Source organism: Pelophylax lessonae (assembly GCF_965119305.1).
Source record: "Pelophylax lessonae genome assembly, chromosome: 1".
NCBI classification, from domain to species: domain Eukaryota; kingdom Metazoa; phylum Chordata; class Amphibia; order Anura; family Ranidae; genus Pelophylax; species Pelophylax lessonae.
The window spans coordinates 269,941,692-270,013,780 of NC_138768.1; the positions used below are offsets into that span (position 1 = coordinate 269,941,692).

The window sequence follows — 72,089 nt, forward strand, 5'->3', positions numbered from 1 at the left end:
AGGACATACATTTTATTTTTGTACAGCATCGCAAGATCGTGCAATTGTCAGTTAACATAACTAAGTGCTGTATCGCAAAAAAATGGCCTGGTCATTAAGGGGGTAAATCTGGAGCTGAAGTGGTTAACAAGAAAAGACAAAAGAACATGGCCATTGCTGTCCTGTCTATTGAAGTGTAATCACTGTCTGCTGTACTTAACCTTGACCAGCAGAGGGGGCGGTAGGCGCGAACGGTCTGGTTAGTAGGAAGGGGCTGGCTATCCCACGTGTTCTATGCTCTCTGCACCTTGTCTGATCGCCTGCACGGAGACATCATGCCCACCTTCGAGCTCTTCACTAACGTGCCCAAGGATGCCATTCCCGAGGACCTGCTGTGTAGTCTGACCGAGCAGCTGGCCAAGGCCACGGGCAAGCCGTCAGAGGTGAGGTGTGACGAATGAAGCTGGCTGGTACCCTGGTATAGAGGGATGGATGAGGGCCATGTCATGGGCCCATCAGTGTATGGAGGAGCAGATGGCAGCTGTAGTGTGTACATGGGCACAGATTACTGTATACCTTCAACCCATCTGATGGGGCTCTATGGTGCCCATGCCTGCTTCAGTAAATCATGCATTTATTTCCTGATTAATCTTTTCTTATAGGAACAATCCTTATTCAACAAATTATTATTTAAAAAAAGTGTGTGTGTATGTGTGTGTGTGTGTATGTATATATATATATATATATATATATATATATATTACACTAAAGTATTGGGACGCCAGCCTTTACACACACATGAACTTTAATGGCATCCCAGTCTTAGTCCGTAGGGTTCAATATGGAGTTGGCCCACCCTTTGCAGCTATAACAGCTTCAACTCTTCTGGGAAGGCTGCCCACAAGGTTTAGGAGTGTGTCTATGGGAATGTTTGACCATTCTTCCAGAAACACATTTGTGAGATCAGGCACTGATGTTGGATGAGAAGGCCTGGCTCACAGTCTCTGCTTTAATTCATCCCAACTGTGTTCTATCAGGTTGAGGTCAGGACTTTGTGCTGGCCCATCAAGTCCCCCCCCCCCCCCCCCAAACTTGCTCATTCATGTCTTTAGGGACCTTGCTTTGTGCACTGGTGCGCAGTCATGTTGGAACAGAAAGGGCCATCTCCAAACTGTTCCCACAAAGTTGGAGGCATGAAATTGTCCAAATTGTCTTGGTATGCTGATGCCTTTTTAATGTAGTTAAGTCAACACTAAATCATCCTATCACCTATATGGGGAAATATGCCAATCTGCACCAATATCAGAGCGGCTCCCGACGCTCCATTGACTCCTCAGCTCTCTCCTTTGTCCATCTGCCAGCTATAGCGGGAGGGGCCGAGCACTCCTACAGACCTCAGGAGGAGAGAGAGTGGAGGAGTCACGTGAGTGCAGGGAGACACTCTGATATTGGTACAGATCGGCATATTTTTTTATATAACAGACACAGGAGCACATAATGTTAGGTTACAGAGGGGATGGTATGATTTTATTGTAGCTATAACAATAGCAGTAGGAGGGGGGGGGGCGTGCACTGACAGAGCAAGGAGGGGAGAGGACAGAGCAAGTCTGCAGATGAGGGAGGCACGTAAACTGACCAATGTGTGGGCTCAGTAGCCATGCTAAAACCGTGGTCAGTTTATGGGGGGGGGGGAGTATAGCCGGCAGGATCAGCCAGGTTTTTTAGGTGATAGAAAGGGCCAAATAAAACAGCACAAGCACTGTGCTGTTATTCATTCTTTAAGGGAACAAACACCTTAAAGTTCCCTTTACTGAAACTAAGAGGCCAAGCCCAACCCCCGAAAAAACCCCACACCATAATCCCCCCTCCACCACCAAATGATTTGGACCAGTGCACAAAGCAAGGTCCATTAAGACATGGATGAGGGAGTTTGGAGTGAAGGAACTTGACTGGCCTGCACAGAGTCCTGACCTCAGCCCGATAGAACACCTTTTGGGATGAATTAAAGAGGAGACTATGAGCCAGGTCTTCTCATCCAACATCAGTGCCTGACCCCACAAATGCAATTGAAAAAGACAATTAGTGAAAATCTCCCACTAGGGACACCTGAGCAATGACAGATGTCAGAGGTGAGATTTTCCTTCCTCCATTGTGTGACTATGGGATGGGGGACTAAACATTGGGACACAGACTGCCATCAATCATTGTGGGCAATCTAACCAGAATAGGTTTCTGTTACAATGACTGACACCTTACATCTTTGCTTTAGTTAATGCTTACCAGTCAGCAGGGAGTGTAAGCTTTTTTTGATTGCAGCGCTGACTTGCTGCATCAACATGCAAATAAAATGTATTCAATCCCGATTTTAGGAAAACCATTTTTTTTAAAACATCAGCACATGGAAGTACATATATGTATATTTAGGCCTGGTTCACATCTTTGCAGGTTGCAGTTGTAGAGCTTTCCCAGTGCGATCTGTGGTGGGTTTTTTTTTTTGCCACATTTTGAGAGGTGTCTGTTGCCATGGAGAAGAAACCAGCAAAAACAGAACAAACATGCATCAAAAATGCAAACAGTTTTTAATGCGTTTCCATTGAAATCTGTTCTTAATTTTGATGATTATGGCTTGCATCTAGTGAAAACCCAAAATTCAGTATCTCAGAAAATTAGAGTATTACATAAGACCAATTAAAAAAAAAAAATACAGAAATGTTGGCTTACTGAAAAGTACGTCCAGACGAAGCTACGCCACTTAGAAGCGAAACGCGTTGACGTCATCACCACCGCCGGCACGCCCACCAGTGTCTCAGACGCGGACAACGGAGAAAGCAAACGGAAGCGAAAGGTCGAGGATCGGCGACCGCAACAAGGAAACAGCGGAAGATAGAAGACGGAACGAGCGGCTATAGAGTGAAGGTCAGGTAAGTACAAGACTTTACTGGAACACGACGGAAGAAGGGGTGAAGAATCAGCCAATAGCTGACAGAGTGGGGAAAAACAATAGGTGAGCGGTGCATTGGAATAGACGGGTACCGGAGGAGATGTATTGTTATAACCATTACCTACCCGCCCTGTATAAGCACACTCTGCATAGTCCCCAAACGCACTGATACACATCAGTAGAGGGGTGAAACATCGGCAAAAAAACAGCTGACAGAGTGGGGAGAAGGATTTAAAGACACCCTAGGAGAAATAACTTTGAAAGTTAAAAACCAAACACCTATCAGCCCTACAAAAAACACTCTGCATAGTCCCCAAAAGAGATACGGTATTATCAACCACCAGCAAATACCCCTGACACCACTCTATACACCCGCCATAAAAGGGAACCATATGTGATAACTAATCACAGGAAATCCCCATCTCTTTCTGTCTACAAACCGCTGAGAAATCACTTACCCAACCAGTATCTGGAAAAGTAAAAGGGAGGAAATGTGAAAAGGTGAAGCATTGGTAATTACCACAGGAGTCAAAAGTATTAGGACAGACTCCGGACTGCACACCGGCACCCCAGAATTTACTTTTCAAAGATGCTAAACAGAAAATAGCCATCCTATCAGACCTACCTTCCAAAACCGCAATTTTTTCAGAACATCTTAAACTTTAAAACCACCACCACTCTTTTTTTGTACTACACTCCGTTTATCCACAGACACTAATCACAGGAAGATATACTCCCGGTATTTAACCGAAATAGTGAAAATTAGCCCTGTGATTGAATTAATATGCACCGGCCGGTACTTTGTTATATGTTTATCGTTTTATGTTGTATGTCTTGTTCCTCATGAATATACTGGTACATAAAGAATTATATACTGTACGGTTATGATTATAAGTCCAAATTTTCATTAATAAACTTGTTATTATTTAAAATATAGAATACCCGTGTCCCTATATTTGTTTTGACCATTTAACCAACTTTAGTTCTGACCGCTGAACAGAACACCTTTTTATATGCATGTTTAGGTTAGGTCGAAAATGTATTATCTAAATACAGGGACCTCCAATAATAACAATTGTGACACTTATACTCCTTACAAAAACCTTATGCTATTACTGAAAAGTATGTACAGTATGGTATGCACTCAATATTTGCTCGGGACTCTTTTTTGCATGAATTACTGCATCAATGCAGCTTGGCATGGAGGTGATCAGCCTGTGGCACTACTGAGGTGTTATGGAAGCCCAGGAGGTTGCTTTGATAGCGGCCTTCAGCTCATCTGCATTGTTGGGTCTGGTGTCTCTCATTTTCTTCTTGACAATACCCCACAGATTCTCTAGGGGGTTTAAGTCGGGCAAGTTTGCCGGCCAATCAAGCACAGTGATACCATGATCATACCAAGTACCAGGTATTGGTACTTTTGGCAGTGTGGGCAGGTGCCAAGTCCTGCTGCAAATTAAATCCACAGCTCCATAAAGTTGGTCAGCAGAGGGAATCATGAAGTGTTCTAGAATTTCCTGGTAGAGGGCTGCACTGACTTTGGACTTGATAAAACACAGTGGACCAACACCAAATGACATGGTTCCCCAAATCATCAGTGACTGTGGAAACTTCACACTGGACCTGCAACTTGGATTCTGTGTCTCTTCACTTCCTCCAAATGCAATTATTATTATTTAATTTAAAAGAGGACTTTGGACCCCTGAGCAACAGCCCAGGTAAGGCGCTTCTGATGTTGGCTCTGGTTCAGGAGTGGCCTGACACAAGGAATGCAACAGTTGTAGCCCATGTCCTGGATACGTCTGTGTGGTGGCTCTTGAAGCACTGACACCAGCCGTAGTTCTTTGTGAATCTCCCCCCAAATTCTTGAATGTCTTTTTGCTTTACAATTCTCTCAAGGCTGTGGTTATCCCTGTTGCCTGTGCACATTTTTCTACCCCACTTTTTATGTTAGGGGGCACTCTGATGGGCACATTTTATTAAGTGGCACGCTGACGATGGGCAAAACAAAATGTGTCCATTAGCATTGCTCTTAACATAAAATATTCCCATTAGATTGCCCCTTAACATAAAATATGCCCATCAGCGTGGCCCTTAACATAAAATAAGGGGCAAGCTGATGGGCACATTTTATGTTAGGGGCACTCTGATGGGCAGAACAAAATGTGTCCACCAGCGTTACCCTTAACATAAAATATGCCCATTAGCGTGACCCATAGCATCAAATTCTCCCATCAGCGTGACCCTTAACATAAAATAATTGGCACGCTGATGGGCACATTTTATGTTATAGGGCACTCTGATGAGCACTTTTTTTTTTTTTAGGGGGCACGCTGATGGGCAAAACAAAACGTGTAAATCAGCGTTGCTCTTAGCATAAAATATGCCCATTTGAGTGCCCCTTAACATAAAATGTGCCCATCTGTGTGCCCCATAGCATAAATATGTCCATCAGAGTGCCCCTTAACATAAGATATGCCCATCAGTGTGTACCACAGCATAAATATGCACATCTGCATGCCCCTTAACATAAAATAAGGGTCACGCTGATGGGCACATTTTATGTTAGTGCGGTTATGCATCGTGCGGTCTGCCATTTAGTTACGGCTGATTTAAATGCTCAGGAAACCTTTACAGGTCTTTGAGTTAAGTAGCTGATAAGAGTGACACCATGAGTCTACAATATTGAACTTTTTCACAATATTCTAATTTTCTGAGATACTGAATTTTGGGTTTTCACAAGCTGTAAGCCATAATCATCAAAATTAAAGAAAGAAATGCTTTAAATAGATCACTCTGTGTGTAACGCATCGATATAAAATAAGTTTCACTTTTTTAATTTAATTACTGAAATTGCCTTTTTGATATTCTAATTTTGAGATGCCCCTGTATTCTATGAATTAAGAGTGGTCCATGAATGGAAGACTGATGGATGAATAAAAGGTCTGTCACCTCTGTTCAGTTTTTTCATTTAGGAAACCTAGAAGACTGCTTCTATGAATGGAGAGGGGGGGGGGGGAGTAGTCGGCACTCTTCATAAGTTCCTGTCCTCAGTCCAACACTGGTATGATTCCCCCACAGCACTGAAAGTGTATAACTGCAGGGTATGGGAGGGGAGCAGGGGACTACAGATTTCCACTATGTCAGCCAGAACAAGGGACACTTTTGCCTCGTTTCCACTGAGCGGATCGGGTCGGTTCGGTACGGTACGCTAATTTGAGTGTTTCCATTGTGAAAGTGGTCCATACAACTGAACCAAACCGCACCATTCCTGGTCCTGCTTCAGCTGTAAGGCCATAGGAAATTGTATGGTTAGGGCGGAGCTACTGGCGTCACACGATAGATTCCACTGATTGGCGGACAGGAAAACTTCAATGCTCACGTCAAATGAAAGAGCAAAACAAAACACCTCAATTGCTGTAAACCCCGCATGGTCCCTGGTGGCCTGACTTGCAGTGGAAACGCTCACCTGAATAGACCGGACAATTCTAACCCTTCCAAACTGTACCGACCCGAACCGTTCCGCTCAGTGGAAACGAGGCATATGTAACCTTTGTAAGCCGTAAGTAACCTCCCTTAGGGCCCTTTCACACGGGCGCTCCGTATGTCCGCAAATCATCCTATTTTTTTTTTTTTTTTTGCGGAAGATTTACGGACATAATCTATGTAATTGGCATTGTGGATGTCAGCGGAATACCATCCGCTGACATCCGATTTTCTTCCTTTCAGTTCTGTTCCGTTTTTTGGAACGGAACAGAACCCTATTTTTCCTCCGTTAAAAAAACGGAAAGGAAGGAAAATCGGATGTCAGCTGTGTCATCCGCTGACATCCGCAATCCCCATAGACTTACATTATGTCCGCATATCATCCGCAAACGGATGGGATGATATGTGGACATACAGAGCGGATGACCCAAATGTCATCCGCTCCGTGAAAAAAAAAAAAAAAGTCCCGCAGCGGAGCAAAACACCGGAGCGGCTGTGTGAAAGAGGCCTTAAGCTGAGAAAAAAAGTATCATTTTTTGTCACTGGGTCTCTGTGCTTCTATATGCAGACAGATGGTTGGTGGGAGGTCTTGGCAGGGGGCTGGATATCTTATGAAAACATTAGTGCCCTGCCACAGTACTCTTCTTAAGAGCCCTCAGCCCTGATACAAGCAGTGGGCTGGTTTTTTGGCAGGAAAAAAAAAATCTAAATTCCTTAATGAGTGTATTTTAGTTTAAAGGAGTGGCATTCCTAGGCTATATTTGCCTGTACACCTCCTCAGGCATCACCCATATATGATGCTGAGCCTCTGGTTGAAAGAACTGAAATGCAATAAATGAAAGGGGTGGGCTAGGGACAAGCTGAGGAGTAAAGGGTTAGATGATGCTGGATATCCTCCAGCCTAGAAAGGAGGCAGGATCTATGTGACTTGCTGCAGCATCTAGTGCTCACTGTAAGAAGCGGACGGTGTACGATAAAATCAGGGTAAGCATTTTCTGTAAAAGGGAGTCTGTACTACTGTGCAAGACTGAAGGTAAGACTGGAGTTCAGCTTTAACCCCGTCCACAGTAGTGTTACTGAGGGGGAGCTGCACAGGCAGCACACCTTTACATCACCATTTGTCCTCCAGGTTTGGAGGCATACACACGCCCCCTGCTGACCTTTGCTGTGATTGGACATGACATGAGTTTGGCAGCAGATTTCAGCCAATTATTTTGCCTGGAATCAGCTAATAGACTGAGTTGTGTTTACAAAAACACAGAACTCTGTGCATAAGAACAGTGATCTGGCTGTTTCTTCCCCCCTGCTTTGCAAAACCAGCCACATAGTAGTAAAAGCAGCACACATTACACATTGTTAGGCACAGTTAACCCCTTGATTGCCCCAGATATTGACTCCTTCCTAGCCAGTGTCATTAGTATAGTGTCAATGTACAAATGTATCATCCGTGACCCTCCCAGTCAGTGTCTGTTAGTGCCAGATTGTCCTGCGCTCTGTAAGTTGCTGATCAGCACTATTACAGTATAGCTTAACTGCGTAAATTACAGTAGAAACTAGAACTTTTGCACAAACCAATTCATGTACACTCCTTGTGAATGGCCCAGCGATGGGGGAAGGAGGGGGGCCCGAATGTGACAGTCACTACTTGGAAGTGGAAGCGGGTACCTGTCAAAACCAGGTGCAAGCTCCCCCTTCAAAAAGTGCTATTATGTGGGAGCGGAGGCAAACAAGCAGAGCTTCCCCCCCTTTTGGGTGTTTGTACCACTGAAAAAGGAAAGTCGGAGTTCCCCATAAATGTTTTCTGGTGCCATAAACCTGACGGGTCTAATCCCTCACATCTATTCAAATATTAAAAAAATAAAAACATTTAAGCAGTTTTTTTGTGTCTTGGTGAGATTTTCAGAATAGAAAAGCAGTTCTTGTGCAGACATGCTGGGTTCCTGGGATGGATTTGAAGACTTCATTATGTATGGAGTGTACTTCAAATACGCTGTAGATGTCCTGTACACATTTTGTGGAATTTGTTTATGGCGACGTGCAGAGAAGAGCCATTGATGTGGGACACTGATAGGACTGGTTGGCTGGGGGTGACAGACAGTAATGTAGACAGTAGCAGAGGGATTTCCAGACATTGGAGCTGGTGGGATTACTGGAAGGATTGAAGTCAGCATATTCACAATGCCCTTGTCTCATTAGATCACTGTGAAAATGTGATGCTAGAATAAATCTGCACCTCGGCTTTTATTCAGTTGAAATGTCAGCAAGTGAATTGTTGGTGTGAGCATGTGCCACCAGGGAAACTTGGAGGAATGTCACTCCCCCCCCCCTATATATTTAACTTCTTTTAAAATTTTGTCCCCAATTCAGATACCTGCCCAGCATATCCAGCGATGTCCTGCTGTTTTGGTGACTCAGCCCAGGTCTGGTGTCCTCCCAACTTGGTGGTCCTCAGTCACCTGGAGCCGGCTGCCTCTTCTGGGTTCAGGCAGTTGGCACTAGGGCTGCACGATATTGGGGGGAAAAAAAGTACATTGCGATATTTGTTTTTCAAATATATATATATCGCGATATTGAACTGGGTGGAATGCAGAAGACACTGATAGTGTGGATTAGGCAGAGTTGGGACTCACAGTGGTGGTAGAAGAACACAGCCCGACATGACATCCGTCCCACATGTTCAGTCTGCCGCCCTGCAGCTAGTTCTTTTGACCGAGCAGTGAGCGCGGCACAGCGAACCAATCGCGTCGTGAGTAGCGGCACAGCAAACCAATCAGGTGTGCAGGCACGTGTGATTGGTTAGCTGTGCAGCTGCTCACCGCTCAGTCAGGAGAACTAGCTGCAGGCAGGCAGACTGAACGTGTGGGACGGATGTCATGTCGGGAAAGAAGTGCTGCAGACATGCACAGCATTGGATCGAATGAGGGCTCAGGTAAGTAAAAAGGGGGTGGGGGGGGGATGCTGATGCCTGAAACATTTTTTTTATCCAAATGCATTAAGGTAAAAAAATGTTTAAAAACACCCACAGAAGAAGGCGGATCACCAATTTTGACAATCTACAATTGGATTTTTTAATAAATAGGATGCAGGTAGAGGACCCCAAGAGACCAATCTTGGAAACAAGTTTCATTGGACAAATAGTGTTAGGCCTCGTGTACACTGCTGCTGATAATCGGATGTTTAGGAGCAGTTGGGCATTTGTTTCAGCAGCCCCTGAACTCTCCTATGTTATCTTGTCTGTCCATTAGAGCTGCACGATTAATCGTTAAAAAAAAAAAAATCACAATCTTGATTCACCCCACCCCCCCCCCCCCCCCAAAATCTAAAAACGGCATGTCCTCAGTTTTTACAGAGCTGTTCTTTGCTCACTCACAGCTGTCAAAGAGCCAGCGAATGTTTCTCAACATTGTTAAGGCTTCTAGATAACTATAAACACAATGCTTTGTATCTTTTTTCCTTCTTTTAGATCAGTGGTTCTCAACTCTGGTCCTTGGGGCACACCAACAGGCCAGGTTTGCAAGATAACTGAAATACATTACAGGTGATATCATTTGCTGTTCAATGATTGCAGTATTCTAGTCTGCATCTCCCCAAGGTATTACTTAAAATTTGGCCTGTTAGTGGGTCCTGGGACTGGGGTTGAGAACCACTGTTTTAGATCAAAAGAATTAACTTTTGTCTGTGAGGGCAATTTATTCTCTTAGGGCTCTTTCACACGGTCCGCTCCGTAGGCGGATCCGTGTTGCTCAGCGGGGATCGATCCGCGATCCCCGCTGAGCCGGGCGGATGACAGCTCCGCCTCTGCTTGCGGAGAGGGAGGTGTCTCAGCCCCCGCTGCCCTCTATGGGGGATCGGATGAGAGCGGACCGCTTGTCCGCTCATCAGATCTGCTCCGCTCCGATTACTGAACGGATGGAAAAATAGGGTTTCCATCCGTACAGATTTCACGGACAGGATCGGATACAGATGGCAGCGGGTGTCAGCGGAGGTGTCTCCGCTGACACCCGCTGCCCCATAGAGCTGCATGGAGGATCTGATCAGATCCGCCTAAAAAACGGACAGGCGGATCTGATCGGACCGCCCGTGTGAAAGAGCCCTTAAAGACTAAGGCCCCTTTCACACAGGCGGACCGTTCAGATCCGCCTGTCCGTGTGTTTTTTTTTTTTTTGATCAGAACGGTCCCCCCATGCATCTCTATGGGGGATCGGATGTCAGCGGAGACATGTCCGCTGACACCCGATCCGTCAAATCTGGACGGATCGGATGGGATCGGATGAGAATGGACCGACGGTCCGTTCCCATCCGATTCCCCCATAGAGATATATGGGGCTGTGACAAATGTGTGCGGAGACACAGCTGTCATTCTCCTGCTTAGCGGATCGATTTCCCGCTGAGAAAAGCGGAGTCCTTTTGACAGACTTACTGTGTGAAAGGAGCCTAAGTGCTGGTTCACATATGTGATGCGGGAACCCTGCAAATCCACTGCCATATGCAAATCGCTGGGGGTGTCAGTACAAAGTTAATGACACCTCAAATCAGTTCATATCGCAGTGCAAACTGTCAGTTTGGACATGAATTGGATCGCATAGGTGTGGACCATCATGCGATCCAGTTCTGCTGCAGACTCAAAGGGTTCTATGCGTGTTGCGTCTGAATCCGATGCAAATTCAGCCATACAATCTGTATTGCTGAATTCGCATTGCACAGGCATTGCATGTGATTTTCAGAGCAGTGCGCTCCGAATCAGATGTGATGTCTGACATCGCACTGATGTGAACCGGGGCTAAGCCTTTTCTGACACTTGTTGCTTACAAGTTAAAAATCAGTATTTTTTGCTAGAAAATTACTTAGAACCCCCCAAACATTAATAAATAAATAAATATATATATATATATATATATATATATATATATATAATTTTGTTTTTAGCAGAGACTCTAGAGAAAAGGCGATCATTGCAATCTTTTATGTCACACTGTATTTGCGCCAAAGTCTTTTACACATTTTTTTTTTTTTTTTATACACTTTTTAATTGAATTAAAAAAAAACTAAAACAGTAAAGTTAGCCCAATTTTTTTTTGTATAATGTAAAAGATGTTACGCTGAGAATCGTGATCTTTATTCTAAGCAAAAAATTGTGATTCTCATTTTATCCAGAATCATGCCACTCTACTGTCCATGTACACTGAGTCATTTATAGTCCTTTAGAGGCAGTTGAAAAAAAGCTAAAAATTGCATTCAGATGGAAGTTTATAGGCATTTTAAATGCCAAATTCTTGTAGCAGCATGAAAACTCATCTAAATGCGGTACCTCACGTTTATAGGTGTTTTCAATGGGGATACATTTCGGACCATTTTAAAATATTAAAAAGTTTCTAAACGTAAACGCACAAATGCGGCATGTAAACGCTGCAAAACGTTTTTAGATGTCAAGTTCCAGCATTCAGGAGAGGTTTTCAAACGTCCCATGTACATATAGCCTTTAGACAAAGAGAAGTCAGTCCAAATTTTTTTCCCCTCAAGGTAAGTAAGGGCAGTATAAAGGACTAACGCAAATGCATCCTTGCATTACCTGTGTGACTGGAATACAAACTGGAAAGGCTCTGACCCAACTGGTATGCTTCCTTTTTTTTATGCTGCAAAACTAGTTTTTTTTTTTTTTTTTTTTTTTTTACAACTCAGAATTTTATTGCTGTAATACTTATCTTTATGCAACTATGTGCAATGTTTTTTTTTTTTTTTTTTTTTTTTTTTTTACTGCCCCACAGTTCAGCACTCTGTCAATATTTCACATTTGTCAGTTTTATACTTGGTTTATCATTAATCTCTACGAGAGACAGTGCAACGTATATAACTTAATGCTCAGAAAATTTAAACTAGCTCTTCTATTGTATCCATATACAGTAGGTAAAAAATAATCAAAATGACTTAAACTCCTATAACTACAGTTTTTCTGTCTATTGGATGGATTGTGACCTGGGGATATACCTACAGGAGTGTGACCATAGCACAGGACAAGGGACTGGGTTGGTGTGTCACCTGCTTGTATACTTAGTATATTGTACAAGAATACTTCATAAAGTACATCAGAGGTGTAATATACAGGCTCTCGTTCAACCCCTGTTGTGCTTAGTACCGTGAATAGAGGAATGCCCGCTAGTTTATTCTCCTGGGGAGTGGGCATTACCCTGCTTTTCCCTGCATGGCCAAAGTATAGTACAATTAAACCTGTCATTACTAGTAACTAGAGATTCATCATCCTAGCAAGGTAATTAACACCTTGTGAAGACGTCAGCCTGGCGACCTTCATGTTTCCTTTATGATGGGTTTACTTAAAATGCCCACACAGCATGATAGTCAGGGCCCATTTACACTTGTGCATTGTGGCTACGCTCAATAATGCGTGCGTGTTTTTTTTTTTTTTTTTTTTTTTTTTTTTTAAAGCACGCTTTTCCACAACACATGACAGCTTCCCTGCTCTGTGCATGTTGCTGTACCTATCATTGTATGGCACCCAGCACATTGTATAGTAGAGGACCGCTCACATGCTCTTGTCATGGTGCCCTCCTTCTCCCTCATTCTCTTCCCCAATTTTGTTTTGAAGCACTAGCAGTCCATTATGATCATAGGGCTCCTTTAACACCATACACGTTAGAGCATGCTATAATGTGCATTACGCTACCACGGATCGCTTTAGTATGAATGGATCCTCAAAGTACAGATTGTTACAGGTGTTCTTTACCACATAATGTAAGTTTTCATAGGTTTTAAAGAATTCACCTTTTTAATATCACATGGGAAAGCCTTTTAAACCAAAACTTTTTCCATACTTTATGTGGTAAGCCATAGTTTGGGTGGAGGCGGAGATACTCCTTCAATTCTTCAATTTGTCTAAAGATTTATTTATTTTGTTTCCTTTTTACAGTACATCGCTGTGCATATTCAGCCAGATCAAATGATGAGTTTTGGTGGCTCCACAGAGCCATGTGCTCTTTGTTCCCTGAAAAGTATTGGCAAGATTGGAGGTCCGCAGAACAAGACTTACACCAAATTACTGAGTGGTATACTAAGCAGTCGTCTGCATATCTCCCCTGACAGGTAAGCCACCTGGTCACTATATGCAGTACGCTTACAGTGAACTCACCCTAAAGAGACCCTTTGACCAACTTAAAAAAAAAAAAAAAAAAAAAAAATTGCAGGTAAAAGGAAAGCAACATAATGTATTTTAAAGCACTTACACGTGTTTTTTTTTTTTTCTCTTAATGGTTTTGTATTTTCTTAGTGTTCTTTTGAACTTGCTCAGAAATTGACGCTACATAAAGTGGTCCTGCCCTCTTATCGAGAGTAGCTAATTATTCTGTGCTGGCCCAGCTCCCTCAGCCCCCCCTTACAAAACCTTCTGCATAGCTGCCAGGGAAGGAGTGAGCAGGAAAGGGGGAATACTTGCAACAGCTGTTTTTCAACCTTGTGATTGCTTTCACCTGACAGCTGAAACTCGGACTGTCAGATTTACATGTACAGCATGACCTACTTTGGCAGCAAGGGTTAATTCTATGACCCAAGATTATCCATATTATGAAGAATATCCATAGCACACTTAAGGAATGGGTCATCCCTGAAATGTTATATTGATATTGAGCTCTTATTTCCTTCCTAGGTGCCAATTTGGGGTAGTATTACGGTTAACTGCTCTCTCCCTTGTATTTCTTCACATGCATCGCTCACTGTTCTCTTATTTTAGTAGGTACTGTATATTAAAGTAAAATTATAGCCAAAGTTCTGCACTCCTGTGACCCATTTTCAGCAGACAGCAGGCTGAAATCACAGAGCTGCCCCAGGCTTTGGAAAGATCCACCCAGAAGACTGGATCGGCACCTGGCTCAGCCTCTTAGTATTCCACTGAGAGCCTGAGCGAGCCCCTCCTGCCCCTTCCACAGCTCAGAGCAGACAGCGGTGACTTAGTCCTGGCTCTCTGATCAGAGGGAAGGGGAAAACTAAGCAATCAGCAGTGTTTGATCACTTACCCACCTTTTGGTGGGTTTTTATGAAGCCATACTTCTCTTTTTAAAGGCATGCTAGTTGACTCAATGTCTGGTAGTGTGTAGATATTTACCTGTATTTAATACATGTAAAATGATTTGTATGCTAGATTTTGTCTGACCCAAGCACTGTGATTTCTGGAAACAGACAAGGCCCGAATTCATTAAAAACCGTGATAGGGGCACAACTTTGTCACCTAGTGAACAGTATTTGCTGTAAGTCTTTTGAACTGGTTTGAGGCCTTTGTTTAAAAAGGGAGGAGGTTTTTTAGTTGGCAGGTTGCATTTTAGTTTACATGATAAGTATTTGTCCACCCTCTTAAGTTTTGTTCGAATAGAACTGCAGCATCATGGGCCTATCCCTGTTAATCATTCCCCCCTTTGTATAACTGGAATAGTTTGAGTTTTTGCAGGTCCAGCCACCTGTTTGATATGAGGCCAAAAGACCGAGCTGGGCTGCCCCTGCCTAAATACACACAGCCGTGACAGAGGTGAAGGTGGATAAGAATATAGTGGACCTGGAAGGAGGATTAACCATCTGAAATATTTCCCCACACACCCAAAAAGTCCAAGCTTTATTAGAGAAATTAGATCACAGTGCAGATATGCAGGGCCCTTTTATCTGGCATGCCATCAGGTGGAAGCCCGTCTTAAGCCTCATACACACGATCAGATCGGACAAATTTTCTTTAGTTTTTTGTTGCATGCTAGTCTCCTATGGAAAGTGAAGAGGTTACTTTCATAGGAAAATTCAACTTCAGAAGTGATGTCATGTGTTGAATTGTTTTGTATGTGTTCTTTAGTTTCCGAGCATGCCTAATCTTGATCTTATGATATATAATTTTTTTTTTTTTTTTTTTTTGGACGAAAACTGTACTAATTAAAAGAAAATCAAGACGACGTGTTCACGTACGATAAAAAATGTATAGCCTGCACACCCAGTTTTTGTCATCCAAAAATTCATCATCGGCTGTGGAAAGCACTATATTACAATCCGAAAATCAGCAGATCATTCAGACTAAATTTCACTTTGATTTTGCTTATCGTGTGTATGGGCCTTTAGGCCACACTCTGTTGACACCAACTTGCTACTATAGAGAATTTCCATCTCATAGTGACAATCCCCCCCCCCCCCTCAGCCATCAGCAGCTTCCCTGAAAGACTTCTCCAACAGCTGAAGGGCTCTGATCTATAACCAGCATTGCAGATACTACTGCACTTTACAGTCAAAGGCTCACCAAGTGCATATGAATTGACTTTGTGTTACAGGTGATTTTGTTTTGATAACGTGTTAAAATATTTCTTTTTTTTCTTTTAGGGTTTACATCAATTATTACGATTTAAATCCTGCTAATGTGGGCTGGAATAATTCTACCTTTGCTTAATTCTATCTCAGTCAGTGTCTCTGACCGGATAAACCAACAACCACAGCAGAATGACAAGACTCTTCTGTAATACATTCCCTGTTAAATAAACTGCTTTATGAAATAAAGTGATTTGTTCTGTATCTGTAATATTCCTGAAAATATATTTGTTTTTAAATGTAACATAAAGCGTGTCCCGAGATGTAATTTTAATCAATACTTTCAAATAGTTTTTTACTCAAGAATCAGCATATCAAAGTAACTGCCATTTTCAGATGACAGCAAGGGAAATATACAATTTTTTTTATTTGTTTTGATCCTTTACATAGGCACACTGTGTTTGTTTTAGTGTGTGTGTGTGTGTGTGTGTGTGTGTGTGTTTAAAGATGAAACATTTTAAAAATGTTTAGTCAAATATTGCATAACAACTTGTGGTGATTTAGTCTAATATTCCAGTCTGTTGTAATAAGTCTGTTCTTACAGGCTCCATAGTTCAAGCCAAAAGTTAAACAACTGAATGACTCCGCTTATCAACCGGCTCAGTCTGAAGTTTGCCAGGCAGATTGATGTGGCTGTGATGTCTCCTTAAATATCTCCTGCTACTTTGTGAAATCCTTTATCATTTATTAATACAACAAAGATTTTATATCTAGTTTTCCAACTTACAATTGACCCATTTTACTATGGGGAAAAAAAATTCTGAAACGGTTTTTGGATCACCTGGGTAGTTAATGCTGAGAGATCAGCATTTATGTTCTAGCCTGTTAGTGGATTCTTCAAAATAAAGCTCATTTTTTTTCTTTCCCCACTGTCTTTCTGATTTTGGATCATGAACACTGGTCTCTGCTATAAACAAGAGAAGTCTGCAGTTTTTGGATGTTTATGACCCTATATAACTTTGATGCCTTTACGCTGTGCCCCTTGCAATGTTGGCAGGTCCACCATTTCTGGGATGTCATTACTGTTTCAGGTGTTTGTTTCCAAAAAAACAAAATGTCTTTTTCTATTGGGGGGGGGTGTCCCTATAGCCTTATAAATGGCTCTGTAGTCCTTTCCATACTGATGTCAATATTCTTGAGGTTTAAATCGATAACATAAATTTAGGTTTATGTTCACTACTATTATTTTTATATATATATATATATATATATATATATATATTTTTTTTTTTTTTTTTTTTCTCATTCATGCATTTTGGGGATTGTATACACACCTTGTATCTGTAGGGAACAGCTGAAAAAGTTAATTGTGCCTAAGCAGTGCCCTGAAAACATTTCCTTATTGTCATGGGGGGAAGCCTCATAGCTATGTTTTTGTTGTGCTAATGTCAGGTGTTGTCACAACAAGAAAAGCAAAGCGTGGGCACACAAGTGTTACAACAGATATATTTTTATTATATTAAACAATTTCTCTGACCAGAATGCCTAAAGAGTCGTCGGTACTCCTGTGTGGCAGGTTCCGGGTGAGGGCTGCACTCTACCTGCACGCCTTTTGGGCTTCTCACAGGTCAACTCTTGTGGCACAGGCAAGTCGGACACAGTGTGGTGGTCCCTGCACTCGTTGCCCCACTCAGTAGCTCGGGTCACCTCCTGTTCTCCCCTGCAAACAGTGGGTGCCATGCTGTGACAGGCCAGCTGCATAACATCAGCAGCGATGAGGGGGAGGACTCGGTGTACTCCAAGCCACGTTCTGAAACAGGAACTTCCTGTCTGAACATGGAAGAGGCCGAGCACGCACAGCGTGACCACGGAAGTGGGTGTAAGGCATGGAGGAGACGCCGGACCCGCATAGCAGCGGGAAAGTAACAGGCTCTTCAGCTACCAAGAGCCAGAAGGCTGTGAAGAGTGTGCACTCCGTCTGGACCTACCTCATGGAGGCGGAACAGGATGGAAAACAGCAGAGTTGGCTGCTGGCAATAGAAAATCGGGGCCAGGTAAGTCTTTTCTGAGGTGAGTTAAGAAAATGTCAGAATGCCTTAGAGGGACAGCAGAAAGGCTGTCAGCTGCCCCCCAACCCCTTTCAAAAAAGGTGGGAGACCAGAAGGTGTGTATGCATGCTGCTGCTGTGTGAAGCACACAGCCTAATTTTGCAGCTCCCCAGTCGGGACAGCAACTTAGGAGGGGGTGAGTCTGGCCGCTAGCCTCCTCATGTATCCGTGAGGATAGAAAAGCAAGCCCTGTGGCTGTGGTAAAGGAGAAAAACAGTGGTGAGTACTTCCCTTTGCTTTGGGAGCTTAGCAGCAGTATCCCTTATAGCAGCCAGGTGGTTTCTTGGGCTTTGACATAGTACTCCCTCCCCCCCTAATGAGGGTGCTACTATCCTTTCCCTTAGGCCTGGGGACAAATAACCCAGAAGCTTCAGCTAGGCCAATGTTGGCAGCTTCCAGATGCTGTGGTTATTGTAACATTAAGTTGCCAGTCTCACTTTATACCCTATTATGCATCAATAAGGGTAAATCTAGTGAAGGGATGACACCTGTAAAGCCCCGTACACGCGTCGAAAATTGGAAGGGAATTTTCGTCCAACGACCGATCTGCCGATTTTCGGCTTGTTGTTATGATGCTTTCGACAACCAACTCTGACTTTTCGGCCGAAAAAAATCTGGTGCGCAGACTATAAAATTTTTGTTGGCCATCAACACAAGGCCGATTTTTGTGCAGTCAGTACAGATTTCGACAGGGAAAAATCTGATGAGCAAGTCTGGGCATGCTCAGTGAAGAAAGAAAACAAACCAACACATGACATCACTTCTGAAGTAGAATTCTGTTGGGCGAGAAAATTAGTGTGCAGTCTAGGCACATTCCAACCAACAAAACACAACTCTGGACAAAAGACGGACGATCGGTCGGCCGATAATCGTTGCGTGTGTACGGGGCTTTAGACACAGAGTCTCTTACAGGCTATTTCTGCCACTAAACAAGTTAGACATTCCTAAGGGGTTAATCGAAAGGGATGTAAGGGGGTCTGCAGGAACCTGGAGATTCCATGAGTAAGGCCCCTTTCACACATGTCTGATCCTGTCCGTTCCGTTTTCTGCTCAGTGTGGGATCGATCCGCCGATCCTCCGCTGAGCAGGCGGATGACAGCTCTGTTTCCACTCTGTGTGCAGAGACGGAGATGTCAGATACCCCTCTCTCCTCTATGGGGGAATTGGATGAGAACGGAGCGCCTGTCTGTTCTCATCCGATCCGCCAGACGAATGGAAAATAGGGTTTCCATCTGTCCGGATTTGACGGACTGGATCGGATGCCAGCGGACATGTCTCAGCTGACATCCACTGCCCCATAGGGGTGCATGGGGCATTCGTTCAGATCCGCCTGAACGGTCCACATGTGTGAAAGGGGCCTAATACTACAGATCCAGATAATCTGAATATATTAGGCCAGCTGCTATGATTCTGGCACATATCTCCAAGATGGTTTATTTAGAGTCTTCTTGCTCTTTAAAGCCTGCTTCCTGCCTTTTTCCACATATGTTGGAGAGACACAGTAAGGGGGGTACCCTTGGGGAACATTTTCTTATGGGGTTGCTTGCTATGTGTAACATCTTAGCAAGCGCCAACCTATTTCCTCCTTACAATGCTGTTAGATCAGTTGGTGTGTGAGATTTAAGTAGGGCCTCTGGTGGTTTGGGCTACTGCCCACTCCTTGATGAACTAGAAACATAATGTTTTTCTGCAATCCTTGATTGATGGTTTTCTGGTTGCAAACCTCTATACAAGAGCTACATATACTAACCTGTATTTGCTTGCTTGTTAAACCCTTCGGGTGTCTGCCTCCAAGCTAAAGGGCTATACACACTATACAATTTTCTTTAGATTTTTTTCCTTCAGACTTACCAAAAACATATAATATGAGATCAAACCTTAACACTTACAATTTGTATGCAATCAGGCAGGCCCTTGCACTACATAGAAAAGGTAAATCTGAAGGAAATCTAACCACAAAAGTTGGATAGTGTGTATCCAGCTTTAGACTTCCATTATTTGGAACTACCCTGGTTCTCCCCTGGTGGATGAAGGTTTAGTATCTAGAGTCCAAACTATGCCTATGATAGATTTTGCCCTCTGCTGGCTGTTTTCTTAGTTAAATTCACCATGACTCTGACTTTATGCCTTGTCTGGTTGTGTATCAGAAACACACAATGTGGAAGTTTGTGTCTTTTCTGGTTGTTTTGCTGCTCATCAGAAAAAAACACAAGTTGTCTGTATTTTTCTGGGTTGGCTGTGCCTTGTTGAGCATCAGAAATACATAAACAAAAAGTTTATTTTGTGTCCTTCCTGTTTATTTTGGCTATATTACTCTTTTGCTTGCTAGAAATACACCACATTGAAAGTTGTGGGTGTATTTCTATTATACCTTATTTTTATGTACATTAGAAATGCACAACATTGATGTTGTTGGTAACATTTCTGTTGGTTACATGGCTGTACCCGGGCTGCTAAATCAAAAACGCACATTAAAGGTCGCTACTGACATTGCTGTTATGTAACGACTCTGTTACTAATCAAAATGCACATTTAAATTTTGTTAGTAACATCTGTGTTGGTCATATGGTGTTTCCCGGGCTACTAAATCAGAAATGCACAAAGTTTGCTAGTGTCATTTCTGTTATAACTACACTGTTACTAATCAAGATGCACAACTTTTAAATTTTGTTAGTAACATTTCTGTTACATGGCTATACCATGTTACTATTCAGAAATGCAAAACTTTAAAGATTGCTAGTGACATTTCTGTTATGACTACCGTTACTAATCAAGATGCACAACTTTTATCTCCTCGTCTTCCAGGACGGCCCAACAGTGGGAGATGATAGACTCCTCCTACCGGAAACACAATCAATTAAGATTAGTTAAAGGCCCCACCCTTCCCTCAGGCCCTCAGTTTAGATTGTGTTTCTTCCTACAAGAAACGTGTGTTTGTACTAACCTGCAGACTATTGGGAGTCGAAAGGTGAGCCAGGTTCAGTGGAAGGCCACGGGTTCCCACTGGGGGGACCCTACGAGTGGAGCTTTACCTGCTGCCCCATCCAGGCTTCTCACAGGTCGCCCAAAGTGGTGCAAGCCCTCAGTCACCTGCGGGATGTTTCCAGGTCTTGCGATCCGGCACCAGCAGCTCTCCTCCACTGAAGGTTTTTGAAGTTCCCGCCGGACGGGCGCTTCAAGCCTCATCTTCGAGACCGGAACTTCCGGCGCAACGCCAGACACGCGAAACATGGGAAGGCGGAAGAACGTGGAGGAGACGCCGGAGACGCTTACGAGCGGCAAAGCAGAATCCAAGGCTATCGTAGCTCGGATGTCTGCTGCGGAAAAGAAGCCCTCCATGACTCATCCTCTGGGGAAGGAAGAGAAGGCAGCTCCAGGTGTCGGCAGCCAAACCCAGGCCTAGGCAGGGTAAGTGCTGAAAATGTAACCTTTATTGGGTCTATGCATTTTTTTTTTTTAAGACTGCTGGTTAACGACATAAAAAATACCTGGTAGTTGTATCATTTCCCTTACCCTAGTCGAACCCGCCATGTTCTTTCTATGGTCCTCATGTCATAATTTATTATAGGAAGGGTGATACTTATAGTATCTTGTATCCTGTCTTCCAGAGTCCTTGAGCGGTCCACAAGAATCCTCTGTCTCTACACCAGCATTGTCAGGGCATGTTGTTCATAAGAAGTGTGGTAATTTCTCAGATAAGTTGCCCAGCTCCCACACTAAGGCCTTTTGCTATAAATGCCTTTATAGAATGACCGCAATGGAAACTTCAGGAATGATGAAAGACATTTTTAAGACAATGCAGGAGCAAATGCTGTCCACTATGATGACAGTTAGGTCCACTCTAGGAGCTAATAAGAGTGGATCCTATAGATCCCTCTTCAATGGAAGAGACTTCTTCTCAAGAAAGCTCTTTATCTAGAGCAGGACCGTCGGGTACTACACCAACTACAGAAAACCTTCCCCCAACTCGAGTCGGGACAGAAGGATTATCTCCAGAGGAGAGCCGCTCAGATTCCCCATCCTGCTCAGAGGCTGAAGGGGATAAGGACCAAGATGCCCCAGACGAGGCAGAGTCAGCTAAAAACCTTTTTGGGTTAGAAAATATGCAGGTTCTCCTTCAGGCCATCTATGCCTCAGAAGAGATACCTGATTTGCGTAGAGAATCCACGGCACAGGATTAACTCTACAAAGGGATAGGGAAGAGTCTCTCTAGAGTTTTTTCATATTCACCATTCACTGAAGACACTGATTCTTCAGCAATGGCAATTACCTGAGAACAGGTTAAATAAAGGGAGCTCCTGGAAGAGGAGATTCCCCTTTAAGGAGGAGGATACAAGCAAATTCCTAAAAAGACCAAAACTAGATTGCTCCCCTGGCACAAGTTTCTAGAAAATCAGATCTCTCCTTTCTAGATGCTGGTAGCATCAAGGATGCCATGAGCCGAAAAGCAGAAACTTTACTGGGAAAAGCCTGGGATGTCAATGCAGCTACTATGGCTTCAGGTCTAACAGCCTCTTGTGTGGTTAGAAATGCCTTTTTCTGGGTGGATAGACTCAGTAAAAATATGTCTCAGACAAAAACCCAGGATTCCCTGTTGGTGATAAGTAAGGCAGTGGCCTACATGGCAGACGCCGCACTAGAAACAGTGGTAGCATCTTCCAAAACAGGAGCCCTCCTGAACACAGCCAGAAGAGCTATTTGGCTTAAGGAGTGGGAAGGAGACCTCACATCCAAGACCAAGCTTTGTGGTCTTCCATTTGAGGGGACCCTTCTGTTTGGTTCAGGTTTGGACGATGTCCTTTCCAGATCCTCAGAAAAAAGGAAGAAATATTCCACAAAGCCTAGAGATAATAAACAGCAAAGAAGGAAAAGGGAACCTTCAAAGAGCTGGAATTTTTGGAAGGAAAGATCAAGAAACAGTGCGTCCTTTCCTTCCACCTCAGCTGCAAAGGATAAAAAATGACTTAAAAGTCAAAGTAGGGGACCATGATTGCTAGATTTAGACAGTCAATCTTGCTAATCTAATGAAAAATAAAGGTGCACTGATATAAATAATAAAGCTGCTACCAAGAAGTGTAATGGATTATAGTGAAAAATAGTTGGTGCGCTAAAATAAGATGTGACCCAAATCAATATGTTGATAAGGAACGCAAATAGGGATACATAAATTTATATCTGATGTGTACAAAATTTCAAACTCAATGTCCATCAATTATAAATAGTAATCTGTGACAATTCCGTTATAAATTCTGTGCTGAAATTCAATTGAAATAAACATCCACGTGAAACGATCCCACCACCAGCAGGTTTAACTTCTTACCAGATATATGGATATAAATGGCATAGCTAATCCTCATGAACCGAGATTATGTTCCCAATCACCATCACCCGGCGTGCAAACATACTCCAAAGCCTCTTACCAGATGCAAATTGTACTGGGCATTGGAAGTAGGCTTTCCTCTTTTTGGATATGGTTATGGGCTGACCATCGATCCTACGGTCCACGGATGGAGTATTGTTCTGTCTCTTAATTTGCTCCATGATTCGCATATGAAAAAAATTCAATGGGAACCGCAATGGTGCATTACCCCCAAATTATTGAATAAAATATGGCAATTGCACTTACATGTATCTAGATGTAGATTAGCAAATTGAAAAGAGCCTGTGGAAAACTTCACGTCCGGCTGCAGCACGGACTGATGACGCGAGTGGCGGCGCAACACGCCTCCTCTCTGACGCGTTTCCTCTGACGAGAATTCTTCCAAGATAGGAGGGACGTGCGCGCCGCCACACTCGTCCTTAAATACCTCCTATTCTTAATGGATACTTCCGGTGTCCGCAGAGGACTGCAGGAAGTGCATAAAACTGATCTAAAAACCGGTGGAATACTTAAAAACAAAAACGGACTTTATTTAATTTATTGCTTTAAAATTTAGGGTTAACTTAATAAGTCAACCTATTTTAGATATTAAAATCATAAAATTCAAAAATATTCGATGGCACATATTAAGAAAAACGGGACACCGGAAATAACATTCACAAATGTCTCCCTCTGGAGACATCATAATACACGCAATTCTGTGTATATACCATATGTGCAATAATAAATATTTCATCAATATAATCCTCTAAAATCACATATATTATCATTTAAAATACATAAAAAAACGTTTTATATAATAAATATTTACAATAAACTATATAATCAAATTCAATACATAAATCATAAAATTGCAAATGTTTTAAAAGTATTCTCTTTGTTATTTGAAATCAAGGAAATGAAAATCCATTTAACTATTTATATGAGCATTTAAGTCCCATTCCACATTTATTCCTGCAGGTCAGTAACACCTCAGCTCATATATCCAAAAAGTTTCCCTTCTGGATACTGACCTCTTGAGGCTGCTACCCCTCCAATGGGGCACATATTTTTCAATAACAGTGATCTGTAAATTTTTTGGATTCTTTTTATGACACTGATCAAAGTGTACAGAGACACTGTGTCCTGTAAAGCCTTTCCGTATATTAGTGAGATGTTCTCCTATACATATACTTGCAGTGCGTATAGTGCGACCCACATATTGTAGGCCGCATTCGCACTGTAGGAGGTATACAACTCCTTTTAGTATGGCATGAAATAAATTATTTTATTTCATACTCTTTCCCTGTAACCGTGGAGCTGAATTTCGAAGTTCTTTTTGTCTTAGCCTCTTTACAAATTTTACAGTTTTTACAAGGGAAAAACCCCTTCATGTCCGGAAAGATTTTAGGGACAATCGGTTTTTGTATCGGATTAGCAGCAATTATATCTTTAAGGTTCCGTGTTTTCCTATCGATCATGTTTGGTTTTTCTGGAAGGAGGGGTCCCAAGACTTTATCCCCCTGTAATATACTCCAATGTTTTCTGAATGTATGATTTAACCATCTATAATTTTCTGAGAATTGTGTAACAAAAGCAAATTCAAACTTGGATCCATTATTCTTGTGATTATTAGGGTTTTTTGATGTTATTAAATTTTCTTGAGAAAGTAAACCCACTTGTTCTATTTCCTCCTCCAAGGCTTTGCTTTCATATCCTTTTTCAAGGAATCTTTGTTTCATTACTGAAACTTGTTCTTGAAAATCTGAGTCATGTGTACAGTTGCGTCTTATTCTTTTGAATTGGCTCTTGGGGACCGATCTTGGCCAATTAGGATGGTGACAGCTGTCCATTGTGATGAAACCATTACGGTCGGTGGGTTTAAAGTATGATTTAGTAACGAAACTAGAACCCTTCCTAGAGATGACCAAATCTAAAAAATTCACAGATTCGGGACTAGACTCATAAGATAGCCTAATCCCCCAATCATTACAATTTAGTCTCTCCATGAAGTTTTTTTTTTTAATGAGGTTTCGTTACCCTTCTACACCAACAGCGTATCATCTATGTAGCGCCTCCAAAAAATGAATTCCTTGGCTCTGTTTGAAAAAATATTTTGATCTTCCCATAGAGCCATGAATAAGTTTGCCAAACTGGGGGCAAATTTAGCCCCCATGGCGCAACGCCTGTACGTTGGAGGTAAAATGTGCCGTCATAATAGAAATAGTTATGTTCCATTCCGAATTTTAAAAGATCCAGAATGAACTGTTTCTGTTTTAACGGTACATCATAATTGGTATCCAAGAATGTGCTTACAGCCTCGTATCCCATATCATGTGGGATTATGGTGTACAAAGACGCCACATCAGCTGTGACCAGTAGTACATTTCCCTCTACTTGTATCTGTGTCATTTCCTGTATACATTGTGTTGTATCTTTCAGATACGCAGGGGTATTTTGTACTAAAGGTTGTAGGAAATAATCTATATACCTTCCGATTCTAGATGTAATAGAATCGATCCCACTCACAATGGGTCTCCCCGGTGGTTTAGTGGGATGTTTGTGTACCTTCAGCAAGTAATAGATGGTAGGTAGCCTAGGTACCTGAGGTATAAGATATTCTTTCTCAGTTAAGATGCCTGTATTGAAACCATTGTTGACCAATTTCTTCAACTTCTCTTTATATTTATATGTAGGATCTCTATAGGAAAACACGGAACCTTAAAGATATAATTGCTGCTAATCCGATACAAAAACCGATTGTCCCTAAAATCTTTCCGGACATGGAGGGGTTTTTCTGTTGTAAAAACTGTAGAATTTGTAAAGAGGCTAAGACAAAAAGAACTTCGAAATTCAGATCCACAGTTACAGGGAAAGAGTATCAAATAAAATAATTTATTTCATGCCATACTAAAGGAGTTGTATACCTCCTACAGTGCGAATGCGGCCTACAATATGTGGGTCGCACTATACGCACTGCAAGTATACGTATAGGAGAACATCTCACTAATATACGGAAAGGCTTTACAGGACACAGCGTCTCTGTGCACTTTGATCAGTGTCATAAAAAGAATCCAAAAAATCTACAGATCACTGTTATTGAAAAATATGTGCCCCATTGGAGGGGTAGCAGCCTCAAGAGGTCAGTATCCAGAAGGGAAACTTTTTGGATATATGAGCTGAGGTGCTACCGACCTGCAGGAATAAATGTGGAATGGGACATAAATGCTCATATAAATAACAGTTAAATGGAGTTTAATTTCCTTGATCTCAAATAACAAAGAGAATACTTTTAAAACATTTGCAATTTTATGATTTATGTATTGAATTTGATTATATATTTTATTGTAAATATTTATTATATAAAAAGTTTTTTTTATGTATTTTAAATAATATATGTGATTTTAGAGGATTATATTGATGAAATATTTATTATTGCACATATGGTATATACACAGTATTGCGTGTTTTATGATGTCTCCAGAGGGAGACATTTGTGAATGTTATTTCCGGTTTCCCGTTTTTTTTTTTAATATGTGCCATCGAATATTTTTGAATTTTATGATTTTAATATCTAAAATAGGTTGACTTATTAAGTTAACCCTAAATTTTAAAGCAATAAATTAAATAAAGTCCGTTTTTTTGTTTTTAAGTATTCCACCAGTTTTTATATCAGCTTTATGTACTTCCTGCAGTCCTCTGCGGACACCGGAAGTATCTATGCAGAATAGGAGGTATTTAAGGACGAGTGTGGCGGCGCGCACATCCCTCCTATCTCGGAAGAATTCTCGTCAGAGAGGAGGCGTGTCGCGCCGCCACTCGCGTCATCCGTCCGTGCTGCAGCCGGACGTGAAGTTTTCCACAGGCTCTTTTCAATTTGCTAATCTACATCTGGATACATGTAAGTGCAATTGCCATATTTTATTCAATAAATCGGGGGTAATGCACCATTGCGGTTCCCATTGAATTTTTTTCATATGCGAATCGTGGAGCAAATTAAGAGACAGAACAATACTCCATCCATGGACCGTAGGATCGATGGTCAGCCCATAACCATATCCAAAATGAGGAAAGCCTACTTCCAATGCCCAGTACAATTTGCATCTGCTAAGAGGCTTTGGAGTGTGTTTGCACGCCGAGTGATGGTGATTGGGAACATAATTCATCTCGGTTCATGAGGATTAGCTATGCCATTTATATCCATATATCTGGTAAGAAGTTAAACCTGCTGGTGGTGGGATCGTTTCACGTGGATGTTTATTTCAATTGAATTTCAGCACAGAATTTATCAGGGAATTGTCACAGAATATTATTTATAATTGATGGACATTGAGTTTGAAATTTTGTACACATAAGATATATAATTTATGTATCCCTATTTGCGTTCCTTATCAACATATTGATTTGGGTCACATCTTATTTTAGCGCACCAACTATTTTTCACAATCTTGCTAACCTACTGATTTCACAGGTTTTCTTAATTTCATCTTTAAGTTTCCACTCCACATAGGTCCGGCATCCGAAGAAGAGAAAGCAGAGACTTTGGAGGGGCAAATCTGCTGATTTAGCCTCTTGATCCAAGATATCTTCATCACTCATAATGGAGTGGAGTTAAAACGCGCTGCTCGCCTGGCATTTGGCAGGAAGATTTTGCAGGCAGTGGTTCCACCCTAAGGTAGGCCTGTGGTTACTTGATTATCCTCTCATGTGTTGCCATCCTGGAAGGGAGAAAACTGACCTTTAGACTTACTGGTAACAGTGTTTCTACAAACCTTCCAGTACGGCAGGCCTACTTCCCACCCAGTTAAAAGGGTGAGGAAATAATGTAAACAATAGGTGGTGAGTACCCAAGTGAATGTATACCCCTTGTGTTAGGAGAATTACTTTTTTACAACTGAGTGACAAGGGGAAGGGTGGGGCCTATTAACAGCTGTGAACTGATTGTGTTTCCTGTAGGGTGGAGCCTCTCATCTGTCATGTGTTGCCGTCCTGAAGGTTCGTAGAAACACTGTTACCAGTAAGTCTAACGGTCGGTTTTCTTACTCATGCATTGATGGATGCAGGAAATGATTTACTGTTTGATTATACTGCCACCCACCGGGGGATTGCATACTGGTGATCAAAATAATTGTAAGCCAACCCTGAATGCCCCTCCTTCTCCCAGGATGGTTTCGGTTTTTTTTTTTGTCATAGGATGATGGACATATTTTCTTCAGGTCTTCTGGTAAGTCGCCATGTTTCCACTTTAAATTGGAAGTAAAGTCCACTTTTTAACTTGTACATACAGGTAAACCTGTAATATGGCTTACCTATCAGTTCAGTAAAATATTCAACTTGCACTTTTTAGGCGATATGCAGCTGGTGACATCACCGGCAAATGTGCTCTGAAGGCACAGCATACAAGAGCCATACCTTCAGAGCTCTGTGCTGGGGCTCTCGCGTGTAGGAGTGATGTAATTGTGGCCCCTTATACAGCGGGAGCCCGCAAACCTGAAAGGAAGACTGGGTTAAGATAGAAGCGCTGGGGAGCTGTAACAGCGATGTGCTGGAGGGGTCCATGTGCAGTTAAGTCTGTCATAATGTGCAAGTATGGGGTGCATTTTAGCACATTATGGCATAATACTGCAGGGGGCCCAATTATTATTATATTTTATTTTATTTATATATATATATATAGTAGTAATAATTATAATAATAATATAGATTTTTTTTTAGGGGGGGGGGGGCAGTTTAATACTGCTTAAGAAAAAAAAGTTAAACCAAAAGCAAAAATACATTCTATTGCACCTCACCAATCATTAGAAATAGTTGCTGCTTTTTGTTTTCTTTTCTTTTTAGGCTCCCCCCCCCCCCCCCCCTTGTATCGCATTGTGATCCTGGAAGATTGGAGTGATTTACCGATTATGGAAAACCATTCCTGACGACCTGAGGAAGCTCTGGGGTCCAGTACAGAGGTGGGCGTACTCTATCGCTGGGTGGAGCACGTTCACAGAAGCTTGTTGGCACTGTTCATAATTGAAGATTTTTCTTGCACTATTTCTTAAATTAATTATATGATGTTTGGACTTTTATCACATCTGCTTTGGAATATGGAGAGAAGCCAACTAATTAAAGATTTGTTAGTCACATGTATTTGTTTTGTCAAAGTAATTTTGATTTGAGCACATAATTTAGTTGTTTAGGTAGTGTTACACTATTTTATTCATTAGGACTCTGGTCTTGCAACCTGGTTCCAGAGACCGCTGGGACTTATGTCCTATCACATACCATATATGTAGTCAAGACTTTTGTACATAGTGTTGTGTCTTCTATTTACCTGAACCCTTTTTGCTCCCCTGTGACTTCCATGACATCTGAATTGTTTTTTTTTTTTTTGTTTTTTTTTTTTTTTAGCACATTAAAAACCACCCTTTGAACCTATAAGGGACATTTTTTCTCACTGCTATCCATAAGGTGGTGTTTCTGGTTGCCAATATCACTCTGATATGAGAATCTGGACAACGTCTTATCCCATAAAGAACCCTTTTGGTCTTGCACAAAGACAAGGTGGTGTTGAGGCCCAGAACTTGCTTCCTGCCCAAGATAGTTTCAGCATTTCACTTCAACCAGGACAGTTCTTCTTTCCAACTCCAGTTCTTTGAAAGGAGATCTCCCTCTATTTCCTGCATGTAGTTTAAGTGTGAGAGTTTTATCTAGTAGCCACTGCTATCTACAAAAAGACTCTTATATTCTTAATAGTTCCTGTAAGACCGACCATTATTCAGGAATTTGTCTCAAGAATTGGATGCAACTTTTTACTGTCAAGGTGCACTCTGCTAAATTCGTAAGTGCCTTTTGGCTTCCAGATTTGCAAGACTGCCTTCTGGTCTTCTGTTTACATGTTCTCAGAGTTTTAACAGGTGGATATTCATACCTCATCTGATGCCAGCTTTGCATCAAAGTTCTTTTAGTCAGCTCTTTGAACTGCAGGCAGTCCCTTCTGTTCTTGTTTGTGGGCCTATTCCCATTTTGTTTGCACGTCATGATAGTCTGACTTACTGTGTCCCTCAATGGATGAGAAAGCAAATTGGATTTTTGTACCCACTGTAAACTTATTTTCTTGGACACCTGTGCCCCACCCCTCTGTTTTTTTTATTATCATGCTCTTGGCAGCACTTATTTCAAAACTTGAAGCATACTGGGAGTAGGTAGGGTTATACTGGGCTGAATTCCACAGTAAGAAACAGTGGGTACGGAAAGTATTCAGACCCCCCTTAAATTTTTCACTCTTTGTTATATTGCAGCCATTTGCTAAAATCATTTAAGTTCATTCTTCTTCCTCATGAATGTACACATAGCACCCCATACTGACAGAAAAACACAGAATTGTTGACATTGTTGCAGATTTATTAAAAAAGAAAAACAGAAATATCACATGGTCCTAAGTATTCAGACCCTTTGCTGTGACACTCATATATTTAACTCAGGTGCTTTCCATTTCTTCCGATCATCCTTGAGATGGTTCTACACCTTCATTTGAGTCCAGCTGTGTTTGATTATACTGATTGGACTTGATTAGGAAAGCCACACACCTGTCTATATAAGACCTTCCAGATCACAATGCATGTCAGAGCAAATGAGAATCATGAGGTCAAAGGAACTGCCTGAAGAGCTCAGAGACAGAATTGTCTCTGAGCTTGTCTCCAGAGCTGGCCAAGGTTACAAAAGGATTTCTGCTGCACTTAAGGTTCCTAAGAGCACAGTGGCCTCCATAATCCTCAAATGGAAGATGTTTGGGACGACCAGAACCCTTCCTAGAGCTGGCCGTCCGGCCAAACTGAGCTATCGGGGGAAAAGAGCCTTGGTGAGAGAGGTAAAGAAGAACCCAAAGATCACTGTGGCTGAGCTCCAGAGATGCAGTCAGGAGATGGGAGAAAGTTGTAGAAAGTCAACCATCACTGCAGCCCTCCACCAGTCGGGGCTTTATGGCAGAGTGGCCCGACGGAAGCCTCTCCTCAGTGTAAGACACATGAAAGCCTGCATGGAGTTTGCTAAAAAACACCTGAAGGACTCCAAGATGGTGAGAAATAAGATTCTCTGGTCTGATGAGACCAAAATAGAACTTTTTGGCCTTAATTCTAAGTGGTATGTGTGGAGAAAACCAGGCACTGCTCATCACCTGTCCAATACAGTCCCAACAGTGAAGCATGGTGGTGGCAGCATCATGCTGTGGGGGTGTTTTTCAGCTGCAGGGACAGGACGACTGGTTGCAATCAAGGGAAAGATGAATGCAGCCAAGTACAGGGATATCCTGGACAAAAACCTTCTCCAGAGTGCTCTGGACCTTAGACTGGGCCAAAGGTTTACCTTCCAACAAGACAATGACCCTAAGCACACAGCTAAAATAACGAAGGAGTGGCTTCACAACAACTCCGTGACTGTTCTTGAATGGCCCAGCCAGAGCCCTGACTTAAACCCAATTGAGCATCTCTGGAGAGACCTAAAAATGGCTGTCCACCAACGTTTACCATCCAACCTGACAGAACTGGAGAGGATCTGCAAGGAGGAATGGCAGAGGATCCCCAAATCCAGGTGTGAAAGACTTGTTGCATCTTTCCCAAAAAGACTCCTGGCTGTATTAGATCAAAAGGGGGCTTCTACTAAATACTGAGCAAAGGGTCTGAATACTTAGGACCATGTGATATTTCAGTTTTTCTTTTTTAATAAATCTGCAACAATGTCAACAATTCTGTGTTTTTCTGTCAGTATGGGGTGCTATGTGTACATTCATGAGGAAGAAGAATGAACCTAAATGATTTTAGCAAATGGCTGCAATATAACAAAGAGTGAAAAATTTAAGGGGGTCTGAATACTTTCCGTACCCACTGTATATTCAAGCGCTAACAGGAACAGGCTAAAAAGATAGTCATCCACTGGAAATCCTGGTCAGAAAATACTTTGAAGAGACTTCTCAAATAAAAACAACCATGTTTAGTGGAGAAGAAAAATGTGTAGAAGTACCAAGTCAAATGTACAATGCAATAAATTGCAAAATGAATTGGTGTAATTGAAGTTACAAGAAAGGTTGATACCTTAAAAATAACCCCCCCCCCCCCCGCCCTGTTCTCTGTGATGTAGTCTGCATTGATGGCCACAGCATAAAGATGGAACAAGCACTTGAAGGCTCTCACAGGGTGGGGCGTCGATCCAAATGGAGCGACCCGATCCAGCCAGTGGACAGTGTCACTGGCCGGATCGGGTCTCTCCATTTGGATTGACACCCCACCCAATGAGAGTCTTCAATTGCTCATTCTATCTTTATGCTGTGGCCATCAATGCAGACTACATCACAGAGAACGGAGGAGGGTTTATTTTTAAGGTATCAACCTTTCTTGTAACTTCAATCACACCAATTAATTTTGCAATTTATTGCATTGTACTTTTGACTTGGTACTTCTACACATTTTTTTCCTCCAATAAACATAGTTGTTTTTATTTGAGAAGTCTCTTCAAAGTGTTTTATGACCAGGATTTCCAGTGGATGACTATCTTTTTAGCCTGTTCCTGCTAGTGCTTGAATATATCTTACTGTGGAAATTTGTTGTCTGTTTCTCCTTCCCAAGGGGAATTTTTTCATAGCAGCTTCGTACTTGGGCACTGGTAATTTTTGCCATCACCATTTAGTAGGCGCTGGATTTTGGATTGTGATTATGCTGGGCTGACCTACAATTTTTTTTTTTTGCCAGTGGTTAATCCTGCTCTACGCAGCGGTATAAACAAAGTGTTTGAGTTCCTGTGTCCCCAGACTCAAAAACAATAAATAAAAGGATTTTATGGGAAGTACAAAAATCCTATTAGGGTAAAAGGAGGAGGCGCTTTCACCATAGCCTTAAGGTCCAGTAGTACAAGCCCACTCTCATTGGTCAGCAGCCACAGAGAATTTGATCTTTCAGCTGCCCCTTGGCCTCAGGCAGAGGGGCTCAGTGAGCCAGCATCTTCTGTTGGCAAAGCGCACCTGGGCAAGAAAGTGCCCACTCTATGGGTTCCTTGCTACTATGGCAGTGCATTTCGAGGTGATAGCCTCTTTCACAAATCTGTTTGCTGTATATAGTGCTACTGTCAGTAACTTTAAAATACCCATGAAACAAAAGCAAATTCTAAAGTACAATACACCTAAAACCTATTTATACATGAGGGAATATTAGAGGTTCTGCTACTGCTAAGCATACTACCGCATTAATTAATTGTTCAGTGCCTAGTATTAACCTTGTGCTCATACAATTGATATTGGCAAATATCTTTTGAAAAAATGTTAACCATTGATTATATAAAATGCATGTAATTCTTCCCACGTTGAAGTGCAATCTGTGCAGCTGATTAAATATGAATCATAAATATAAAGTGCATAAGTGAACAAGTGAAAAGTATATAGTATCAAAAATATATATGGTTATCAACTCAACATTCTATCAACATAGCTGTATCTACAGTTAAAGGAAGAATTATCATTCATTTTTTTACATTTATGTGACTTGGTCCAATTCTGACTGGTGGCGCCATTGTTCCTTAAAACACCTCTGTATGCTAGCTGTAGCTCCACCCTCTTTTGAAGCCCAATCAGTGTTGCTTGTTCGTTCATAATAGTGAAAAATCATTCTGAGCTTTGGAAACATGTAAGTTATCCGTCCTGTGTGTGTAAAACCAGCCACATATACTTTAAGCTTTAAAATAATTTGACTGATATGATTTAGTACTGAACCTTTGATACTGAACCTTTGTTATTCATACTAAATATAACAGAGTTGAATACTGTATATTCTGAGGCTTTTTTCTCCACTAAACAGATCCAGACAACCCATGAATAAAAATGTTCTTTCAAAAAGTATAGAAACAGGTTGTGTGTGTGTGTGTGTGTGTGTGTGTGTGTGTGTGTGTGTGTGTGTGTGTGTGTGTGTGTGTGTGTGTGTGTGTGTGTGTGTGTATATACACACACACACACACACACACACATATATATATATATATATATATATATATATATATATATACACACACACACACACACACTGCTCAAAAGAATTAAAGGAACACTTTGAAAACACATCAGATCTCAATGGGGAAAAATATGCTGGATATCTTTACTGATATGGACTGGGTAATGTGTTAGGATCAAAAGGATGCCACATTGTTTGATGGAAATGAAAATGATCAAACTACAGAGGGCTGAATTCAAAGACACTCCAAAAATCAAAGTGAAAAAATTATGCAGCAGGCTAGTCTATTTTGCTGAGAGTTCATTGCAGCAACTCAAAATGATACTCGGTAGTATGTTCCCCATGTGCTTGTATGCATGCCTGACAACATTGGGGCAGGATCCTTTTGAAATGACGGCTGTTGTCCTGGGGTATTACCTCCCAGATCTGGATCACTGAGCTACTGAACAGACTGAGATGCAACCTGGTGGCCTCAGATGGACCAAAACATAATGTCCCAGAGGTGTTGTATTGGATTTAGGCAGTGTTGCCAACCGTCCGTATATTTACGGACAGCCCGCAAAAACAGGGCACTTTTCTCCTGCCCGTGAATGCCCGTAGCAGGAGAAAAGTGCCAGTAAAAATAGCTGTGACCGGCTCACCTCGGAACTGCGCATGCGCAGTTCCGGAGATGCCCGAGATGATCATCTCATTATCCGATCGATTCCGATGCTGCAGGGCCCAAGCTCTGGGGGCGGGACTGGCAGAGGCTGTACGGCGCGCTTACTGGTCGGGACTCAGGACAGTCACAGGAGGCAAATGATGATGTCATGGCGCCACGCCAGGAGGCAGGACTCGGAGCCGAGCGGGAGTTGATGAAAATCATGCAATGGAGAAGCTGGACTCTGGAGCCCTGTGAGTGGTGTCATGCTGTGGAAGGAGTCAGAGACTCAGAGCGGTCTGGACAGTGTTGCCATTGCCAAATCAGTGCTTGTGTTGTGTTATTGTCCTCTTCCTCTAGTCTCCACTGCTGTGTGCCAGTCAGATTCGGTACTTTTTGTGAGTCTGTCTGATCATCTGATCGTGGGACAAGCACTTTACTCTTAATTGTGATCCCAGGGGGCTATCCAGTGCTAACATTCCATCCCCAATGAGGCTATCTAGTATTAATAGAGTAAGCTGGGTCCCGCAGTCTCTGACCACCCCCCTGTACCATGTCCGCAGTCTCTGACCACCCCCCTGTACCATGTCCGCAGTCTCTGACCACCCCCCTGTACCATGTCCGCAGTCTCTGACCACCCCCCTGTACCATGTCCGCAGTCTCTGACCACCCCCCTGTACCATGTCCGCAGTCTCTGACCACCCCCCTGTACCATGTCCGCAGTCTCTGACCACCTCCTGTTCCATGTCCGCAGTCTCTGACCACCTCCTGTTCAATGTCCGCAGTCTCTGACCACCCCCCTGTACCATGTCCGCAGTCTCTGACCACCTCCTGTTCCATGTCCGCAGTCTCTGACCACCCCCCTGTACCATGTCCGCAATCTCTGACCACCTCCTGTTCCATGTCCGCAATCTCTGACCACCTCCTGTTCCATGTCCGCAGTCTCTGACCACCTCCTGTTCAATGTCCGCAGTCTCTGACCACCCCCCTGTACCACGTCCGCAGTCTCTGACCACCTCCTGTTCAATGTCCGCAGTCTCTGACCACCCCCCTGTACCATGTCCGCAGTCTCTGACCACCCCCCTGTACCATGTCCGCAGTCTCTGACCACCTCCTGTTCCATGTCCGCAGTCTCTGACCACCTCCTGTTCCATGTCCGCAGTCTCTGACCACCTCCTGTTCAATGTCCGCAGTCTCTGACCACCCCCCTGTACCATGTCCGCAGTCTCTGACCACCTCCTGTTCCATGTCCGCAGTCTCTGACCACCCCCCTGTACCATGTCCGCAATCTCTGACCACCTCCTGTTCCATGTCCGCAATCTCTGACCACCTCCTGTTCCATGTCCGCAGTCTCTGACCACCTCCTGTTCAATGTCCGCAGTCTCTGACCACCCCCCTGTACCACGTCCGCAGTCTCTGACCACCTCCTGTTCAATGTCCGCAGTCTCTGACCACCCCCCTGTACCATGTCCGCAGTCTCTGACCACCCCCCTGTACCATGTCCGTAGTCTCTGACCACCTCCTGTTCCATGTCCGCAGTCTCTGACCACCTCCTGTTCCATGTCCGCAGTCTCTGACCACCCCCCTGTACCATGTCCGCAGTCTCTGACCACCTCCTGTTCCATGTCTGCAGTCTCTGACCACCTCCTGTACCATGTCTGCAGTCTCTGACCACCTCCTGTACCATGTCCGCAGTCTCTGACCACCCCCCTGTACCATGTCCGCAGTCTCTGACCACCTCCTGTTCCATGTCCGCAGTCTCTGACCACCTTTTGTACCATGTCCGCAGTCTCTGACCACCTCCTGTTCCATGTCCGCAGTCTCTGACCACCTCCTGTTCCATGTCCGCAGTCTCTGACCACCTCCTGTACCATGTCCGCAGTCTATGACCACCCCCCTGTACCATGTCCGCAGTCTCTGACCACCCCCCTGTACCATGTCCGCAGTCTCTGACCACCCCCCTGTACCATGTCCGCAGTCTCTGACCACCCCCCTGTACCATGTCCGCAGTCTCTGACCACCTCCTGTACCATGTCCGCAGTCTCTAACCATCTCTTGTCTTTTATCATGTCTGCAGGGGAGTCTGGACTCTGGAGAGGAGTCAAGAGTGAGAGCGCTGCTGGGATGGGGTCACGGGAGAAGTCAGATGTGTGGGGCCTGCGGAGTGGAGACCAGAGCCGTCTGACTGAGCCCTGCACAGTGCACCTGAGAGGAGGTCAGTGACAGCGCCGCCAGACCAGTCTGATGGGGGGGTCACTGATGTAAGGGGGCACGGATATAAAGAACCCTCTATATTAGTAACCCCCCCATATCTTAATGTATTCACTCTGTGGAAGGTGGTCTCTGGTCACCAGATTGCCCCCCACATCAGAGTTCCTTGCGTTCCCCTTTACATCAGTCTGCAGGATTCTCCCCTTACAGTGCGAAGGGGGAACTCTGCGGACCCTGATATAAAAGGGAACTCTGATGTAAAGGGCAATGCAGTGGACTCTGATATAAGGCGGTTTCTGGTCACCAGAGCACCCACTTAAATCAGAGTTCCCCCTTAAATCAAGATCTGCAGCATTCCTCTTTATGTCACTGTAAGGGGAATCCTGCACACTCTGATATATGGGGGAACGCTGTGCTGGCTGGGTTAGATTAACCTGATATTCATGTAAATGGAGAAATATATTTTTTGACTTTTGTTTAACCTAAACACATTGCTAATAGCACTATCTACATGTTTATAGTTCAAGTATTGATATCTGCACGGTTTAGCACTGAAAAAAGCCTGTTTATGTACATTTTTTCCATGTCAGTAAAAAATTGGTGCCGTCCGTAAATTTTGGACGTTCTGCCAGTAAATTTCCCTCCGGGGGGTTGGCAACACTGGATTTAGGTCAGGCAAGCATGAGGGCCATTTAATGGTATCAATTCCTTCATTCTCCAGGAACTGGCTGCATACTCTCGCCACATGAGACTGGGCATTGCATGCACCAGGAGAAACCCAGGACCCACTGTACCAGCGTAGGGTCTGACAATGGGTCCAAAGATTTTATCCCAATACCTAATGGCAGTCAGGGTGCCAATGTCTAGCCTGTAGAGGTCTGTGCGTCCCTCCATGGTTGATTCTCCAGACCATCACTGACCCATCACCAAACTGGTCATGCTGAACAATGTTACAGGCAGCATAATGTTCTCCACAGCTTCTCCAGACCCTTTCACGTCTGTCACATGTGCTCAGGGTGAACCTGCTCTCATCTGTGAAAAGCACAGGGCGCCAGTGGCGGACCTGCCAATTCTAGTGTTCAATGGCAAATGCCATTCAAACTCCATGGTGTAGGGCAGTGAGCACAGGGCCCACTAGAGGAGGTTGAGCCCTCAAGCCACCCTCATGAAGTCTGTTTCTGATTGTTTGGTCAGAGACATTCACACCAGTGGCCTTCTAGAGGTCATTTGGTAAGGCTCTGGCAGTGTGCATCCTGTTCCTCCTTGGCAAAGGAGCAGATACTGGTCCTGTTGATGGGTTAAGGACCTTCTACGGCCCTGTCTAGCTCTCCTATAGTAACTGCCTGTCTTCTGGAATCCCCTCCATGCTCTTGAGACTGTGCTGGGAGACACAGCAAACCTTCTGGCAATGGCACGTATTGATGTGTCATCCTGGAGGAGTTGGAATGCCTGTGTAACCTCTATAGGATTCAGGTATTGCCTCATGCTACCAGTAGTGACACTGACCCTAGTCAAATGCAAAACTAGTAAAAAACAGTCTGAAAACATGAGTAGGGAAAAAAATGTCAGTGCCCTCCACCTGTAAAACCATTCTGTTTTGGAGGTTGTTTCATTGTTGCTCATCTAATGCCCCTGTTAATTTAAATAACGCCAAAAAAGCTGAAACTGATTAATAACCCCCTCTGCTACTTAAGAGAATATATATATATATATATATATATATATATATATATATATATATATATATATATATATATTATAATCAGTCAGGTCCATAAATATTGGGACAGACACAATTCCAATCTTTTTGGCTCTATACACCACCACAATGGATTTGAAATGGAACAAACAAGATGTGCTTTAACTGCAGACTTTCAGCTTTAATTTGAGGGTATTTACATCCAAATCAGGTGAAAGGTGTAGGAATTACAACAGTTTGTATATGTGCCTCCCACTTTTTAAGGAACCAAAAGTAATGGGACAACTAGCTGCTCAGCTGTTCCATGGCCAGGTGTGTGCTATTCCCTCATTATCCCATTTACAAGGAGCAGATAAAAGGTCCAGAGTTCATTTCAAGTGTGCTATTTGCATTTGGAATCTGTTACTGTCAACTCTCAATATGAGATCCAAAGAGCTGTCTCTGTCAGTGAAGCAAGCCATCATTAGGCTGAAAAACAAAACAAACCCATCAGAAAGATAGCAAAAACATTAGGTGTGGCCAAATTAACTGTTTGGAACATCCTTAAAAAGAAAGAATGCAACGGTGAGCTCAGCAACACCAAAAGACTCGGAAGACCACGGAAAACAACTGTGGTGGATGACCGAAGAATTTTTTCTCTGGTGAAGAAAACACCCTTCACAATAGTTGGCCAGATCAAGAACACTCTCCAGGAGGTAGGTGTATGTGTGTCAAAGTCAACAATCAAGAGAAGACTTCACCAGAGTGAATACAGAGGGTTCACCACAAGATGTAAACCATTGGTGAGCCTCAAAAATAGGAAGGCCAGATTAGAGTTTGCCAAACAACATCTAAAAAAGCCTTCACAGTTCTGGAACAACATCCTATGGACAGATGAGACCAAGATCAACTTGTACCAGAGTGATGGGAAGAGAAGAGTATGGTGAAGGAAAGGAACTTCTCATGATCCAAAGCATAGCACCTCATCAGTGAAGTATGGTGGTGGTAGTGTCATGGCGTGGGCACGTATGGCTGCCAATGGAACTGGATCTCTTGTATTTATTGATGATGTGACTGCTGACAAAAGCAGCAGGATGAATTCTGAACATAAATTATGAATTCTGAAGTGTTTCTGACAATATTATCTGGTCATATTCAGCCAAATGCTTCAGAACTCATTGGACGGCGCTTCACAGTGCAGATGGACAATGAAGCAAAGCATACTGCGAAAGCAACCAAAGAGTTTTTTAAGGGAAAGAAGTGGAATGTTATGCAATTGCCAAGTCAATCACCTGACCTGAATTCGATTGAGCATGTATTTCACTTGCTGAAGACAAAACTGAAGGGAAAATGCCACAAGAACAAGCAGGAACTGAAGACAGTTGCAGTAGAGGCCTGGCAGAGCATCACCAGGGATGAAACCCAGCGTCTGGTGATATCTATGCGTTCCAGACTTCAGGCTGTAATTGACTGCAAAGGATTTGCAACCAAGATCTGTCCCATTACTTTTGGTCCCTTAAAAAGTGGGAGGCACATACACAAACTGTTGTAATTCCTACACCATTCACCTGATTTGGATATACTGTAAATACCCTCAAATTAAAGCTGAAAGTCTGCAATTAAAGCACATATTGTTTGTTTCATTTACAGTATTTTTGGACCTGACTGTGTGTGTGTGTGTGTATGTATGTGTATGTATGTGTGTATATGTGTGTGTGTGTATATATATATATATATATATATATATATATATATATAAATAACCATTGCACAAAGCAGGTAAGTATAACATCTTTGTTATTTAAAAAAAAAAAAGAGACTTTACAACCACTTTTTAATTCCACAAACACACAGGCACCAGAGTCTGTCATTGAACCCTCAGCTGCTGCATCTATGGGCCTAAAAGTCTGATGATATCTTTATTACTTTTTACTATTATGATATCTTTTCTTATTCCTCCCTCCTACTGGATTAGAAAACGTTTTAATATTTATTGAACAAAAGTGTTGTGTGTGTGGTGGTTTTATTTTTTGTGCTGCAGCGTAGGGATGGCCCGATGACTCCTGAGATTGTTGCAGGTACGTCCCAGAAAGCCGTGTTTTATTCAGGGATGCAGGCGCACCGCAAGATTCTGTGTGTATGCACAGATGCTGCAGCTTTCTGCAAGGTCCCAAATACTGTACCAGAAACAAGCAGCATCTGGGTACATGTGCTGAATCTCCTGTGTGTTTGCACAATTGCCACAGGTCTCAAATACCTGGTTTAAAGATGGCAGCACGGGAGAGCAGTGGAAGGAGGCAAATAATGCCAGGACGAAGTTCCTACTTAATCACTTCCCGCCCGCCCTATAGGCAATTGACGGTGGGAAGGTGGTTACATTATCCTGACCGGAAGTCATATGACGGCGGTAGGATAATGTGCTCTGCGCGCCCCCGGGGGGCGCGCAGAGTGGCGATCAGTGCTGCGGTGTGTCACTCTGACACACTGCATCTCCGATCTTGGTAAAGAGCCTACTGATGTAGGCTCTTTACCATGTGACCAGCTGTATCCAATCACAGCTGGTCACATAGTAAACAGGAAGAGCCTTTGATCGGCTTTCCTCAGTTCGTGCCTCACAGGCACGTGTAGAGGAGAGCCGATCTGCGGCTCTCCTGACGGGGGTCTGTGCTGGTAATCGGAGCATTGATTACCAGTGCAGACCCTTGGGGGTGCCACTAGAACCATTAGGGATGCCCACCCATGACCCTAGGGATGGCCACCAGGGATGGCAATCAGGGCTCAGGGAGCCTGCCAGTAGTGCCCTCACCATCAGTGCTGCACCCCATGCCATCTATCAGTGCTGCCCACCAGTGCCCGTTAATGCCCACCAGTACCGCCTATCAGTGCCCACTAATGCTGCATATCAGTTCTACCTATCAGTGCCAGCTATCAGTGCCCATCAGTGCTGCATATTAGTGCCTCCTCATCAGTGCCTGTCAGTGCGGCCTCATCAGTGCAGGAAAAAACTTGTCTATTTACAAAATTTAATAACCTAAACAAAAACTTTTTTTTTTTTTCAAACTTTTTGGTCTTTTTTTTTTGTGTAGCAAAAAAAAAAATCCTTGCAGTGATCAAATACCATCAAAAGAAAGCTCTATTTGTGGGAAAAAAATGACATAAATTTGGTCTAGGTACAGTGTTGCATGACCACGCAATTGTCATTCAAAATGCAACAGCGCTAATAGCTTTAAAATTGGCCTGGGCGGGAAGGGGGGAAAGTGCCCGGTATTGAAGTGGTTAAGATAAAAGTAATCATATATTGTTGTTTTATGGCACAAGCAAGGTTTTCTCTTGGCCATGTTGTCTTGCAAAAATGACTTTCTATGTCATCTATAGGAAAAAAGAGCAAAAGTGTACATTTTACTCTCCAACTTGTCCTATTTATATTGACACAAATTGCATGTCTATTACAAAGCATGGTGAGGTTTTTAACAAATAAACAATTATTCTCAAAATAAACAGGCAAAAAATTTTTGGGGGAGCATACCCATGTATTTCTAAAGCTGCTGCAGCTATGAACCAAAAGACATGTATATTAAAAAAGAATAGCGCGCAAATGCAAAAGAAATTACTATCAAATCTGAAGACAATCCATAAATAAAAATGGGGGTTTGGTCCCACCATATGGCCATATCGTGCTCAAGCCCACTACTGCGTCAAAGTACCCCATTATCAGTGGGTCCTACACTATCCATGAAAAAGAGATGAATCCAGCCTTTCTAACCCTTGGAGATAATACTCCTTGATGGGGTACTTTGACGCAGTAGTGGGCTTGAGCACGATATGGCCATATGGTGGGACCAAACCCCCATTTTTATTTATGGACTCTCTTCAGATTTGGTAGTAATTTCTTTTGCATTTGCGCGCTATTCTTTTTTAATATACATGTCTTTTGGTTCATAGCTGCAGCAGCTTTGGAAATACATGGGTATGCTCCCCCAAAAATTTTTTGCCTGTTTATTATGTATTCGGTCTGACCAGACTATCGAGGTTGAGCAACCCTCCCCACCCCCCCACACACACCTGTACTCAATCAGTGTCCACCATCAAGTGGATATAGGAGGAGTCCCCTGTGGTGCATTTGCACATCTCTCCCAGCAAGGAGTATTATCTCCAAGGGTTAGAAAGGCTTGATTCATCTCTTTTTCATGGATAGTGTAGGACCCACTGATAATGGGGTACTTTGATGCAGTAGTGGGCTTGAGCACAATATGGCCATATGGTGGGACCAAACCCCCATTTTTATTTATGGATTGTCTTCAGATTTGGTAGTAATTTCTTTTGCATTTGCGCGCTATTCTTTTTTTAATAAACAATTATTCTCACATTTTGTGTTTATTGTTTTTTTTTATTGAAATTTTTTTCCGTCCTTTACGGTGGTTGTAAACCATTCCATATACTCAGTGAAGGGACTGGCCTCAGGGGATACAGAGATGAAACAAATCCTCCTACATAAGTTGTACCTGTGTATCTACAGTCTTCTCTTCCCTACATCTGTTCGAAGTGCTGAATTTTTAAAGCTGTCTGAGAGCACAGAAAAAAAGGGAGTGGAGAGTTGATTGGGGGGAAGAGCCATTTCTCATAAGCACTAATTATTTAGATAAAACTTCTTCAGGTTGTATAGTGTACATCCTAAAGTGGACCTTCACTCTCCCAATCAACAATTTTTAATCCTCATGGTGCTAGTATTAGTAAATGGTTAGGAAAGCATATCATATTTACTTGTTTTAAACTTTTTTTTTTTTTTTTTACATTTCTTCAGGTACTTCCTGGTTTCTTGCCAAGGTAAATTATTTCATACATCCCAGGAGCTTTCAGGAAGGGAGGAGGAGCGTTCTCAGCTGAGTACACTCTCCTTCATATAGGCTTGAGCTAAAAGCAGATGGATTCCAGGAAGTAAATGCTATATGAATTATTTGCCCTTACTCAAGATGGCCACAGACAAAAATGCTAGGGTTTTTTTTTTCAAAGTGATTTCTCAGCAACATAAGGCATGGGGACATGGATGGGGGAGTTTGCTTTGAATGTTACAAATTAATTAAATAGCGTTGGTTTGTGGTGCTCAGATGCAGTGAAGATCTGCTTTCAGTCCACAAATGGTTTAACACAGGGGCCCTCGGGGCCGCAGACAGGTACTGATCTGTGCCCTGTTTGCAGCCAGGCTGCAAAAGCTGCACTGAAAGTGGTGCAGCTGGCAAGCAGAGAGATGACATCATCTCCCCCTGCCTGCCTGCCTCGCATAACTGCTACTCTGCCTTGTTACTGTCAGGACCGAATAGCAACTGTGCATGTGCCCGCTTCCCCACTTTTGAATACAGGGATGCCAAACTGCTGGGTAGAGGCTGCAAGAAGGATACATGAAAGTGTATCCACTGCAGAAAACCTTTAAGAATTTTTTATGCCAGCTTGTAGAGACAATCTGCATCTGGTGTTTGGGCTGGCAGGCTACACTATCCTGGTGCTTGAGCTGTATCTGGTAGTAGGCGACGGCGGCAAGTGACATGCATCTGGTGGCAGATGATGGCGGCACGTGACACGCAGCATCCGGTGGCAGGCGACTACGGCAGCAAGTGGCACACTGCATCTGGTGGCAGGCGACGGCAGCAAGTGGCACACTGCATCTGTTGGCAGGCGACGCCAGCAAGTGACACGCAGCATCTGGTGGCAGGCGACTACGGCAGCAAGTCACATGCAGTATCTGGTGGCAGGCGACTACGGCAGCAAGTGACACGCAGCATCTGGTGGCAGGCGACTACGGCAGCAAATGACATGCAGCATCTGGTGGCAGGCGACAGCGGCAAGTGACACACTGCATCTGGTGGCAGGCGACTACAGCAGCAAGTGAAAAACAGCATCTGGTGGCAGGTGACAGCGGCAAGTGACACACTGCATCTTGTGGCAGGCGATGACAGCAAGCGGCACTCAGCACCTGGTGGCAGGCAACTACGGCAGTAAGTGACACGCAGCATCTGGTGGCAGGCGACTACGGCAGCAAGTGACATGCAGCATCTAGTGGCAGGCGACTATGGCAGCAAATCTGGTGGCAGGCGACTATGGCAGCAAGTGGCATACAGCATCTGGTGGCAGGCGACTACGGCAGCAAGTGACACCCAACATCTGGTGGCAGGCAACTGTGGCAGTAAGTGACATGCAGCATCTGGTGGCAGGCGACTACGGCAGCAAGTGACATGCAGCATCTGGTGGCAGGCGACTATGGCAGCAAATCTGGTGGCAGGCGACTACGGCAGCAAGTGGCATACAGCATCTGGTGGCAGGCGACTACGGCAGCAAGTGACACCCAACATCTGGTGGCAGGCGACGGCAGCAAGTGACACGCAACATCTGGTGGCAGGCGACTATGGCAGCAAGTGACATGCAGCATCTGGAGGCAGGTGACTATGGCAGCAAGTGACACCCAGCATCTGGTCGCAGGCGACTACGGCAGCAAATGACACCCAGCATCTGGTGGCAGGCAGCTACAGGAGCAAGTGACACGCAGCATCTGGTGGCAGGCGATGGCAGCAAGTGACATGCAGCATCTGGTGGCAGGCGACAGCAGCAAGTGACATGCAGCATCTGGTGGCAGGCGACGGCAGCAAGTGACACACTGCATCTTGTTGCAGGCGATGGCAGCAAGTGACACACTGCATCTGGTGGCAGGCAATGGCAGCAAGTGACACGCAGCATCTGGTGGCAGGCAACTACGGCAGCAAGTGACACGCAGCATCTGGTGGCAGGCGACTACGACACAAGTGACATGCAGCATTTGGTGGCAGGCGACTATGGAAGCAAGTGATGCGCAGCATCTGGTGGCAGGCGACTATGGAAGCAAGTGATGCGCAGCATCTGGTGGCAGGCGACTATGGGAGCAAGTGACGCGCAGCATCTGGTGGCAGGCGACTATGGCAGCAAGTGACACGCAGCATCTGGTGGCAGGCAACTACGGCAGCAAGTGGCATGCAGCATCTGGTGACAGGTGACGGCGGCAAGGGACGCGCAGCATCTGGTGGCAGGCGACTACAGCAGCAAGTGAAACACAGCATCTGGTGGCAAGCGACAACAGCAAGTGACACGCAGCATCTGGTGACAGGTGACGTCGCAAGGGACACGCAGCATCTGATGGCAGGGGACTATGGCAGCAAGTGACATGCAGCATCTGGTGGCAGGCGACAGCAACAAGTGACACGCAGCATCTGGTGGCAGGTGGCACACTCGGAGCTCCTTCTGATTCTGCAATATGGTAAGTTGAACTATTTCATTTTATAATACAATATAATAATAGAAATAATGTGCTTCAATCATCCTGAACCCATATCAACCATGTGATGATTGAAGTGCTAACACACCAGTCATTGCCCCAACAAATCGCCCGCGTCAAACACACACATCCCACACAACCCCCTGGCACCACGATACTGGTCCCCGGTGGCAAAAAGTTTGGGGACCGCTGGTTTAACATATGGTAAAACACAAATGTTCAACTTAGCCAACTAAGAGACCGGAAAAGCAATCTGAACACCCCTCTGGTGCTAATGAATTTCAACACTTTTTAAAGATTCATAGAAGTTACTACTGATAGTAATGTGTTTTGATGTCACAGAATGATTTACATATCCAAATTGTGATCTGCTTTATCTGTCCATTTTAGCCATACATAAGGCAAGTTTACTCGACTTAAAGGAAAGTGCCGTGATGCATTACAATCAAAATGATTTAAGCCTCGTACACACGCGTCGAAATTCGGCCGGGAATTTTCGCCTGACGACCGATCTGCCGATTTTCAGCTTGTTAGTATGATGCTTCCGACTCCGACTTTTCGGCCGAAAAAATCCTGGTGTGCAGGCTATAAAACTTTTGTCCACCGTCAAAACACGGCCGATTTTCATGCAGTCAGTACAGATTTCGACAGGGAAAAATCTTATGAGCAAGACTGGGCATGCTCAGAGAAAAAAGAACACATACAAAGCAATCCAACACATGACATCACTTCTGAAGTAGAATTTTGTTGCGCGGGAAAATTCGTGTGCAGTCTAGGCACATTCCAACCAACAAAACACAACTCTGGACAAAAGACGGACGACCGGTCGGCGGAAATTCGTTGCGTGTGTACTAGGCTTTAGTCCCATTTCTAAAATTTTAAATCTTTTATTCAAATTAGCACAAGGACAATTTTGGAACATAGCACAGTATGTACTGCATAGTATTTACAAAAAAAATAAAAAATCTTTAATTGATTTACTGGTGGCAGAGCTGTAAAAATCATGTCTCAATGGTTTGCTTGTGTAGGACTGAGAAATAAATCTCCTTCCGATATTACTGTGAAAGTCATCTGATTGCCAAAAAAAAAAAAGAACTGGGCAAGAGGAGAACTAAGCAGCATGACACATACAGCAAATATAACGCATACGTATACAGGCATTCATTTCTACCCCAAGTACTACACAGAAAACATTGTCAAGCTATCAGTCTAAATAGTCACGGCCAGATCAAATAGATTGTATAAGTGTTATGTTAAATTTGTGCCAAAAAAAGGGATGGGCTGGGTTGGGTTGGGTGGAGTTTATGTAGCTTGTGCAATAATTAGATTTGAGTAAGAGTCCTATTGCTAAACTGTTTCAAAATCTACGAACAACTGCAGCTGCTGCCTGGTACCCATTATAAATCCCTGGACTGCTGACCGTTTAATAATCTCATCATGCCTATGTTCACCTTGCACACCAATGTATGCCAGAGTGCTGTACCTCCATCTCTGGCATCTGACCTGGTCCTATTGCTTGAAAAGGCCATGGATGTGCCAGCCAAGGTAATGCTGTATGCTGTCTCCTTAGAGGTCAATGTATGTTTGTAATGTTTGTTGCTGTTTTACAAAATCTATTGAAATGGAATATGACTTTTTGATTAATACATTCCTTTTGATTTTTTTTTTTTTTCAAATACAACCCACACTTAATGAGTTTATGGGTATTTTGTTATACGTTCTATATGGAGAGTTTGGCTGGCATTGGTTTACGTTCTATATGGAGAGTTTGGCTGGCGTTGGTTATTTTAGCTAAATAGCCAGTGTTTGAAATGCGATAAAGGAAGTTTGCTTTAGAATATGTGAACGATTGCCTTTGCTTACATGAAAATAGCCATCTTAAATCAAAGGGAATAGAATATTTCCAACATAAAATTTGGTGCATGTCAGTAATCATTTTCTTCCTATCAAAGTATTTACTGGCTAAGCAGTTTCTGAAAAATGCAGCCCTTCTAACCAAATGATTTTCATATTAATCAATCATGTTGTGTATATACATCATTAGCTCCTAATGCCCTTGAGGACCATTCTAAATAATCCTATCAGCCAATGAAGAAGGTTCTCAAAGTCCTTTATATAGCTGTTAGTAAACCTTGTTCACACTTGTGCATCTACATTTTCAAGCATTTTTTGTTCTTTTTTTTTTTTTTTATGGGTATTTGATGCGTTTTTATGCATTTTTCATAGACAATAATGGCATTTCTCTAGTCATGTATTGCTGCCCATTGGCTGATGTGTGACAAATCACATAGGTGTCATTGGGGAAGCAGATTGTACAATGCTGAGAATACACATTACAATATACTTTTACTTATAACTATAATTTCAATCATAATATTGCATCTTTCAGAAACTGGTTGTAGTGAATGGTTTGATAGCAACCCAGATCTGGCATTTAACCCTTAAAGTGACCCTGTCACTGGAAGGCCACTGGATAGGTAAATGTATTGCCTCTACTATTATAGGCTTCCTTTGGTTGAAGAAGTGGCCTTTGCAGAAATCTATTGTACTGAATATTTTATCCTATTTAAATCCTAACACTCAAGCCCAATTCCAGGATCGATTTCTCCTGTGACTGAATCATTACAATATGTTTCCCAATCAACGCATTCTTTTTCCCATTGGACACTTTCTGAGATATGCTGTATTCCATTTCTTTGAGGTCTTGGTTATGTGCAGATTTATTTTAAATCCTCTGGAGCTGGTGGGAGGATTTAATGCAGGGGCACACTTTTATCCCGACATCTTCCCTTACTAATTTAACTACATCTCTCACAAACACATGTGGCTGTGGATAAAAATGGGTGAAAGGTGGCCAGAGGCAGGGAAAGATGGGGGATGAAACAGGGAAGGCAAAAAATGAAAATTCTTAGTACATTTGGTGACTTGGTAAATGTCATTCCAAAGTACTTCAAAATCTAGTTTGCTTTTAAAATTTGATTTTGGAGTGAATGAAAATCACATACTCGGTTGGAAATTGGTTTCTCTGATAAAGATTTTCCATCCTGCTCCTTCGAATATTCATGTCACTGCAGTCAAAAACATCGATTTGACCTCACTAATGATCAGACCTTCAAACGAACACTCTTAAAGGGAAAACTTCAAATTAAATTCTACTCGTGTATGGCCAGCTTAAATCCCACGCTGCTGTACTTTATGTAAGCAGTTGCAGCTGAAGAACTACAGAGGGTGCGGTGAGGAATCTTGCAGATCCCCAAGGCAAATCAAACCCGTTAAACTAGTGCTCGGAAAGGAGCTTAACAAAAGATGGGCAAGGAGGACCTGATTGCAACACACAGTGCTGACAGAGGTACATTAATCTATTATTCGCAACTGACTGACCAAAGATATTTTTTTTTTTGGACTTCGGCTTTAACACTAACCTTAGCTCCTGAAATCTTGGACCTTATCAGGCACTGAAAACATCAATACCAGATCATTGTTTGCCCATTGCCATTGATAGACTCAAGCATATTTGGATCCTACCCCTATCCTACCAGGAAGCTGTCACTGTGGACCGCCAAGCATAAGCGAGCATGACATTCCCTGGCCCAAGTGGCTGCAGGGTGGGGAGTGCATTGACCCAGTGGTGGAACTACCAGGGTCGCAAGAGTCACACTTGCGAACTGGCTCTGGTGTTTCACCACTGTGGTGGGGCCCCAAAAGCCCGGAAAGTGGCTCAATAATAGCTGGGTGCAGTTATGAGCAGAGAGTGTATACACTCTCTCACATTGCATAGACCCAGCACTGAAAGCCCGCCCTCCCCCTCCTTGCATGGACAGGAGAGGAGAGAGAGACCAGGATCGGCTCCTCCTCCTCCTGCCCCTCTCCTGCTGTGTGGTCCAGCGGCCCTGCCCACATTCAAATCCCTGGCAGTGCTGTGCCTCACAAAGGGGTTGAGTGAGTGGGAAAGCCCAACAGCAGACAACTAGATAGAGGAGGAAATGTGTAACCAGTCCGAGTCTCCATGTTGAGTAAAGTGTTCCCCCTCCCTCCCTTCTCTTGCCAGCTTCTGAGCACACTAATGTAGGGGAGAGCTCTGTGGACTGTAATGTAAAGGGGAACTCTGATGTAAGTGGGGGCTTTGTTGAGCCAAGATTCCCTTACATCAGGGTTCCCAGAGCACCCCTTACATCAGATTTCCCCTTTACATTAGAGTCCACAGAGCTCCCCCTAAGGGCTCTTTCACGTGGGTGGACTCTGTTAAGCAGAACCGCCTGCTCAGCAGACAGACTGCTGTTCTCTATGGGCCGGTTAGATGTAAACGGACCGCCCTTCGGTTTTACATATGATTCTCATCCGATTCGCTAGATGGATGGTGAGCGAATCCCCACCTGTCTGTTTTTATCAGAACAGATGCAGGCGCATAGAGAACAATGGGTGGCCCAATCAGTCCGCTCGTATAAAAAGGCACTTACAGTACAAGTGGAAATTCTGCAGACTCTGAAGTAACAGGGGCTCTGAGAACCCTGATTAAAGGGGCATGCTGGGAACGATGATGTAAGTGGGGGCTCTGGTTACCAGGGACCCCCTTATATCAGAGTTACCCTTTAGACCATAGTCTGCAGTGTTCCCCTTACATCAGAGTTCTCACTGTTCTTCCTTAAATCAAAGTCCCCAGAGTTCTCCTTTATATATCACAGTCTGCAGAGTTCCCCCTTGCAGTGTAAAAGGTAACTCTGTGGATTCAGATGTAAATGGGAAACTTTTCGTATTTAGATGTAAAACAGAACTCTGTGTATTCTGATGTAAAGAGGCAACCCTGTGGACTCTGATGTAATCGGGGACTCTTGTGATTAAATATATACTATTAGAATTGTTATTTAATCACAAAATATATGTATAGTGTATACTACAAAACATAATTTGCTGTGCACTGCTAAATTCTTTAGGATTGGCTTTAAAAAAATCTGGCAACTCTACCCAAGACGCCAGGAAGGGGTCCCGCTGCAGGACTATAATTAAGGGCCCCACGATTGGAGAAAAGGACTTCTGAACCATTGGGAAGGGTCCTGGGACCAGAGGTCAGGGGGGCCCTTCATGGTTTTTTACACAGGGGCCCTGAAGCTTCTTGCTGCGCCTCTGCTTTGACCGCTGATAATTGGTGGTCTGTCATAACAGCTTCCTGGCAGGATATCTCAGGTGGGTTCAGGCTAGGATTCGGACATTCCTGTGCTCATCTGTACCTATGGCAAATATTTTTCATACTTAATCCCTGTAGTCAAACCTAATTCCTCTGTGATAATGATTTGCCTATTAGTAGATGCATAAGTGTTGTGTTTTACTTGCCGTATTTTAGTACAAAATAGAATAAAAAGTTATAATTAAAGGGTAACTCCACTGTCGTAGGGGAAAAAAAAGTAGCAAATAAATAAAAAATGATATAACGTATACAATTGTGACACAAGTCATATACTGTAATTGACTGTTATTAAAAATGAACTTTCCTTTTCAATCTGCAGCCGCTGTAATTTTCTGTAAAATGCAATGCAATATGGCGACCTGGAGGTGTTCTGTACACAGAATGTGTACAGAACGCCCCCCACAAACATCATTTCCTGCTTGTGTGATTGGCTCACTTATTTTCCCAGAAGTCTGCACTAAGATACAAGTCAGATTTCAGGCATCCCCTGCAACAAAAATTTCATTTTTGGTGAGGTACTCCCAATAGGAAATCACGGCTAAAGGAATGCAGGCCCAGCAGATTTCCTCATTAGTGCCCTGCAGGTGCACAGCTGATTGATAATTATGAAACCACATCCCATTAGATTCATTTTCCCACATGGACACAGGCAAACACACAGGGGTTTCTTCAGAATAACAAAAGGTAGGAATCTAGAACAAAGTTTGTTAAAAATCCTTCTAATGTACATAATCACCCAGAGAGGAATCATTTCTTCTCAACAAAAGTGGAGTTATGATTTAAAACAATAAAAGGTTATTTCTGCCTTTTCCTTTAGAGCACAGTCTTAAAGTATAACTAAAGGCAAAACTTTTTTTTTTTTTTTTTTTAGTTTTGTATAGAGAGGGATTCAAACGCTTGTCGGGTTTTTTTTTTTTGCTGTCTGTCCGCCCATTACAGAGATTCAGCTTCTTTAATTTGACCTGTTTACCATTATCATTGAAAGTGAAAATAAAAGAAAATCCTAAATTTTGGGTTGTCCCAGGAAAAGCATTGGAGGGGAGATCATGTAATTGCAACACTAGTTGTGGTGACCTGGGGGTCCCAAGGGAATTTCCCTAATTTGCAGGGATTACCTTTCACTTCCTGTTTGGCTATGGGGCAGGAAGTGAAGGAAATTCTCAGCAATGGGATACAGATGGTTAAAATAAAAATCTGACAGGGGTTATAACCCTCCCTTGCTCTATCCCAAATGAAATAGTTCTACCTGAACATATTCCACTTTGTTCACTGAATAATTCCCATGTTTCTTTTTTGTCTTTTTAGTACTTTGCTATATTAATTAACACTGATCAGCAGCTGACTTTTGGGAATACATCGGATCCTTGTGCTGTGTGCTCATTGCAAAGCATTGGAAAGACTGGAGGTCCACAAAATGAAAATTACTCCAAACTTCTGTGTGAATTTCTGAATAAAAAGCTGCACATATCCCCCGAGAGGCAAGTCTACATGTTATTTTTTTTCTAACGAATGATGAGGGTAATAAATACTGATGTGCTCAATGCCTTACCTCTCAGGCCAGGTATTTAAGATGGTCATGGAACACAAAAGGTAACATGTCAAATATACAGCTGCAAGAAAAAGTATGTGAACCCTTTGGAATAATATGGATTTCTGCACAAATTGGTCATAAAATGTGATCTGATCATCATCATCATCTAAGTCACAACAATAGACAAGCACAGTCTGCTTAAACTAATTACACACAAAGAATGAAATGTTGCCATGTTTTTATTGAACACACCATGTAAACATTCACAGTGCAGGTGGAAAAAGTATGTGAACCCTTGGATTTAATAACTGGTTGAACCTCCTTTGGCAGCAATAACTTCAACCAAACGTTTCCTGTAGTTGCAGATCAGATGTGTACAATGGTCAGGAGTATTTCCTGACCATTCCTCTATACAGAACTGTTTCAAATATTCTTGAGATGTCTGGTGTGAATCGCTTTCTTGAGGTCATGCCACAGCATCTCAATTGGGTTGAGGTTAGGACTCTGACTGGGCTACTTCAGAAGGCATATTTTCTTCTGTTTAAGCCATTCTGTTGTTGATTTACTTCTATGCTTTGGGTCATTGTCCTGCAAAAGTAAGGGAAATGAAGAGGGGCAGCGATATCAAATGTGCTTTATGCGCCTTGTGTCGGGTTTTGTCTTTTTGCGGGTGTGTGTCGGATCCGAAGAGTTTTAGAAAAGCAAAGTTTAACCGCCCAGAAGCAAGGACAAGATATATGAGATTGTACCAGAGATCCATCCCATATTGATTTCGTGCAGGACAGGAGTGGTATATTGTTCAAGGCTCGAGTTAACATCCCTTCTGGTAAGAGTCCAGCCACTCTTTTCTTTGGGGAATAGTGCCAGCCTTATTCATTTGGAGCTTTTCTCTTCGCTGCATTATCTCTGGAGCAGAGCTATCTTTTTATGCCCTTATTAACTCCATCTTCTGGTAAGCAGTAAAGCTGGTGGTGGGACGCTGAACCTTCCTTCACGTGGTCTACACAATTTCAGTCTTATTGTTTCTTCACCGGAGAGTTTTGGATATTGACCTTTTTTCACCTGTTCACATTATATTTGGACTATTTTTTGGACACTTATTTGGTTGGACACTATCGTTTGATACACAAGGGTGTTTTTTGATTCAGATGTATTGATTTTTCACTTGTTTTGTTATTGCACCTATATATCGCAGCACTAGCATCCATTTATTGTCACAGCACTCATTTATACTTTGATGTTTATGATTGTATGTTGTTTTTTGGTTAGCGCACCTGATTTTTATTTATTCATTGTCCTGTTGCAACACCCATCTTCTGTTGAGCTTCAGCTGGTAGACAGATGGCCTTAAGTTCTCCTGCAAAATGTCTTGATAAACTTGGGAATTCATTTTTCCTTCAATGATCGCAATCCGTCCAGGCCCTGACACAGCAAAGCAGCCCCAAACCATGATGCCCCCACCACCATACTTCACAGTTGGGAAGAGGTTTTGATGTTGGTGGGCTGTGCCTCTTTTTTGCCACACATGGTGTTGTGTGTTTCTTCCAAACATCTCAAATTTGGTTTCATCTGTCCACAGAATATTTTGCCAGTACTGCTGTGGAACATCCAGGTGCTCTTGTGCAAACTGTAAACGTGCAGCTATGTTTTGTTTGGACAGCAGTGGCTTCCTCTGTGGTATCATCCCATGAAATCCATTCTTGTTTAGTGTTTTACGTATTGTAGATTCGCTAACAGGGATGTTAGCATTTGCCAGTGACTTTTGTAAGTCTTTAGCTGACACTCTAGGATTCTTCATCACTTCATTGAGCAGTCTGCGCTGTGCTCTTGCAGTCATCTTTACAGGACGGCCACTCCTAGGGAGAGTAGCAGCAGTGCTAAACTTTCTCCATTTATAGACAATTTGTCTTACCGTGGACTGATGAACAGCAAGGCTTTTGGAGATACTTTTATAACCCTTTCCAGCTTTATGCAAGTCAACAATTCCAGAGATGTATAGTAACTAAGTAGAACTACTTCACTACTGTACTTAAGTATCGAAAAGCAGGATCTGTACTTTCCTAGAGTATAATTTTTTTCTCCTACTTCCACTTTTACTTCACTACATTTTTTCAATGATTTCAATACTTCTACTCCGATACTTTTTTTTTTGTGCTGCATAGTTACTTGTTACTATTATAAAAATTACCACTGCCAGAACAGTAGATGACTCATGAAGCTCAAAACAAGACAGATGACAGGCCTCGTAGTAGAGCGTAGCATCTGGCAACGCCATGCCGCCACATAATTTGGGCATACGAAGAACCCGTAATGCCAAGCGCGGAGGGCCCCTGGTCCATAGGAACTCCCGGAACAACCGATTCACCTTCTTGAGAAAAGAAGACGGGACGGCTATGGGCAATGCCTGTAGCACGTAGAGAAGGCGAGGCATCACATTCATCTTGATAATATTGCAGCGGCCAAACCAGGAAAACCTCCCGCTCCGCCAGCCTTCTAGATCTCTCTTTATTTGGGCTAAAAGAGGAGGGAAGTTGTATTCAAAGATCCTACTCGGGCAATTCGGGAGAGAGATCCCCAGGTATCGAATATGGGACGAACCCCATTTGAAAGGGAAATCAGCTCTGAGGAGATTCGAGAGAGCGGACGGCAGCCCGACCGAAAGCGCTTCAGATTTCTGTTGGTTAATTTTATAAAACGACAGGGATTCATACACGCGAAACTCCCTCAGAAGATTCTACCTGTACTGTGAATGTTTACGTGGTGCGTTCAATAAAAACATGGCAACATTTCATTCTTTGTGTGTTATTAGTTTAAGCAGACTGTGATTGTCTATTGTTGTGATCAGATCACATTTTATGACCAATTTGTGCAGAAATCCATATAATTCCAAAGGGTTCACATACTTTTTCTTGCAGCTGTATTACTACACAGTTATCACATACTGTAGTTTAATTTAAAGTGGAACTTTAGTCCAAAACAAAACATAGGTGAACAGGCAGGATTTTTAATGCAGAAGAGACATGCTTTGTCTGTTCTGCATTGAAGTTGCTTACCTGTTTTTCCACCCCTGTACACTGAGCTTTACATGCGCAGCTCCCTGCACAAATTCAGCAATATCGAAGCTGATGACACTCCTGTGCATGGGCAGGATTGATGTCATCACAGCCCAGCCAATGGCGGCAGCCAGCAATCGAGACCTGGAAGTTCTAGGACAGCACATCACTGGATTGAAGGTGAGTATAGTTCTGCTTTAAAAAGGAACTAAACCTTCCTATCCTTTTTAGCCAAGGAAGCTTACCATCCTTTGTTTAATCTGCACCTGCCATGGTGCTGCACATGTTATCAGTTATATCACCAGCCAGTTGATGGTTTGACAATTCGGTTGTGAGCACAAGCTTTTTTTAACCTGTTAAATCAATAGGTTTAGTTGTCAGCCTGGTTCAGGTGAAGCATAGCATACAGGTATGTGCAGAGACCTCTGGGTACCTGAATGTTTTCTAAATGTCAGTTGCTTTCATAAAGTAAGAGAATATTTTAAAGTAGAGCTAAATCCTCCTCTCCTACTATACAGCCATTAAAGTCACCATCTTAAGCTGGCCATACACTAGCCGAAAAATGGTTCAAACTAATTTTCGAAAAATGAAAAATCTGCCGTGAGAGCAGACAATGGTGCCATCATGTAATGACCAAATTTTGAACAATAAATCGTTCAATGGACATAAATGTGTTTTTCGTTCAGATTGTCACATATGCCTAGTGCAAACAGTTTGGCCGAGAAACACATTAACCTTTTCAATTTATTGTTCATGTGGCAGAATTTCCCAAACTGTTCCTTCAATTTTTCAGCTCTGAAAAGTTAAAAACAATTTTCTATTTTTGCCCATTAACTGGACGAAAAATTAACGATCGGACCAAATGACAGATTTTCTAACGATTTTTCGGCTAGTGTATGGCCAGCATTAGTCTCTGTTTGATCTACCGTTGCCAGGGTGCTGCACATGTGATCAGTTATGACTCCAGCCATTTGATGGCTTTACATTTCAGTTGACATTGCATAGTAACATCTGTGACAGTTACCATTCACAGTATGCCTTAGGCCCCTTTTACACTTGCGGACCGTTCAGATCCACCTGTCAGTTTTTCAGGCGGATCTGAACGGATGCCCCATGCATCTCTATCGGGCATCGGATGTCAGCAGAGACATGTCCACTGACATCCGATCTGATCCTGTCCGTCAAATCTGGGCGGGAGAAAACCCTATTTTCCATCCGTCTGGTGGATCGGATGAGAACGGACAGGCGGTCTGTTCTCATCCAATTCACCAACAGAGACAGCTCTGTCTCTGCACACAGCGCGGAGACAGAGCTGGCCATCCGCCTGCTCAGCGGGGGATCAGCGGATCGATCCCCCGCTGAGAAAAACGGAGTCCGCTGATGGAGCGGCATGTGTGAAAGGGGCCTTAAATGTAACTGTTTTGGAAAACTGTTAAATCGACGGGCTTTGTTCTGCTTTAAGATGTATTACTGGCCAAGATAGACCAGTTTTAGAATTTCAGTTGAATACATGACATCTTTAGTAATAAAGATTGGCAAATAAGCAATCACAACACATTAACCAGAGAGCAGGCACGAGTCAGTATGAAGACAATAGCTGTGTAGAATTTGGTAGGTAGACTTGAACCAGAAATGAAATGGGGTCAGTAAGAGAAGGCCAGTACTTTACAGTGGGTGGTTGATACAGACCAACTATCAAGAAAGGGTCAGTGACAAAAGGGCAAATTCCCACATCCCTCCCAAAAGAATGGTCACTTGTATTCAGGGAATGTGGAATGGCAGCATCTATAACATTCCTGTGTATGCTCACTGAGCTGTTCCCATGAAAGAGAACAGACATTGCAGAACCAATTCCAAACAGCAGCCATTGACCTTTCATTGAAAGATTGATTGGCTGCTTACACTGGCTATAAAGAATCATAGCACTGTGTCACTTGGATATTGTTGGACCTGTTCCAAATGTGTAATTTTTTTAACACTAATCTCTAGACAGATATAGAAGACACAAATCATTTTCAAATCAAAATGATCTTCTCCACTCCTGTCTTTCATCTTCGGCGCCTATGCGAGTGTGACGTTACTCTCCTTCTGGCAAGATCCTGGGGAATAAAGCCTCTTTTAGACCCTCTGTCAAGTTTTTTTTACTGTCTGTGTCCCCATTGTACAGTCACTTTATTTGTACAGGTGACCATTATCAACATGAAAGAAAGTGAGGGTGAATCCACAATTTTAGCGTTGTCCCCAGGACAAAAGGTAACAAGAATTCTTCAAATGAGAACACCTGTTTGGGGACACCTATCTAAGAGGGGCATTTCCCCCACTTAGGGATATTATATCTGACTTACACTGGCCTTCGATTGATCAAAATTTGGCCAGTTCAGCAGGAACCGGATGAATTTTGTAATGTTGTCATTTTCATTAGATCAGCAGCTGCAGTGCTGATATCAGTGTATTCTGAAAGCAGAAGAGTTCTCACTGTCAGAATACAATAGCACAGTAGGGAGTTATCCCTTTGTCTAATCAAAAAAAAAAAAAATGGACCCATCTATAGCCAGCCTTAAAGCGGAGTTCCGGGCACAAAAACGATATTTTTTTTTTTTGTGCCCGTCCGCTAGTTCAGCCTAACCTGAAAAGGAATTGGATAGTTAGATTTTTTTTTTTTTAAAACTCACCTTGTAATTGACGATCGTAAATACTCACCTATGACAGTTTCCTCCTCCAGCGCCGAGGCTCTCCCCGTCACTTCCTGCCTCGCAATGATTCCTGGGAGCTAAACGTCATAGCTCCCAGGAATCAATGCGCCGCACCGGCCCCGCTCGTCATTTCCGGGCGACGCCGCATTCCCCTGCTAAACAGCTTCTGGGCATGCCCAGAAGCTGTTTAGGAATGCGGCGCCGCACCGGAAGTGACGAGAGGGGCCGGTGCAGCCCATTCTGGGTCACGAAGACGCGGAAGAAGACAGAGAAGAGGACCGCGCCGGCTTCAGCTGCCCACAACCGAGATGGAAACGCTGTGGAAGAAAACTTCTAAGTAAGTATTTCTTCTAAAAGGTAAGTGCGAACCGGGACAGATCAGACGCTAGCCATTGTGGAATGTGCTAGCCCTGACTGTCCCGGGGGTATGTTAAAAAAAAAAACGTTTCTCTGCCCGGAACTCCGCTTTAAGCCCCGTACACACGTAGCTATTGTAGGCCGAACAATCGGCCGTCTTTTGTCCGGTGCTGTCCTGTCGGCTGAAAAGTGCTAAAGACTGCACACAAATTTTGTCGGCCAACAACAGCCGACTGCAGAAGTGATGTCATGTGATGGTTAACTTTCCGTGTCTTTTTTCTTCTCTGAGTATGCCCAGTCTTGCTAATCTGCTGTTTGTCGGCCGAATTCTGTACTGACTGGCGAACAATCGGCCATTCTGGTGACGGCCAACAAAAATTTTAAAGTCTGCACGCCAGATTCTGTTCGGCCGAAAATTCGCTGTTGGTTGTCGGAAGCATCATACTAACTAGCCGACAATCGGCCGATCGGACGGCGGCCGAATATTTACGGCCGACAATCGCTACGTGTGTACGGGCCTTTACTGTTTTGCCTCTGGGACACAAAATAAAGAGAAATTTTCCCATTGGTACACAGAGGAAAAAAAAACTTGTTTTAAGCAGTAGCATGTAGTGCATTACAACTTATGAAAAATGTCATACAAAAGAGTTGCAGGATGAGCCAACGACAGGCAAAACAGAGTTTAGCGAGGAGTCAAGTTAAGGAAATAAATTCCTGGCAACACAATGCTATACTGAGCTATTTTTGTAGGAATTTATCAATTTTCAAGAAAATAGATATAGCAGGTTATGACATAGTGTGTTTGAAGGCGTAATTATGAAATATATCCGTTATTATGGTCCCTTGTGACAAAGTATGCATGGAAATTTCGTATTACCATATAATTGAAGTAAAACAGGACTACTACATGCTCTGCAATGATTTTTTAGCAAACTACAGAGTATATTTCTACCTGCTTCTGTTCTGGACATAATACACTCCACTGAAACTGTTAAAGGAAGAGTCTAACTTGTGTATCTGCAAGGAGGATGCGGGTGCCAATTTAATAAGACTGAATAACTGTCACTTTGCCCATTCAGTACACACTAGCTGAATGACATTTTAGTATGCTAAAGCACAATGTACCATTAGCAATTACCATTTTTGAATAAAATACATGCATTATTCTTATCTTTAGCTGCATATCAGCACTGCTTATCTCCTGCAGCCTCTTCCAGTCACTTCCCCTGCACATGATCCAGTGATGACTGCCTATCATTTTCTCAGATCGTTCTTGATTGTGACAACAGTGGACCATGTCTGTGCTATTAGTCTTGGCATATCCACTTTTAGCTGGAAAACAGTTGGGAAACAGGGATTATTGTAATGAAAGCTGCGTTTTTTAAAAATATTGAAGATTTTTAAATGACATTACCATTCTAAAACATATACGAGAATTTAGTAATTTATTCCAATTCAACTCCTATTAACCAAGAAATGGGTGACACCTTCCAGCTGTTCAGTATAGCAGAGGTGTATAAATCCTAGGACTGGCTGAACACAGTTCTACCTTGGTATCTGAAATGGCAGAAAGTAACACTTTAAAGTGCAAAGTTTTTAGGCAAGGGAAACACTTCTGACACTTCCCCAGTCAGACAGGCCCGAATAAATCCTCAAATAGGAATCCACTGTCTCTGGTGTTTTTTTTTTTTTTTTATTATATACAAACATTTAAAAATAATCAATGTAATCATGTAGAGTTTAATTGGAAAAATTAGTTCAATAGTAGCAAATATTTTGAAATGTAAAAGACTAGGGAAAAATCTTGGCTAATTCCATCGTTAATACATGTTTTAATTTGGTAGTTTTAGATTTGTTTTCATGTGGATTAATAGCACTGTGTTTATTCTTTTCCTAGGGTTTACATCAATTTTTTGGACGTGAAGAGTGCTAATGTTGGTTGGAATAGTATTACTTTTGCGAAAGTCGAATTGTGATACGCCGGACAGATGCCATTCTTTTCTCCAAGCCTTTTTCTTTATTGCCATGCTAATGCTTTGCTGTCCTGTTGAATAAACTGCACTTATTTGCATAAATATCAGTTGTGTTGAGGCTTATATTAAAAACCATTGTATGAATAGCAAATGGGCAAACATATACACATTAGTAAGGGGGAAAGCATTTCAGTGCCAAAATGCAAAAAAAAAAAAAATACATACAAAATAAAGCCATAGCTTGTTTGTAAAGGAGAGTGTATTTAACCACTTAAGCCCCGGAGGATTTTCCTGCTAAAAGACCAGGGGGTATTTTGCAATTCGGCACTGCATGACTTTAACGGACAATTGCGCGGTCGTGCGACGCTGTACCTAAACGAATTTGACGTCCTTTTTTTCCCACAAACAGAGCTTTCTTTTGGTGGTATTTGATCACCTGTGCGATTTTTTGATCACGCGCTATAAACAAAAAAAGAGCGACAATTTTGCAAAAATAGCAATATTTTTCACATTTTTTTATATGAAATTCCCCAAAAAAAATGTAAAAATCAAAATTTTTTAACATTTTTGGCCAATTTGTTTTATCCTACATATGTTTGGTAAAAAAAATCGCAAAAAGCGTATTTTGATTGGTTTGCGCAAAAGTTATCGCGTTTACTAACAAAGGGAAAGATTTTTGTCATTTTTGTTGTTTTTTTTTTTAACGCGTAATGGCGGCGATCTGCGATTTTTTTTGCGGTACTGCGACATTTCGGCGGACAGATCGGACCCTTGACTGACATTTTTTACACTTTTGGGGTTACCAGTGACATTTCTACAGTAATCAGTGCTATATATATGCACTGTTACTGTAAAAATACACTGGTAGTGAAGGGGTTAACTTTATTTGGGAGGGAGGGGCTGTGTGTGTCCCTAGGGGCGTGATTCTTACTGTGATTGGCTGTGGCTCTAGCTGTAAGGACACTGATCAACGGATCTACATACTAGATCCATGTAATCAGTGTCTTTACAGCGAGGAGAATGACAGGCAGTTTGTTTACACAAGCTGCCTGACATTCTCCCTCTTCCCCCGACGATCGCCGAGTGGCCGGCGGACATCGGGTCCGCTGGTCACACGCGCGGGGGGGTGCGTGACCGCGCGGGAGCGCGCCTCCGCGGGCGCGCGCTCGCTCCCCAGACCCTCCCAGGCTAGTGACGTTAATTAACGTCACTCTGCCTGGTAGGGGCTGACCGCCGCAGTAAATCTACTTGCGGCGGTCGGCAAGCAGTTAAAGAGAATGCGGTTTGTTTAGCTAGATATATACATTATCCACTGCTTGGCAGAGTTGTATAAAGTACTCGAAACCCATACTTGAGTAAAAGTACAAGTGCTCGATCAAAAAGTGACTTGAGTAGAAGTACTAAAGTATTCAACATTTTTTGTACTTAAGTATTGCAAGTAGTTTTTTTAAAAATTTTGCTACTCAAGTACTGAAAGTAAAAGTACAAGTACTGTGTTATGTAGTTATTAAAGAAAGAAGTCAAAAGTTTGAACATCATATTGTTTTTTATTATTTCAAATGCAGCTTTTATTTATACATACAGTAGCTATTATTTTCGTATGCGCTGATAATACACATGTTTTGAGCTTCATGAAACCTGCCATCTACTGTTCTGGCAGTGGTAATTTTTATAATAGTAGCGAGTAACTATGCAGCACAAAAAAAAATATTGGAGTAGAAGTATTGAAATCATCGAAAAAATGTAGTGAAGTGGAAGTAGGAGAAAAAAATTCTACTCTAGGAAAGTACAGATACCGCCTTTCTGTACTTACGTACAGTAGTCAAGTAGTTCTACTTATGCCCCATACACACGTGCAGATTATCTGCAGACTTACCAAAACCATATAATATGAGGTCAAACCTAAACACTTTCAATTTGTATGCAATCCGGCAGGCCCTTGTACTACATAGAAAAGGTAAGTCTGCAGATAATCTGCACGTGTGTACGGGGCATTAGTTACTATATATCTCTGCTGCTTGGTCATGTTACTGTAGCATGTATAATATTTTCAGACAGACTGCACATTACTAGAGACAGCCAATTTAATCAGAGAGACTACCATAGCAAAGAGGTGGCCATGCCATCAAGAAAACTGCCATATTGGACAAGCTGCCCTTTAACCACACTGGTGGTGTTGTAGATGGCACTACTGCTACACCAGGGAGAGTGTCATTTGTTAAATATAGGTAGGCCCCAAGGTCTCTATAGCGTCTAGATGATGCTCCATCTCAGGGGGGAGCAGGAAAGGGTAGCTACATTCACATATACATAAAGTAAAATAAAGTGCAGCGCTAATAGACACAACAAATAATGGTAAAAATTAATTATTAATTGAGGCAGGGTACAGAAGACACAAGTCCATGCAGGAAGAGGCCCGTGCAGATGGAAGTATGTTGAAAAAAGTCCATAAACTTGAAGTGATAGAAAATGTGTCCAAATCCACCACCAAGTAGACTAGCCTCTTACCTCAATAATAGACCCATACACTGGGTCATAAGCACCTGGAAATTTCCACATTGACATATACAAGGAGACATGGAGAAGAAGATAGCCACCCTAGAACAGGAAGTTTGAGAATAGCATAAAAAAATGCTTTGGTTTTAGAGATGATATAAAGGAAGAGAAAGATGGAAGGGACGTTCTACTTTATCCCCTTCCCACCAAGTCTACACATATACTGTATATGGCCTCACAGAAGTGGGTTTTTTTATCCACTGAGACACATACTGTATATGCGCTGCTGTGTTCGTGCTAAGAGTGCGCTGCACAGTCACTCCTAGCACAGAGATAGTTGTGCACAGTCTTTTTGCCTTTAGTAAATCAACCCTATTGCATCTTTTTCTTCTTGCTAAAGGAGAAAAGTGTTGAAAAAAACAAAAAAGTGTGAAAAAAAAACAATAATATTAAAGACACAATCCGTATATTAAGTCGCGCTAATTGAAGAAATGGAAAATCAAGTCCATAATGTCCATAATTGGGATCAACGATTGGGGTGTGGTCACACTTGAAGTCGCTGCTGTGTGCTATTTCTTTCCATCAGCGCGGTTATTTATCCATTTATTCCATTAAAGACACAATAGCTAGATCAGGGTTTGATTTAGGTCAGTGTCAGGGTTATGCCCCGTACACACGTGCAGATTATCTGAAGACTTTTGTCTGCAGACTTACCTTTTCTATGTAGTGCAAGGGCCTGCCGGATTGCATACAAATTGAAAGTGTTTAGATTTGACCTCATATTATATGGTTTTGGTAAGTCTGCAGACAAAAGTCTGCAGATAATCTGCACGTGTGTACGGGGCATTAGAGTTAGGGTCAAGGCTCGGCAGTTCCTAAATGTTTTGCAGGGCAATTTCATGGGTCAGATGGTGAATGCACCGACAAGAAACAATGCGGTACTTGACCTACTGATTACCAACAATACAGACCTGATAACGGATATAGAAATACGGGCAACTTAGGAAACAGTGATCATAGGTCAATTAGTTTCAGTATAAATCATAGTAATAGCAAAACACAAGGGTATGAAAAAAATCTTTCATATAGATTGACCACAAAGCAGTGAGGCAGAGGAACCCGCCAGTAGGGGGCGAGAGACGCTGACTCATCCAACCAAAACCGCGGGAGCAGAGAGCCAACACTGCATGAGTGTCAAACAATGAAAGGAAAATATTGGGCCATGGGGGATTTTTATGGTGCCGTAAGACTAAATATACATACAATTCATAGAAAAAATGATATAAAATTTAAGTGCTTTATTAATACAGACAAAACAGACTATTAAAATCTTGTCAAAGATGACGAGAAAACACATAACATTTTCACAGACAAAACCATGATAATATTGCTTAATAAATGGGACATGAACTCCCACGGTTTTGGTTGGGTGAGTCAGCGTCCCTCGCCCCCCTACTGGCGGGTTCCTCTGCCTCACTGCTTTGTGGTCAATCTATATGAAAGATTTTTTTCAAATTCTATTGGGATGAGGGTGCCTTTTTCTTTCTGCAAATTCTTTGTAATAGCCGACTCCCTTTTTCAAAACACAAGGGTAATATAAGGACACTGAATTTCAAAAGAGCCAACTTCCCTAAACTGCGCTCTTTACTAGACAATATCAAATGGGATAGAACCCTGGGAACAAAGAACACGGAGGAAAAATGGGAGTGCTTCAAGAACATACTAAACAAAGGGATTGTACATGAGCTGATGGAGAAAATAAAAATACAATTATTAGGTGTGGGTAGGATAGGCTTCTCTGAAGAGGAGGGTTTTCAGGGATCATCTAAAAGCTAATCGAGTAGGAGATAGTTGGACAGATTGGACAGAAGAGAACAAGAAGCTCCTCCTGCTTATGTTTGCCTGCAGACGGGCTGAGAAAGATCTGGGTCATGTGACAGCTGTATATTGATTTGGAAAATATTTTAATTAAAATAATTACAGTTCTATCAGGCAGAAAGGGATGGGAAACTGATGTAGGATGGACATATCAGAAGACTCCTGGAACAATATCTTGGAGCTAGTCCCACATGTTTCCTTATCACCCCCACAAAGGCTGTCCAAATTGTTCCTCATTCATACAGCATACCGCACTCCTCTTAAGTTAAATCGGTGGGGATGCAGACCTACACTGGATTGTCCCCGATGTCAAAGATCCCCAGCAGATCTTCTCCACCTGTTGTAGAGATGCCCCACATTGGTACGATACTCGAGTAGGTTGGTAGATCCAATTAACACAGTATATCAAACCCAACTTAAATTACCTCCTTTGGTGTGTTTGCTTGGAGATATTGATAAGGAGCAAATTCAACATAAGGCAACAATTCCTGTTACAGGCTTGTTATTTATTGCCAGAAAAACACATGCTATGAAGTGGTTTTCTACCAAACCTCCCACATTTGAGAACTGGAGAGTACAAGTAAATTCCACCTTGTTAAAAGAAAAGCAAGTATACCAAAACAGGGGCACTCCGGGCAAATTTCTTAAACTCTGAGAGCCGTGGTTGGCTGTACCAGGTTTAGCCCCCCTCTCATTGATCTCACTTAGACTACTTCATTGTTAGGCTATATGGTACCGGATATATTACTGAGGCATAGAGTAGGCCATTTAATGTAGGGTAATGGATTGGTGATGAGAGGGCAGAGGTAGTAGTAATACCCTGCCAGGTATTGGGTGTAAGCAGATGTGTTTGTTTAAAGGTTATCATTTGGATTTTTTTTTCTGTAACTAAAAATTTCCCTAATGACACGAGGCGAGCTCTATTGTAAAGTTTTTCATAAACATATCTTCTACAGTTGCTTTAGGGCAGTGGTCTCCAAACTGCGGCCTAAGGGCTGGATACGGTCCTTTGCTTGCCTTAATCTGGCACTTGGGGCACTAATCCTTCCACTGATACTAGACACTATTCTGCCTACTGACACCAACAATAGGGCACCATTTCTTTCAATGACACCAACATGGAGACACTATTCCTCCCAATGATACTAAATGTGGCGATTGTCTACTCCCACAGATGCCAGGGAAATTTTCACTCCCACTGACCACAATCTGGCCCTCCTATTGTCTGAAGGACAATAAACTGGCCCTTCGTTTAGAAAGTTTGGAGACCCCGGGTTTAGGGCAATATTTTACGGTGTCTGCTCTTAGAATGCCAACACAATGCTTTGCTGTGGTTGTTCATGAAATTCTAGTTGAAGAACTATTTCATGCCTGACTTTATATCAACATGTCATTCTTGACATTTTACTGTCTTTGTTTTTGTAAGATTGACAAATTTGTTCAAAAGAAACGATCTGGCAAAAAAAAAAAAAATAATAATTACAATACAATCATCCATATACAGAAATGGAAGGGACAATGTATATTAACCACATCCCGCCCACCCTATAGGCGTTTGACGTCGGGATTGTGGTTGTATTATCCTGACCGGGGGCGCGCAGAGCGGCGATCGGTGATGCGAGGTGTCAGTCTGACTCACTGCATCTCCGATCTCGGTAAAGAGCCTACTGACGTAGGCTGTTTACCATGTGACCAGCCGTGTCCAATCACGGCTGGTCACATAGTAAACAGGAAGAGCCGTTGATCGGCTTTCCTCAGTACGTGCCTGACCGACCGATCGGCGGCTCCCCTGACAGAGGGGGGGGGGGGTCGGCACTGGTAATCAGATCATTGATTACCAGTGCAGACTCTCGGGGGGGGTGCCACTAGAACCACCAGGGATGCCCACCATGACCCTAGGGATGCCCACTATGGCCACGGGGGATGGCCCCCCATTGCCCTCCCCATCAGTGCTGCCCGCCAGTGCCCTCCCTATCAGTGCTGTGCTGCCCACCAGTGCCCATTATTACCATCTATCAGTGTCGCCCACCAGTGCCGCCTATCAGTGCCCATTAGTGCCCATCAGTGCCGATCAGTGCCGCCTATCAGTGCCCAATAGTGCCAATCAGTGCCACCTATCAGTGCCCATCAATGCCGCCTATCAGTGCCCAGCAGTGCCGCCTATCAGTGCCCACCAATGCTGTATATCAGTGCTACCTATCAGAGCCACATATCAGTGCCTATCAGTGCCACCCCATCAGTGCCTCCTCATCAGTGCCTGTCAGTGCAGTCTCATCAGTGCTCATCAGTGCAGGAAAAACATATTTATTTACAAAATTTTCAGTCTTTTTTTATTTGTTTAGCAAAAAGGAAAAAACCCAGAGGTGATCAAATACCACCAAAAGAAAGCTCTATTTGTGGGGGGAAAATGACATAAATTTGGTGTAGGTACAGTGTTGCACGACTGCGCAATTGTCATTCAAAATGCAACAGCGCTAAAAGGGGAAAATTGGCCTGGGCAGGAAGGGGGTGAAAGTGCCCGGTATTGAAGTGGTTAAACAGTGTGTATTTAGTATTACTTTAATGTTAGCTAATACACACTTTATTAACCGCTTCCGGACCGTCCACCGCACATTTACTGCAGCAGGGTGGTCAGGCTGCGCGAAGCCACGTACCTGTATGTTGCTTCTTTTTTCTTGTCTGGGGCACAGTCTTATAGGAAACAGCGGGAGTCAATCAGCGGATCTGTCGGAAGTGATGTCCACCGGGACCTGACGATCTTTGCCGAGAGAAGCAGAACGGCAGTCTGCCTATGTAAACAAGGTAGATCGCTGTTCTGTCAGGAGAGAAGATAGAGATCCTGTGTTTCTGATAAACAGGAACACAGATCTCTGTCTTTACCCAGTCAGACCATCCCCCACACATTTAGAAAGCACCCCATAGGGGCACATTTAACCTTTTGATTGCCCCTGATGTTAACCTCTTTACTGTTAGTGTCATTAGTACAGTAACAGTGCATATTTTTAGCATTGATCACTGTAATAATGTCACTGGTCTCCAAAAAAGTTTCAGGTGTCTGATTTGTCTGCCGCAACTTTGTGGTCTTTGTTTTTTTTTTACCAAAACGTAGCAGAATACATATTGGCCTAAATTGATAAAGAAATTCGATTTTTCTAATTTTTTTTGGAAGTGTTTTATAGCAGAATGTAAAATAATATTGTTTTTTTTTTTTTTTTTATTTATAGCGCAAAAATTAAAAACCACAGAAGTGATCAAATACCACCAAAAGAAAGCTCTATTTGTGGGAAAAAAAGGACATCAATTTTATTTGGGTGCAGCGTGGCACCACTGCGCAATTGTCAGTTAAAGCGGTAGTATCCCGCTTTTTGACACTTTTACCTACAGGTAAGCCTATAATAAGGCTTACCTGTAGGTATAATTAATATGAAGTGGTAAAGGGAAACTTCAGCCCCCTTTATGTTTGGTCCTGCTCTCACTCTCTTTTAAAACATGGCGTGTGTGCAGATGCCCTGCCTTTGGAACCTAGCAGAGACTCGATGCACCTCTGCATGCACATTGCGGATTGCGTTGTAGTCTGATCTCTGCCCCTGAGCCCCATGGTAAATCTGCGCACATGTGGAATGCAGCATACGCTACAGCAGGGGCAACGTCTTTATCGCCTAAATGAGAATAAAGGAAGTGCTTAAAGTCTATTTTTATTTTTTTATTTAGGCTACACCAAAGTCGTGTGATTTACAGTGCAACTTTGATGCAACTTTTTTGATCTGACTTGACACACTCTGACTCAAAGTCGCATCAAAGTACTGTAGGCACCTTTTCAAAGTCACTGCAACTTTAAGTCACATAGATGGGAACGGGTGCCATTGAAATTAATATGTTTTGACTTGTCAGGCGACTTGATATAATCTAAATGGTGAGGGAGCCAGGTCCAAATATTTTGTTTCGTGGGTGGAGAGTGCTTTGGTCAGAGGTGCGGCTAAACGCACTCCAGCCAGCAGATGGCGCTGCTAACATGCAAGTCTCTCTCTCTAGGTCCATGTGATGTCATTGCTGTGCGACACTACATGGGAGAACATGTGATGGTTGCTGCTGTGTTCAGTGTAGATCAGATTTAATGCACGAGTCGGGATGTCACTGTTTGTCATTAACAGGTATGGTGTGTTCCCTTCTCGTATCATCTATATTACATATATTGTACATCGGACACAATGAGGCAACCTTATATAGCATTCGCCTACTAAAGTGTAGGCTTAGAATTCATACAGATCTCTACTTCCTAATAGCTGAGTAAATGCTTAGTGCTTGTGGATCACTACTGGAGAGTCCTGAACATCCATTAAACAAGCCTGTGCTTTCCTTCCACTCTTCTCTTTATGACTGACCAACCCAGCAGCACATACTGGCTGCTTCATTCAGCTTCTGTATGCAAAGTCTAAGGGGAAGATTTACTAAGGGCAGATGGGCTGTTTGCTTTGCAAGGGAATGTAGCATTGACTTAGTGAATGCAGTGAAAAATTCACTATGCAAAGAATACAGTCATGTGCAAGAAAAATGTAAAAAAAACAAAGACTGTTTTTGCTCACACAGGATTGATGATGGAAGTCACCTCATTCTGTAAGCCAAGGGAAAAAATTCCTTGCAAGGGGGAGGAACAGCCTATTTACGTTTAGTAAATCTACAGGAATCCTAGATCACTCAGAGCTTTGGACTTCTCATGTGACAATGCTGATTGGCTCAGTGCTGTCACATGGCCCTCTGTAACCAGAAGTCCCAGGTATTTTTATTGGCTCCCAACTAGAGCTGCACGATTCTGGATAAAATGAAATCCATGATTTTTTGGCTTAGAATAAAGATCATGATTCCCGGCGTAACATCTTTCACATTATACAAAAAAATTGGACTAACTTTACGGTTTAGTTTTTTTAAAATTAATTAAAGTGTGTTTTTTTTTCCCCCAAAAAATTATGTTTGAAAGACCGCTGCGCAAATACAGTGTGACATAAAATATTGCTGTTTTATTCTCTGGGGTCTCTGCTAAAAAAAAATAAAAATAATAATTTTTATGTGTGTGTGTGTGTAAAAATATATGTGTATGAATGTGTGTGTATATATATATATATATATATATATATATGTTTGGGGGGTTCTAAGTTATTTTCCAGCAAAAAAAAAAAATGATTTTCAACTTGTAAGCAACAAGTGTCAAAAAAAGGCTTAGTCTTTGATTAAAGCGGAACTCCACCCAAAAGGGGAAGTTCTACTTGCATAATTGGCACTTTTCAGGAGTAGAGGGAGCAGGTACACGATTTTGACAGGTACCTGCTTCCCACTTCTTTTCGGCGCTCCTCCCTCCCCCTGCAGTCTTGCGGGGCACTGACAGGTCCCAGAAGACTTCATCCATCACTCACAATGCGCAGGGGGCACCCGGTTGTGAAGCCGCAAGCTGTCACAGCCGGGTGCCCATAGTGAAGATGCTGACCCACCGAGAGGGGACAGAGGATGAAGATGGCTGGGCTGAGTGCACCACTGGACCTTTGGACAGGTGAGGGGTTGTTTTTTAAAATTAAGCAGCTACACTTTTTGTAGCTGCTGACTTTATTTTTTTGACAGGTGGCTGGAACTCCTCTTTAAACATTTACAAAAGTTCATCCTTTTTGATTTAAAAGAACAAAATGATACATTGTAAAATTATGTTTATAGTTATCTCCAAGTGCTGAGCTATGTTGACATTGCCTGGTCCGCAGCTGCACAGATCGGCAAATGTCTCAAATGTGCTCTAAGCCTCCGCTCCAAAAATGCCCAACAAGACAAATCCCATTCATTTCAATGGCCCCTGTTCACATTTGAGCATTCTGTCACATTAAGCAAAAATGTGTCACTCAAAAAAGTGCATGACTTTCTTTTTGGGCAGATTACAGGCATTTTTATTTTTTTTCATTGGTCACTTGTCAACCTAAAAACGTCTGCACAAAAATGCCTGTGAAACGCCTGAAAATATAGCAACCCCTAGATGTGAACGTAGCCTCACTGCCTGTGATTAGCCGTGTGCAGTGTTGGCTTCCTGGTGGGATCAGGCAGCTGGGATCCTGAACACGCCTGAGACCATTCCTAACTTGGTGTTACTAAACCAGGACCCTGCATTCACTATATCTGGTCCCTCACAGTTCACAGAACATGGAAATGCAATTATTTTAGTAAATATAAACTGCTAAAAACCTTTTTTCATCAGCAGTATATAGCAGTCTTGTGACTTCTATCAGTGTCTGGTTAAAGCTTGTAGGAGGAGTTTTCATTCTCCCATGATTGTCCTATGAGTATGAAGGATCCCTGACCCTCTGTCTGGACAGTGCTGATCACAGGCACTTTTCCAAGAAAAAAAAAACATACTCTCCAGTAATACAGACCAAATTGAGCATATGCAGCGTTTCCCCTAGCCTCTGTACTATCAGGAGATGGATTGGGGACTCTGGAATAAGGGGAGGGTCAGAGAAGACAGGATCAAACAGCCTTTTTACACAATGCAGAGCATTAACCTGTTAGGTTCCACAGTGAGTATAACAAGCATGCTTTACTGCATATGCACACTGATTTTACTATTATGGGTTTAGTAACACTTTAACCACTTTCCAACCGCCAGCAGTACATATACTGCGGCAGGTCGGCTCTGTCCCCCGAAACTACATAACTGTACATCGCTTTGCAGAACCGTGTGCCCATTCACCACGGAGAAAGTTGATCTGTGGATCTGGCAGCCGCGATTGCTGCTGGGCAGCCGCGATCACTCCCTGTGGAGACAGAATGGCGGTCTGCCGTAAAAACGGCAGATTTCTTTTCTGTCAGCAATGAATATGGCTCCTGTGTTCCTCCTATTTAGGAACACAGGTCTCTGTTTTCATTCCATAAGTACATCCCCCACACAGAAAGCAACCCCCTAGGGACACATTAACTCTTTGATCTACCCTAGTGTTAACCCAT

The 72,089-nt window shown here is 42.9% G+C and overlaps 3 protein-coding genes across 3 annotated transcripts in view; all 3 read left to right on the forward strand.

The window, feature by feature from the left end:
- The first annotated feature begins 251 nt into the window (after positions 1-251).
- Positions 252-15,934, forward strand: LOC309544830 (macrophage migration inhibitory factor-like). The gene is made up of 3 exons (XM_082243814.1): positions 252-422; positions 13,329-13,501; positions 15,761-15,934. The coding sequence occupies exons 1-3, from the start codon at positions 315-317 to the stop codon at positions 15,825-15,827; spliced, it is 348 nt and encodes a 115-aa protein (XP_082099940.1). The 5' UTR covers positions 252-314; the 3' UTR covers positions 15,828-15,934.
- Positions 15,935-47,258: 31,324 nt separating this feature from the next.
- Positions 47,259-60,844, forward strand: LOC309565248 (macrophage migration inhibitory factor-like). The gene is made up of 3 exons (XM_082270123.1): positions 47,259-47,496; positions 52,439-52,611; positions 60,665-60,844. Exons 1-3 carry the CDS (start codon positions 47,389-47,391, stop codon positions 60,741-60,743), a joined length of 360 nt encoding a protein of 119 aa, XP_082126249.1. The 5' UTR covers positions 47,259-47,388; the 3' UTR covers positions 60,744-60,844.
- An 8,322-nt stretch (positions 60,845-69,166) lies between these two features.
- The window catches only part of LOC309551780 (ATP-dependent RNA helicase DDX51-like), a 30,080-nt gene continuing 27,157 nt past the window's right edge, over positions 69,167-72,089 (forward strand). Inside the window, exon 1 of the mRNA XM_082252470.1 lies at positions 69,167-69,265. Coding sequence (XP_082108596.1) covers positions 69,243-69,265 — 23 coding nt within the window. The 5' untranslated portion in view covers positions 69,167-69,242. The remainder of the gene's footprint in view (positions 69,266-72,089) is intronic.

Coding starts and splice junctions, on each gene's coding strand:
- LOC309544830 (XM_082243814.1), top strand. CDS start 315: ATGCCCACCTTCGAGCTCTTCACTAACGTGCCCAAGGATGCCATTCCC. Junction 423..13,328: donor CCACGGGCAAGCCGTCAGAG/GTGAGGTGTGAC, acceptor TCCTTTTTACAG/TACATCGCTGTGCATATTCA. Junction 13,502..15,760: donor CTGCATATCTCCCCTGACAG/GTAAGCCACCTG, acceptor TTTTTCTTTTAG/GGTTTACATCAATTATTACG.
- LOC309565248 (XM_082270123.1), top strand. CDS start 47,389: ATGCCTATGTTCACCTTGCACACCAATGTATGCCAGAGTGCTGTACCT. Junction 47,497..52,438: donor CCATGGATGTGCCAGCCAAG/GTAATGCTGTAT, acceptor TTGTCTTTTTAG/TACTTTGCTATATTAATTAA. Junction 52,612..60,664: donor CTGCACATATCCCCCGAGAG/GCAAGTCTACAT, acceptor TTCTTTTCCTAG/GGTTTACATCAATTTTTTGG.